Source organism: Carex rostrata, chromosome 9 (assembly GCF_964058835.1).
Source record: "Carex rostrata chromosome 9, lpCarRost1.2, whole genome shotgun sequence".
In the NCBI taxonomy this organism is placed as follows: Eukaryota; Viridiplantae; Streptophyta; class Magnoliopsida; order Poales; family Cyperaceae; genus Carex; species Carex rostrata.
In genome coordinates, this window is record NC_135926.1 from 5399377 (window position 1) to 5471465 (window position 72089).

Here is a 72089-nt window from a genome sequence, read left to right on the forward strand (position 1 = left end):
AATTATCCGATTAGGTAACAGGTACGGAATAGGCTTTACTCATACCCTTACCCGTTTAGATAGCAGAAAACAATATTTATCCGTACCCATACCTGATAAGTTTATGAAAAATAAAATCTTATTCATACCCGTCTTATTGAATACGGTACGAGTCGGATAAACAGATAAAAGAGTGCCATTGACACTCCTACATCTACATACAATTTTTTACAATTTTTTACTGATGTAATTTCTTAGTAGCCACTACCAAGTTTAAAAAAAAATAATTAAATAATTGTTTACAGGATTCGTTCATTTTGTATCACTTGATGTATTATGAAACAAACTCGAAAGTTTCCAAAAATTACATGGATTCGACATTTGTATTTCAAATTAATTATGAAACATAATAACTGCAAACTGAGGCAGTGACATTTTGTAGTAGAAAAAAAACTTCTGGTATTGAAAACCTTTTCTCAGCAAATTATAATTGCTAAACCAAATTATTGTCAGTAATACCTACCTCTCATCTCATTTATTTAATATATTTCAATAAAAATTAAATTTCTGACTAAATTATTGGACATTACTTTCTTTTTCCTACAAATATTGAAGAATCCAATCCTGTGAAATCATATCAACATATAATACAACTCTTGCTTATACGCATAACGCATATATGAAGAGATATCCTCATATCCACTGGAAGCGTATCTTCTGCGGAGTTTTTCTGTGAGGAGCTTTTAATCTGATTCGTTCGTTTCGGATCGGACGGACCAAATTAGATCTTGACCGAATTGAAAAAATAATCAAAATTTGCGGAACTTTTAATCGGGTCCGTTCGATTCGAAACGAACAGATCATACTAAAAACTCGAGGATACGCTTCCCATATCCACCTGCAGATTTAGTAAAATCATGCAAGTAGCTATTTTTACTAGCACCAAATTGATTAGTTATATTATATATAGGCGATAAATTACAATGACATCATCATATGAAAATACATTCCCCTACCCGTTTTCCAATATCCCTAATGAAGCAAATTCCTAGATTAATTAACATCCTGCTACAGACAAAAGGCAATTAAGTTTATTTAATTTATTGAGCTATTAAACAAACACTGCGGGTCCCATTCCTCTCACTATCATTCGCTCTCTACACCTCCCTTTCTTACATTGTAGAGCGAGAGTAGCTTTCAAAGAGAAAGACCAACAACCAAGTGCATGCTCATCCAACTCTCAATCGACCCATTCGTCTGAACCGTACCAATGGGATGGATCTGATACAGGTTCATCAGAGAAGAACCCAGTTCCTGCGCCGAGTTCTTGTTCTTCACTAGGAATAGTAAATGTTTCTTCCAGAAAACCCTTACAGGAAAAGTTTGCAGTGTATGTGTCAATGAAGCACTGCTGATCTATGGATTCTTCGTTGAATACAACGCTTGAGTCGCTGTCGGATGCACCATCTCTGTAAAACATTGAAGTGCTCATCTCTAATTTCACAGCTCTTGCCTGAGATTTATCTAATTTGGATTGTAATTCCTTAATCTGAAACAAAGATCGATGATGCAAATTTTAGCTTTAGGAAGCTCAACTTTTTTGTCAAGAATTCAATCTGAGAATGACTGATACTTAAACTTTTCATTTTTTTTTTCTGAGTGGAATATGAATATGCTATTATAGAACCAGTTCACACCCGCTGTTATTAAAGGCAATGGCACTGAGTGTCATTAAATCACTGATAACAGGTTCCAAAACCTCCTAAAAAGTATATTTCATGGAACCCGCAAATCAGCAATAGCTGCCATTGTTCTATGGCAACGGATTGGGATCCCAAGTAAACCACATATTTGGACAACATATATTTAAGTGCACATTTGGCTGAACTCTATATTATAATTTGTGGAGTTGAATTATCTAGATTTAGTTTTATTCCATTTTATTTAATAAATACAAAAGAACCATATCTCATTTATATATAACCAATTGCGGTTAATAAAATAGGAACTTGGCTCCTATTTCTTACTCAAAAAACCATATTTCATTTATTTAATCTAAAATCCTATGATATTTGAAGGTATAATTTAGCTTCCAAATTTCACCTTTGTCAGGCTGTTCAAAAAGCAGTGTATACAAATCATCATAAGATTCTTGACAGGTAGATATTCAGTCCACAGAGATTTTTTTTATTGAATGATGGGGAGTGCTTTGCAAAATTTGATTCAAGGATATTGCAAAGACAAATACCTGAGCACTAAGAGCATCCCTGTCGCGACGAAGTGATTCACACTCGATCAAGATCTCGTCATGCCGGCTTTTCAACTCGTTAAAGTCTCTCTCAAGTTGCTTGGTCTTGGATCGGGCACGCCGGTTCTGGAACCATATGGCCACCTGGCGAGGCTGGAGTCCTAGCTCTTGGGCGAGCTTGGTCTTGCGGTCCGGGTCTAGTTTGTTCTCCACTTCAAAGTGCCTCTCCAGTGCCCGGACCTGGTCCAAACCCAGCCGCCGCTTCTTCTCTGCCGCTGTGAGTCCTATGGTCTCATTGATGCTCTGATCCTCATCTAATTCTGTTTGTAAGTCGCCGGTCAAGGCGAATCTGTCATCGCACTGTATTGAGGAGAGACCGATGTCTTCTGTTAACAAAATTATAACAATTGTGTGAGAAGAAACAGAGAAAATACAGAGAATAAGAAAACAAAAGTGATGAGTGAGGTGCTTGGTATGGACCTGGTATGGGTTTAGAGTTGCTGAGTGGTCTCTTCATTGAGAGAGGAGAAATTGAGTTTATTTTTCTTCTTGGTTTTGGGCGGGCTACTAACAATTCTGTCTCACAACAGAGAAGAGAAGACGATGAAGAAATAGAGAGCTTTGGTAGGATAGAATTGTTCCTGTCTGATCCTTGAATCTTTAATAAATCTACAAAGCTAGAAAGAGAGAGAGCAGGGACCGGTGGGAATCCAACAGTGCGCATATAAGACAAGGTTTTTTTTTGGGGAGGCCAAAGAGTCTGCTTGTGTCAAGTGGAGGCAAATTTTAAAGGTAATTCGGTTTTATGCGGCTAATTGGTACGTAGAGTCGAAAAATCGTGCCGGTCGTGACTTCGATCTTTTGTTGTATTGTATGAGTGAGTCTATGTTACTATGCATATTACGATTTGGTCTGTAATACGGTTTAATATTTAACTTTTTAAAATCTTAACGGTCGATCCGAACTGTTCATCTTATTCTCCATATTAATATGTGTTTGGAGATCAAATTTTACACTTTTTGAAATTTTTTTTACTATTATTTTAGATTGATTGAAAATCACTGTTTTTGGATGGTCCAGAATTTTTAGATCAAGTGATTTTCTAAATGTCTAAAAAAATAGTAAAAAAATTTCAAAAAATGTAAAATTTGGTCTCCAAACACATATTAACATGGAGAACAAGATGAACAGTTTGGATCGACCGTTAGAATTTTAAAAAGTCGAATATTGAGCCATATTACGGACTAACCCGTGATATGCATAGTACCATAGACTCACTCGCGGCCATTTTTATTAATATCCCTAAAAAAATTAGAAATTTTAAAAATAACCCTGTCCCTCATTTTTTTTTTTAAAATGCCCTGACCGCCTGGGCCCAGGGCGGCCCAAAATTCCCCATGGGGCGCCAGCCCCTGGGGCGGCCCATAGCACAAGTGAGGCGCCCGCTTCCAGGGCGCCTTATGTGTGTTTTTTTTTTTTTTTTTTTAGAGAAATCTTAGTATTTTGATTTGAATAATTTTGTGAAAAAAGTTTAGGGTTTATGTATATGTGTATGTGTATATCAAAAAATAAAATATTATGTGTATGGCTACCGGAAGCATTTCGGCCGAGGTGCTTATGGGGTTATATTTTAGTGTGTATCAAACAACAAATCTAAACCGTTAGATGTTCAATCTATTATAAAATATGCTTGGAGACCAAATTTTACATTTTTTGGAATTTTTTTACTATTTATTAAGATGGTTTGAAAATCGCTGTTTTTATTAAAATTCTGCACCATTAAAGCTTATATTCAACATAATGCGCGCCAATGTAATACAGCCAGACATGAAGCATGAAGCAATTATATCAGTAGCCTCCCCTCGTAACGGCCAGACATGAAGCATGCATCAATGCTGATAACGGCCAGACATAAAGCTTATATTCAACATAATGCGCGCCAACATAATGCGCGCCAATGTATATCAGTAGCCTCCCCTCGTAACGGCCAGACATGAAGCATGCATCAATGCTGATAACGGGTCTGATGTATGGCACAGCCTGGATGTAAGCACCGAAAGCCCATGCTATGCCCTTGAATTGTTGAGCTCCCTTTATTAGTACTCCGTCTTTATCAAAAAAGGGCCATGCCATCGCTCATATACAGTGCCGACATTTGTACTTGCCATGGCCTGGAGCAATGGTGCCAGATAGCCATACAAATCCTTCCAACTACCGAATATCCTGCATATAGCAAGTTCACGACCTCTCCACAGCCTGTTGTATTTTGGGATTACATATTTATATTTGTGTCTGACGGTCATTGCCACCGCCTTGATGCTCATCGATGGATCCAACTTAATGCCCTCCTCAATTGCATCGGCAATTAGTGATGTCGTCAGCTGCGCATGGTCTGTCCTTGTGGACGCAGACTTGCATGTATGGGGTGGTTCACACTTCTTAATCATCCATGCTTCCCCTGAACCCACATGGGTTGCAAAAAGGCGGAACTCGCAGCGCGGGTGAGTTTTACACAGCACAACTAACCTTGTTCGGTCCCTTTTGTGTATTATACATTCCCAGTTGCCGTGAACATGAGTCTCATTTATTTTCTTTACAAGTTCGTCTATGTTGGTATAAACTTGCCCTGCGGCAAGTTCTTTATTGTATTCAACACGAGGACCGAAGAAACTAATGTCTGCCTCTTCGAAAGCTGTGGTGTCGTTGAATGTGGCGACTGGATGCTTACTTCCCCGACCTGTAATCGGGAATTTTTCTGCCCTGGATAAACCTGGTACATTTGCATCACCATCTGATAAGTCATCAGCTTCCCAAACCCCTTGGTATTCGTCCCCCGTTTCCATTTCCCTTTCTGGTATGGCATCAATAGCATCAACATCAATATCAATATCATTTCGATTAACAGGTACCGGTCCTGACTCTGGCATAGTTGGAAATCTAGGGATTATGGGTGTCTGTCTGGGTGGTGGTGGCAACTCTTCAGTATTTTATGGGGAGTTGTGGTACCCCTGGTTGTCATAACCGGGGCTGTGGTACCTCTGGCTGTCATAAGGGGACTGCTGGTGATATCCCTGGTTGTCATAAGGGGATTGCTGGTGGTACTCCTGGTGGTCATAAGGGGATTGCTGGTGGTACCCTTGGTTGTCATAAGGGGAGTGCTGGTGGTACCCCTGGTTGTCATAACCCGAATTGTCATAACCTGAAGGTCCGGCCCTCGTTCGGGGAACCCTCTTCGAATATATGTCCATTACCGGGACCCCACAAGCTACAAATTGAGTATACACAACTCTCCACAAATTGGCATCTGTTATTGGAAACTTAACAAAGTAAGGTCTACCCCCCCCCCCCCCCCCGCGTGAGTTGTCTATCCGTGTAGCCAATTCTATTTCATACCTGTTGGGGTTTACAGATGTCTTTTCGTATATTAGCTGCTTCAGTTTCTCAAATGTGGTATTTTCATTAATCTCGAAGCCAAATGCGACTTCTTTCGTGTAATGCACGCCATCTTCATCCCTTTCTAGCTTGCCGCCGACATACAGTGCAACTAACATCTCTTCTTTAACAAACTACATTTTAAAAAAAAATTTACAAGTATTACATGACATAATAATGGGTACAGTAATAAATGACTAATTGAAAAATAATTAAAAAAAAAATTAAAAAAATTACAATTTTGCTACAGTACAATACAGTAATTACAACAGTCAGATACAATAAATGTACAGTGCGCTACAGTAAATGTACTGTGCGCTACAGTAAATGTACGGTACGCTACAGTAATGTACAGTACGCTACAGTAACTACAACAGTCAAAATTAACTACAGTAATGACTAATTATTATAATTAAAAACATACCTATTCACTCAGTTTCTCGCCTCGAGCGAAATTCTCAAATCGGGAAGTGACAGAGGCAGAAAACGAAGGGTTTAAATCAGATTAAATATGGGGCGCCCGGCTGTGTGGCGCCTCACTTGTGCTATGGGCCGCCCCATGGAGAATTTTGGGCCGCCCTGGGCCCAGGCGGTCAGGGCATTTTAAAAAAAAAATGAGGGACAGGGTTATTTTTAAAATTTCTATTTTTTTTAGGGATATTAATAAAAATGGCCGACTCACTCGTATTGTGTTGTAATTAAGTTAATTTTTTACATGTTTTATTGTACCATAACTAAAATATCAAAGGGTGATTAGGGTACATGAATAATTACACCATATGAGTTACATCATGTTTGATATGTTCACTAGTTTTGAGCCAAAAGAAAACTTGTTTATTGATTAATAATTGGGCGTGTATCTATTTTGAAAAAAAACAAAAACTTTAATTTATTTAATAATTGTTATTCAAAAATAATTCTCAAAATAGATACAACTTTTAATAAATTAAATGTACTAGAAAGATCATAATATTTTCTAGATTACCTAGAAGTGACTTTTGAACCGGGATCAATAACTCGGAATCTAAGCATTTTTATTTTTTTTCCAATAACACATAAAGAAATATATTAATTTTTCTTACAGTCGCGAAAAATCCGATCTGAAAAATATTGATCCGGGTTATTTGTTGCAGTCTTTCTAATAAATCAAATTATATTGTATTCCGTCTATTTTCAAAGAAATATATTCAACATTTCTAATATTTTAATACAAAAAAAAATTTGTTTTAAAAAAACAAAAAAAAACAAAACAAAACCGGTGCACCATTAACCGGACATATACCATACCAAACATTTTGCTCATTTCTGGTTAACCAATAACCGGACCCATTTCATATTTCCGATTATCCAATAACCGGACCCATTTCACTAATCCGGGAATTGGGTAACCGGAAAAAAAAAATTCGGTTACTGGGTAACCGGATTGGGTAGTTTTCAAAATTCAACGCCGAAGTGGTTATTTTTTGTAATTTAATTTATTTTTTGGATATAAATAAAAAAATCGGGGGATCTTATGTAGTAATAACAAAGAAAAATAATATTTTACACCAAGAATTATTCAATAGGGGGCAAGTTGTGAGAGTCAGCAGCCAAACTATTATGACCCAAGTAAAGACGTCATTTCGTAATTTTTCAATAATTTTTTTTAAGAAAAATAACAATAATGGAATATTATAGCTTTTTTTTAAGGAATGGGGATCTAAATTGTTGATAACTCAACAACTTGTTTATATATGTATATACAAATTAATCCTGCCAATTTTTTATGAATAATTTATATTTAACACTGACAACAACATAGTAAACTAGGAAGGTATATTTAAGGAGCTCACAATTAATCTGAAAATGATATTAAATTGACAATCGTTAGAAGGAAGAAGTTCGCTTAAGACAGAAAAAAAAAACTGGATAATTAAACAAAGTAAAAAATTATCCGGATTAATTTTATGGTAAAATAAAAAAAATTGCAGATCTAGCATGTATGATGATGGACTTCATCTTTCAATAAAGAAATGCACGTTCAATTTCTACTGGAGCATTTAAAAAAAAATTAAGAAGAAACTGATAACACGAAAGATATTTTAATATTTATGACGACAAGCTTCGATTTTAAAATTGAAAAAAAAATCCTTAATAAGTGTATTTAAGTTTCTCTGGCCACCAACAATAAAATAATAAGAGCTGATACGGAATCCTTCCAATTAAATATCATGCTAAGACACTATCAAAAAGGAAATTTTATTGTCATAGATTACATTTTTTTTTTTTTTTGCATTGCTATCCTGAAAAAAAAATAACGGATTTAAATTACTGATTTTCATATTTTTCACTAGTGGTTCTTTTTTTTTGGTAATAAAAATGAGGGTCAAGCCTCTAACTGTAAATATTCACAATTGAATTTCGAACATACAACATTTTAGTAATAGCAATGCCTTAGATTAGTTTAAAGGCTAATTTATTTTAAAGGATGCAACTTTGGGACTTCAAAACGTGTTGTATTCATTTTAATATCTCTATATATTTTTATATTCTTTTCATATCAAAATAATTAGAAGGCTGTATTGATAAACATATCCAATTAAGTTTTAATATGTTTATTTTTTTTCATACGTTAATTTTATACCAAAAACAAAATAAAATATTTTGCATGAACGTCGGGTATAGTAAAAAGAAGGTCAAAGATATGAAATTGTACGTTCTGTTCTGAATAATTTTTTTATTGCATGAAAGGATGCTTAATTTTTTAAAGCAGGGATGTAATGCAAGATTTATGTCATGTTCTGATTTATTCATGGCATGCAAGGGTTTGAAAGTTTTGTGAATATTTTGAAAATTTTTGTCGAATTTGCATTTACTATTAATAAAACAGAATAAAAAATCATATTAATTTATAAGAAAATAAGACCAATTTCATTGGATTCATTTCTTTATTTAAATAAACATTGGATTCATTTATTATTTTTATTTAGTATAACAGGGTATTTGTGGCCTTTTACAAAAACTTTGATAAAAGATTCAAATAGAACTCTAAATTAGAGATGATTTGCTGGTAACTAAAACCAGAGTAGAACTAGAATGTTCTTAGGTTCATCAAGTGAGTTGAACTCTAAATCTATTAAATTAGCGGATAAATGAAGAATTCAACTATTGAAATCAATCTAGTTTACGAGTGACAACACGAGCAAGAGATTTTTTAACACTCGTGATAATTTCTAATTACAAAGGTCATTAATTTAAAAAAATCTCTAATTACAGAGGTAATAATAATTTCCTCGAAAAATCTCTTGCTCGTGTAATTAGAAATTATCACGAGTGTTAAAAAAATCTCTAATTTAGACATAAAATTTAACACTCGTGATAATTTATAATTACAGAGGTCGTTAATTTAAAAAATCTCTAATTACAGAGGTCATGATAATTTCCTTGAAAAATCTCTTGCTCGTGTTATCATGTACATGTTCGACATGAAATTTAGAAACAGCTTTCTTTTCATTTCTTTTCTTTTAAGTCATGTGCTAAAGTATCCGAGAAAGACGCGCAAGGCCGCAGTTATATGACTAGTGACACTATTGTCTATTGACAATATTCTTGTAAGCTTTTTTGGGACCAAAACCGGTCTACTGTAACATAATTTTGACAATTTTATCTTGACACATAAAAAATGTTTCAGCTAGTTTCTTATTTATTTTTTAAATAAAAATGAAGGTTGATTTTTTTAAAAAAAGTCTTCAATTCAATTTGAACATGCTGCTTTTTTTTTTTCCGAAGATGTTAATCTTTTCTCCTTTCTTCAAAACAAAAATGCCTTCAATTTTTTCAAAGTTTAATTTTTATTATGAAGTGAATAGTTGGCGCTAGATTTGTAAAATATTTTACAGTGTAGATGAGGTTTATGCTCTTACCTAAAATTAACTGCTAAAATTAATTTTAGAGAAAAGGTCTTTGTCCACTGACCTTTGTCCACCATCTGTCCACAGTCCTTATCCACTTCCGTTTAACTGATTTTCACAGATTCAGTCCCCACATTCCAACGAAAATTCAAAACCTTATCAGATTGCACGTATTTAAATCTTCATTCCCGATCATCTCTTTTCTTTTTAAATCTCATTTTCAAAAACTTCCTTCCCGATCAGATTATCTTCCTGCGGAGGCGATTTCCTTCCTCTTTTAAATCTTCCTTCCATTTAATTGATTTTCACAGATTCGGTCCCCACAATTTTACAGGATATAGTTTACAGTTTTACATCATATGCAAAGTGTTTTATAAGATATAGTTCACAGTTTTATAACCTTATTTATTTATTTTTATTTTTTTGCAGGATGGTATTTCGAAGAACGGTAGTTTTTTTTTATGATATTCTGGATGTTGAATGATATAATTAGGTTTGCTATTTTATGGTGAATATTATGGTTTGTATTGAACAGATATTGTGTGTGGTGAATATTGTTGTTTTGTTAAACAAATGATGTATGTATGTTTAGATTCAGAAATTTTACAATATACATGGAATTGATTTATAGTTTAGATTTAGAAATTTTACAGTATTGATTGTTTGTAAGTTGTATATTTTATGTTTGTAGTTTAAGTTGAAATTTTGTATTTTTTTACAGTTTATTTTATCCTTTTCATATGCTTATTTTAAATTATTGAAATTTTATAGTTTTTACGTTTTATTTTCACAATTTGATAGTATTGAAAATTTATGTTTTTTAATTTGTAGTTTAATCGTTTTCATCAGCTAATTTTACATTATTTTAAATTTATAGTTTTTATTTTTTATTTTCACAGTTTAAGTTTACAATTTTACAGTATTGCAAATTGATATTTTTTAAATTTTATTTAATCTGCTAATTTTACAATTTTGTAATTTTATAGTTTTTACCTTTTCATTTCACAGTTTAACTTGAGATTTTTATAGTATTGAAAATTGATATTTTTCAACATTTTACTTTATCGTTTTCATCTGTGAATTTTGCATGTCTATAATTTTATAGTTTGTACATATTATTTTTATAGTTAAAGTGGTCAATTTTATAGTATTCATTATTTTGATGATTTATTTGTGTGAATTCAAGAAAAAAAATCGGAAAATTTAATTTTGTCTTTTTATCATGTTTTTTGTCAAAATAATTGTTCATAACTAACACTAACTGCCAATAATATTCTATAACTGTAATTTTTGAAATTACAGTTTGAAATTACAAATTTTTTTGTCCTATTGTGCAAGTTGCAATGTGTTTATAACTATCATGGGACCACTTCAAATAGTTGCTGGATGTTTTGTTTTTAACTGATACATTTTATGTGATATATTGTATAATTATAAAGCATATAAATGTAATTTTACAGTATTCGCGCAAGTTAAAGCTGTGGACAAAAGTCTGTGGACAATTAGACGCTTCCTTAATTTTAAATTAAGCGGAGTTCAAAGTTTTAATTCGTTATTGGTTATGATTGATCCAAGACGTGTGAAAAGTAAAAACCATGTTGAAAGCATGATGTAGTTGTGCCATGAAAAGATGGAGAATTTTCGCATCTCTTTAGCCCCTAGGCTTATGCTTAACTAGACAGTCTATTTCAAATAAACTTTTTGACACTTGTGACTTGTTTCAAAAAATAATAAAGTGAGCTAGCTGACAATTTTGCGTTCATAAGGCCCTGGCTTTTGATAGGAGGCGGAGATAAGTGAATCCGTATCAACCCAGATACCTCAGGAGGTGAAAGTGTTAGATCCGGACTGTTCTTTTATAGTTTGGCACAAATCTCAAAGCACTTCCCTAAGGTTACAATTAGTGTATTAATCTTGCCCGAGAAGGGCAGCCCGTGCCCGCTGCCCGGGGGTACTCGTGCCCTAGCTCGGGTATAGGCGGGTAAATGGGTATGGCGGGTACGGATATAGGACGGGCAGGGCACGGCTTTTTGGGAAAAAACTCGACCATACCCGGCCCGAGATACCCGTCTACCTGTGCCCTTAGTGCCCGTGCGCATGATACCCTTTTTTTTGTTTTCTTAAAAAAAAAATTCAAAATTTAAACCAAATTTCCCTCCAATTCTCCATATATAATTTTTTTTTAATAAATATGTTCAATATGTAAACAAATAAACATATATTATATGTATATGTATATGTTTGTGCATGTATATGTATATGTTTGTACATATATTATACATATACAATATCAAATGCGGCATTTAAAGAAAAACATATAAAAATATTTTAAGAAGGTTAAATATTATGTATATATAATATATGTATAATATATGTATGTATATATAATATATGTATATGTATATCAAATGCGGCACATGCGGTTTAGATCATATCTAACAGTTCAGATCAATTTTTTGAATTTTGAAAACGAAAAAAATGACTTATAAGCATATACCCTCATATACTTATGTAAGCAGAGTAGCCAACCTCATATACATATACATATACGGTTCAAATCGACTTTTAAATTAATTGATTTAAGCAACATTGTTTTAAAATAATTAGTAATTTTTATTTATAAAATATATTATCAATTTAAAATGAACGTTTAGAAAATATATTATCAATTTAAAATGTAAATTAAAAATTTCGAGATATAAATAAATTATGAAACTATATAATTAAAATGAGAATTTGAAAATAAAATAAAATGACTAATGTAAAGAAATAAATAAATACATTTGTACTTAGCCGAATAAACATACAAATTTTCACAAGAATAATTTTTATATATAAGTTACAAATTTTATTTATTTAGGAATTATAAAGATGTGACTTGATAATTTTATGTGGATTTTTTTTTAAATAGAATTCGTATCAAATAATTAAACAGAACCAGCCCAATGACAGCAAATTTTCGTAAAATAGCCTCCACCGATCCCTAGGATCGGTGTAGCCAAAAATTTCCATCCCACACCGGTCCTAGGGACCGGTGGAGCATTTTGTAACCCTGTTTTGCACCCGTAAACACCCGGTAGAGTTAACGCCACAGAAGATCCAAAATTAGGCTGCACGGATCCTGGGGACCGGTGGAGACTTTTTCTGCTAATTTCGACCCGACGCAGCCCTTCTTCCTTCCTCTTCTTCCTTCCAGCAACCATTAGAACTCTTTTTTTTTTTTTTTTTTTTTTTTTATCCTCTCAATATATTCCACTATTTCTCAATCCAATTGTTTCAAAATTTTGAAATTGTTTAAGAGATTGGGAAACTCTTCAGATCTACAATTTTGATAAGGTAAATATTCCTCTTTTTTAATTTTTTATTTTAGCCGAATTTAAATAAATAACTAAATTAATTTAGTTTGTTTATTATATTTAGATTGTTCTTGTGAAATGTCGTGTTAAATTGTAGTGTTTAGTATATTTAGACTTATTTTAGCCAAATTTAATGAATAACTAATTGAATTTAATTAAGTTTCTCTTTTGTGAAATGTAGTATATTTGATGTAATTTAGTGTTGATTTGGAGTATATTTAGTAATTTGTTGGTAATGTAGAGTTAATTTAGAGTTGATTTGTTGATAATTTAGTGTAATGCAGTGTTAATTTAGAGTTTATTTGATGTTAATTTAGTGTAATTTAGTGTATGTATTATAAATTTGTGTAATTAAGTGTTCATGTAGTATAATGTAACTTTTTAGTAACATGTATTATAATTTGTGTAAAATTAGATAAATGTGTGAGTCATCATGAAGTTTAAAATTAGATAAAATTATAAATGTTTAAAATTAGTAATATTCATGAAGTTTATTATTAAAATCAAAATTAGATGATACGTTGTTTACATAAATTTTGATTATTGTAGGCATATGTTTATATAATTATGTGTGATAACTCTCATCAGATGCAAAAATATTTGTTTATCAAATTTTCTAACAGAGTCAATGGATAATGTGAATTATCCGGAGCTGTTGAAATTAGCACCGCAGAACCACAAAGCATGGAAAGTTCGTGAGATGGTAATTTTGATTATATCTATTAATTATTTGTTGCAAATAAATATTATATGAAGTATTTGAAGGGTTTATAATGTTTTATTTCTTTTTGGCAGCCTTCCTTTTCATTGAACCAGATAAATTCACATCAGACTAGTGTTCCTTACAATAGTCGGATGGATGATGCTCTGAAGAGATTAGGGTTGTATCAAATTGCTCGCCTTAATGATTGCAAGATTGATCCGCATTTGATTAGTGCCCTGGTTGAGAGGTGGAGGCCGGAGACCAATCGCGTGTGCGCCAACGAAGGCAGCCTACTCACCCGTACACTCCCGGGATCCACCTGTTGGAGACCGTACAAGGCAGCCTACTCACCCGTACAATCCCGGGACTGGTGCCCTTGGACCACCGCGTGTGCGCCGACGAAGGAATTAACATGTTTCGACTGAGTAAGTGTCTCTATTAAACATGATACATTTTAATTTTTTGATTGGATCCATCATTTATTGCATAATGCATGATACATTTTAAATTTTTTTTGTAGAGGTACAAGAAGAGTAATTAGATTGGATCCATTCATGTAAGGTTAATGTTAGATTGGCTTTAAATTTATGTTTAATGGACTATTGTAACTTTAATTAGACTAACTTTAATTATCCTTTAAATTATGCTTATTTGAATGTTTGTAGCATGACTAAATGTGTTGTTTAAATTATGCTTATTTGAATTCTCCTGTACAAAAACACATATTTCACATAGCTCTGGACCGAGTTTTACAAAACTGTTTTACATTCATATAGATCATGACTTAAGAGAAATTTTCATATAAAGAACACAAAATTTGGTGTAGCCAATTGGCGGGAATTAATCTTTAAAGTTCAGGTGTGCAGAAAAATGCTGCTATCTCAATACCAGCAGATTCTCCTGTACAAAAACACATATTTCACATACCTCTCCACAACTTGTTATACGAGGGCACTACTGTCCCAAATTTAACTTTAACCAGATGCTTGACCATTTTAATGCTTAACTCCAGATCATCTTTCAAAGCCGGTTTAATAATATCAGCAATTACTCTGGCAGTCATTTGATGACTATCCAACCTTTCAGCACTTCCAAAACATGTGTGAATAAACGGGTTGGTGGAAATTGTCCATGCACCTGTTGGTACTACAATTGCATACAATTTCCATTGGCATTTTGAAGATTTACATTTAACTCTATACTTAGTTTTGCTGCTGTTTAGCACGGCTAACTCTGTGTTTTTGGTTAGGTGAAATTTAGCAAGTTCTGATTTTAGTTTGGCTTTGGATTAAAACATTTGACCTTCAGCAAATTTTTCATCTAACCTGGGGGGGTTTGCAAAAAATGCACGATCCTTGTATGGCATTGGCAATTCATCGTGGAATGATGAACATGGATGTCTATCTCCTCGATTGAGGAATGGGATCGACTTGTGCCAATCCTTCAATATTTCTCGGTCGTTCATTTCAGCCTCATATTCATCCATATCTGCATCCCATGCTTCAGCCGAATCGTCATCATCAAAAGAACTTGTATCAGATTCTGTGTCCTGATCTGATTGCTCACAAGGGTCATCACCGGCCCGATCCGGAGGTGTGTAGGTGGGTACAGGTACACTGCGCAAGTCAGGATGAAAGCCGGTCTGAACCGACGGTGTGTTACTACCTCTAGGCAAACTATCTGGACACAGATCATAACTGGTTTGGTTTCTAGCCTGGTGCGCCTCAGCTACCAATTCTATAACCTTGAATCCAGCCACTTGAGCTGCAGTTTGTTTAATGACATCCCAAGTTTCCTCATTTTCTATCAAAAATAGTGAGAAATGGTACGATCCGGGTTGTGCTGTGTTCATACGTACCCTGATTGTCAATTTGACTTGACTCAGAAGCAATTCAAGCCCAACGTATATTTGCCGTCTTATAATAGCAAAACTAGTAGAATCAGATACGGTAAAGGTAAATGCAGCTCCTATGTCATAACCAACACCTGTTGAAGTGCTTTGGAGGTTACCGCCATAATATACATTGATCAATAGCAGTGACATTTTGCTGAACAAAAATCAAACACTAAATTAACTCCAAATATTTTTTAATTTTACAACACCAAATATAAACATATGAGTAAAAAAAAACTCACAATAATAATCAGGAGACAATGCTGAATACAATGGTGGTGGCGATCTATTCATATGGCAACTCCTCTATTCTATTGAAAAAAACGAAATAATGAAAAAAAAATGAAAGAAGAATGGCGGCAGAGAAGTGAAGAAGAGAGAAGAGGGAAGAAGAAAGGTGCGGGACGCACCTGAAATACCTACATTCTCCACCGATCCACAGGATCGGTGCAGAGATGGTTTTGAGACTCCACCGGTCCTAGGGACCGGTACTAGGACCGGTGTAGGGTTAATTTTGTAGCTTTTCGTGCAACCGTGTGTGGCAGGGTCAAATGGGTCTCCACCGGTCCCTCGGACCGGTGTAGGTTTTATTTTTTCTTCTCCACCGATCCCTAGGACCGATGGAGGCTATTTTCCGAAAAAACAAAACTGCAGGGCTGGTTCTGTTAAATCATTTTACAGTAATTCTAAATAAAAAAAAAATCTTTTATGTGTGTATGTATGTATATATATATATATATATATTATTTGATATTGAACTATTAAGATTTTAAAAGTCGAATTATAAACACGTAGTAATATTTATACAACAATGTTAAAAAAAACAGAAAAAAAAAAAAAAAAAAACGGACCGCCCTGCCCCTCAAGGGTACAACGGGCACGGGTATAGGACGGGTAGGGCACGGTTTTTGAAAAAAATACCCAGGATGCCCGGCCCGAGATACCCGTCTACCCGTGATATCCGTGCCCGACCTCTACCCATGCCCGTACCCGGATATTCCTGGCCCGCCCTGCCCTTGCTCGAGATTAATACACTAGTTACAATTGGCACTGAATTGAGTTTGACTCAGTTAGAATTAATCTAGACCGTCCGTTATTAGAAATAATAATGCGTCTGTATCAGAGATGGAGGTAAGTATAAGCAATAGAGTCAATTGAGAGAATTTTTTGTCTATTAAAAGTGTTAAAAAATGAAGAAAGAAAAAATAGAAAAAGTATCAACATATTTTTATGAGTAGAAGAATTGTTAGGATTTTACCAATTTATAGTTTGGATCGGTAAATGTTCTTTTAAAAAAAAATCTATTAAAATATAAAATGTTTTAGGAAAATAGATGGACTCCTTCTAGTACATTTAAATTCTAAGATACCCCACAATTTTTTTCTAACTGTTTATATTTTAATTGAGAAAAAAGAGCTGGTTTGAATAGGTAAAATTCCTACCGATTTCTGTACCAATGAAAATTTATTAGTACTCCTATTTTTCTATCTTCTTTTTTTAATATTTTCTATAGACTAAAAATTATCATCAATTGATCTCCATTTTTTTTTCTATAAAGTTATGTATACATATATAATTTTCTATATAATTCAGAAAAAAAATGTTATGGTATAGTGAAACTAACTTCTATTTTTCATAGAAACTTTTTATATAATTAACTCTCATAATTCTAAAATATGATTCCGCCATGCTTTGAATGAGATAAGGTTTTATTTATGAACATTAAAATTTAGAAGACTATATTTGAATGTTTAATTTTAAAACAATTATACATATTTTACCAGTGTTCTAAATAGCTAGCTACAGTGGCGCTATAGCTTTTTCAAATTATAAACGCTAAGTTATGAGATAAAAGTGCGCTAACTCAGCTACGGCCGCTATAGCTGTAATAGCTGACTGCTATGTGTGACATGTTATTGCTACCTCTATTCTACATGTTTTTTTTTGTGTTTTTTTTTGTTTTTTTTTTTGCAATTTATATGGGCTTATGTACTTCCATTCTTATTTCTAATGCTACATGGTCTTCTATGATAAGTATGATAAATCAAACTATGTGCTTATGTTTTTATTTATGATTTATTCTCTTATTCTATATCGATAAATATTCAAATATTAATTCTTCCTTTTGATTGTTCTTTATATAGTATTCATTTGTAAAATTATTATTGTTCGTTTCAATTGAAAGTTAATTTTTATTATTATTATAATATATAAGATGTTTAAATATATATACTGACTTCATTTATCTTATAAAATTAATTGTACTTCTTCTATTATAATATATAATATTATGAAGTATGAACTATTAAATAATGTTACTTTTTAGATTTTTTTTCCTTCTTATTTGCATAATTGATAAAAAGTATAGACTTAGATTAGTTGTTATTTAATTGTTACCTCAATTCTCCAATATTGATTATATTGATAATTAGTAAAAATATAGAATATAAAATTTGAAGAGGAAAAAAAACGCCATGTATGATAGCTTCTGCTATAGCTACGCTATTTGCAATAGTTTTTTTTTTCTCCCCGCTTTACCGTTATAATCGCTATTTAATTAGAACCTTGTATTTTACTCTCAAATATCGGGCACATAAAGAAAACAAGGAAAGGGGAAAATAAATCTGTCACCGAAATTCTGCGTAGAGGTGCTATCGGGTCGGATCGGGTCTGGATACTATTATATTTGGACCCATACCCTAAAAGTGTTCGGGTCCAAATTTCGATCCATACACTTATCTGTTTCAATTCGGGTCGGGTCCGGATCCGGGTACCTATCTATCCGTAGATATTTCGGGTCCAGTCTTTCGGTTCCAGGTAGATATATACCCATAACTTGTTTGTAGATTATCGGGTCCGATTCAGATATGGGGTGGTTCCGGATCCGGAGTGGGTATATGTCACAAAAAAAATCAAAAGGATGGAGAGAAAATAACTTTTGAAAAAAAAATATTGAAGAAGAAATATAATTTTTAAAAAGTAAAATATTAGAGATAACGATTTCATTTTCTATAGTTCAAAAAATCTATGAATGAAATACTAATAATTTGTAGAAATGACATATCAATGAGAGCAATAAATTTTCATTATTATGCAGAGGATATCAAGGCAAATATTGAAGGATGTATCCATTATTTGGCATCCATCTATGTGTATAAACATAACGAATATGTCACTGCATTCTATTTTTTCATATTTAAAAAAGTACTGGGCTCACCACGGCTTATGCAAAAATTAATATCTAAAGTTGCATTTTTACATATTAATAGTTATTAATATATGTTTTATCGGGTATTTATACGGGTATCGGGTCGGGTTCGGTTATGGATCGGATAATTAAATGAAACCCATATCCCACCCATTATAGTATCGGTTCCGATTCGGATCCGGGTCGGATATTAAATTATTAATTTTGTAACCATGACCATAATTTAACCGGTTATATTTTTTAAACCATACCTTATTCAAATTAATCGGATCCGGGTCGGTTCCGGATCGGATCCGGGTAATCGGATAAAAGTAGCACTTCTAATTCTGCGTTCTGTTGACGTATTCAAACAAAGACAGGTAAAACAAAAATGGAAATCTCATAAAAAAATAAAATAAAGTAAAATTGAATAGCATCCCTATTTGGAACTTTGTGCTATTCGACCAAACCACGGAGACTAGCTTATCCTTCACTGGGGCCTATGAAGTGACGCCGGTTTACTTTTTCTTTTTTCATGAAAGGGCCTAGCTATGAATGAGAGTGATGTATGACATTAAATTTCTTTCACCACTTGTGCATAATTTTAAATGAGTTCATTAGTTGTCAATGCGACCCAAATATTTAAATGAAATTTGGTAGTATATCCTTTGTTTTAAAATAATAAATGTCAAATATTAAGCACAATCACTGTGATGAGTGAACAACAATCTTCATAAAATTAATTTTAAAATGAGACCACAAAAACAAAATATGCGGCTGCATATTTTTCAGCAGCGCACGAAACCACTTGCATATGAACATGTAACGAATATTCAATGTAAATTACATAATACTAATATATTATTGTTTTTTCTCATTTTAAGAAATTATGTTACTGTATTTGTCTGAAGAACTTTACTAGTTAGTATTTTTTTTTACAAAATACAAGTTCGCATAGACTATTCGCATATCCCACTGCATATGTAGTTGCATATCAGATTAATATAATGATCCAGATTTACTTGTTGCACTTCAGGTACTGGAGTTTGGAGGGGATACAAATGAGTCCGGTTAATATGACATTAGTGTCATATGATACTAATTTTAAAATTGATTGAATAGACTTCAAACGATTAATCCAAACCGATTAAACCAATTAACTTTATGAGTGATGCGTTTACATGTAGATTTTTTATGATTTCAAGTTATTTTAGTATCAAATCAAGCGGTAAAAATCTTGAAAAATAAATGTATTAAAATTAACTTAATAACTCACTCATTTGACCGCTTGACTTCATACTAAATAAATTCAAAAATGTATAATTTTGCATGTAAACACACAACTAATAAAGTAGATTAGTTTGAATGTATGAATTCACCATTTGAAGTCGATTCGATATATTTTAGAGTTGGTGTTATATAGACTTAAATGACACCGGTGTTTTATTAGCCATACTCGATACAAATTCATAAAAATTAGGGTTTAGTGCCAGCGATGCCAATCCACAATTACAACATTCGTGCTAATTTATAATGAACATATCAGATTCGAACTCAAACAATGAGCTAATTATTTTTATTTTTAAGAGAAAGGTCAAAATCTACCATTTTAAATTTAAATGTTCACAAAGAACTTTCTATCCTGATTTTTAATTCACAATCTTTCACACAAACAGTGTCGTCTTTTATCACTAGTAAGTCCAAAAGATGATTCTCCCTGCTACACGTTATTATTGAGAACCACAAATGAAAACATCGACACAATCTGATTATTTAGGTGCCGAGAAGATGCGCGCTGTTTTATTAGGGACAACTATAGCTGATTTAAAAGTTCATGAAGAAAAAGACAAATGCAATAAAAAATATATATTAAAAATAGTAAAAAAGGACAAAGGAGCGGGGAAAAAAACAAGAACTGCACTATGGATCAATAGCAGGTCTAGCCTGGTCCAAAATTTGGTTCTGACTAAAATTTAAATCCCACAATCATTACTTCTGCATAATTAGGCCTAGATGTGGCCCGATTTCAGTATAAAATCAATACTTTCAGGCCCTTCCCATTTATTTTATCTGGGACATTTAACGGATCTGATTGTAAAAGGAGGTACCTCCTGGTTTTATATGGTACTCTATAATGTGCAGAAACAGGAAAATGAACAATGGCCAAGTCAGATTTTATATACCTATTATTCTGCTGTTAAGCGTCTAGCGTGTCAAAGTAAACGGAATTTAACACATTACACACTACACATTATAGTGACAAGATTAGCGTATTATACCCGAATAATTCATTTTTTTGGTGATGCCGATCCAAACGCCGAATTATTCGGTTGACCAAATTAAACCCGAATAATTCGCAAATTTTACGATTTTTTTCCATAATATATATATATATATATATATATATATATATATATATATTGCTCTCTTGCAGGACTGAGATTTCTGATCCGGATAATTCCGAATCATTCCCGAATCATATCCGAATTATAGCCGAATCACGAATTTTTCACCTCGCCGAACCGAACCCGAATAATTCATTTGTCACTATGCTACATAGCAATCATAAGGCCGCACAATTTGTTGCATTAGGATCGATGACGAAAATCCAAAAATATTGTAGCCACAGATTGCAATTTGCAAGGTTCAGAGATGTTCATATTGTGATTTGTGAACCTTTTGTAAACAGTTTCAAAGATAGACTAAATAATCTTTTGATTTAATTAGCCATTCTTCGTACGAGACATTCTCAGTTTAAAATTCGATTAGAAGAAATTTGACGGCTTATTTTTATTTTAATGAAAAAACTAAAAATATCGTTTATCCCAAAATTAAGAGGTTTGATCACATTTTTATTAAGAAAAAAAATAGAACGAAGTAACGAACTTCAGGACATTAGTATGGTATATTTAATTGCACCGTGCACATGGAATTTTTTTCATAAACCATAATTAATAAAATAAATCTTACGGAACCAATATGATTATATATTTTTTTTCAAAAACCATAAGGACCGGACCGTTCCCACGGTCTCTAAATTTTTTTTTCCATACCGTGGAAACTACACGGTCTTGCAAAAAAAATTTATATTATTTTTCCACTTTTTCACGAAAATTGCCACAGAAGATCCGCAAATTTTATACAGACCGTGGGAACCACGCAGTCTACCCAAATTGAAATCAAGACCGTGAGAACGGTCCGGTCTTGATGAATATATCTCAAGACCGTGGGAACCCCACGGTCCGGTCCCTATTTGTTTTTTTCAATCATACCGTGACTCCTGCTTCTTCCTCACCGAGTCAATGCATCTCTTCCCCATTTTTTTCATCTTCTCTCTTCTTTCTTTCTTCCTTCCTTCATCTAAATTTTTTTTTGTACTCTCATAATTAGTGTGTTTATTTTTTTTAATTACATAAGTTTGTATATTTTTGAAAGAGGAACAAAAAGAGCTTCAGATCTACAAATTTCGTTAGGTATGCATTTGATTCTTTTATTTTTGATAAATAATATGCAATTATGAATAAATGAGTAGAATAGATTGTTTATGTAGTATAAATGGTTTATGTAATAATTGTAGTATAAATAAATGGTTTATGTATAATTTTTCCTTTTTGTACTATAAATAGTTTATGTGTATTGGTAGTTTTCATCTAAAGATTGTAGTAAGTTTATTTTTTCAATAACGATCATATTTTAGGTTGTAAAATTGAAAATGATATCGAGTATTAATTGTGAATTTTTTTTGTTCAGATAATGTCTCAAGTGATAATAAATGTTTATTTTGTACGTGAAATTTCAGACGCACCGACCTGCACATTTCCTGTTACTAATTCAACGAGTCTTGATGAGCTAAGAAAACATATATATGTTAGCATTCATTTGCTCCATAGTCAGTTCGATCTGACAATCAAGGCTCGTTTGAACACGGCACCACCTGGCTCAGCAGAAAAATACCAGTTATTTAGTGTAGACAAGGAAACGATATGGCACATGATGCTTGAATATGCCACTCCGGTATTGAATTTTAAACTTCTTGATTTAGTGGTTGAGTCAGTACTAGTTGTTAGTCATACCAATTATGACCCATATCCGGGTAGTGTACCTGGAAGTAGTAGAGATACAACGGTGTCTGATTCACCCATATATTGTGATGACCCACCCGAAATACCGATAGTGGATGATTTGGTAACTCGTTTTAACGAGATGAATAATAATACTACCTCAGACACAAACTCTGACCTTGGTGGCTCAGCTGTCGAGGAAGATGATATGGCTGAAATGGAGGATCAAATTAGAATGCAAGATGTAATGAAGGAGTGGGTAAATTCTATTCCCTTTATTAATCGAGGATTGCAGCATCCTTTTCCGGCATTTAATGACAATGTGCCGATGACGTACAAGGATGAAACATTTTTTTGTTATCCACCTAGAATTGACGGTCAATTTTCAGTGGGAGAGATGTTTGAATCCAAAGCCGATCTTAAATCCCAATTGGGTGCATTTGCCCAAGATCGGATAGGACATCGCGACAATTTTCAAGCATTATAAGTCCAAAGGCCTTCTACACAGGCATCTTTACCATGCTAATTCCTTTTGCGGTCTGTTTCAAATGGCGGAACCTCTACAAGAAAATGAAATATTTAAAAGATAATTTGTGTGATACAATAAAATAAATTTAGCTATTAAAAAAATCCATGTACTTACCAAACGAGCTTGAATCATGGCATCTGGGACATACCCAATATCTGCTACGTCTCCTTCCTGTTCGGGTAGTGCCTGGCTCAGAATTTCTTCATTGTCTTGCTTTGCATACACACTTAACATGCCATGATGGAATAACCATTTCATATACTCGCGATACCTTGGATAAAAATAAAAATTAATAAATATTTTCTAGCATTGTCAAATGTAAATATTTCATTTTATAAGGGTAGGATTTAACCGTACCTATCTGGAAGATAAGGATAAACTTGTCCATGTTCAGAACGCTGTGTAAAATTTTGGGGAGGATCCACGATAAATTGGTGAAAATGTTCGCTCCAGTCCACAGAGGATCCGTCTTCAAACAACCCTCGTCCTCGTGTCCATTTGCGGATATCCTCAAGATAGCTGAAGGCTGGCGGAGCCGGCGGAGGAATTGCCTGAAATAATCCGAACTGTCGAAAAATCCTCTCGGGAAGGTGATACTCTACCTCCTAGAAATGGATGCATCACATGCGACATGGAAAGAACGCCTGGTCTCTTATCCAGTGCCAGTGCATTATGTTTTCGTAACCTTTGTACGGCATCCAATTGACAACATTGGACTTCAAACGCTCAAACTGACCCCGATAATGCGATGTGCCTAAGTTGTAAACACATGACAATTATAAGTGTACATTCAACACAAACTTATATGGAAAAACATAATATTTATTATTCAAATGTACCTTTCCTAGGGTTACTCTTCCATCGATGCGGAATAGTCCATTTTGCTCCATAAGCTCGTCTCTCATCCACTGGTTCGTTGTTAGATGGTAAATCATGTGGTCTGGGCCGGCCTATAGGAAACCGGGTCCAAGACCACATCTGCAACAGTAGTAATGGACCATTAATTGAACTTGCTTTATATCTGCATGCCCATGACAACTCCCGATATAGGCATGCTAGTACAACACCTCCCTAGTTATAATAATTATCACCTCGAGGTCCTAAATCCTCCAGGAATTGTAAATACATTAATCGAACGGAGCTTGAATTCGAATCGAGAAACATTATAGTCCCGAACAACTCCATTGCATATGCTCGTGTGTGCCGATTGATAACATCCTGGTCCTCCTCTCCATCCAAATCTGTATTTGCAAAATTTATTCTCAACCATGCAAGACGCACATAGTTTTGTAAGATTGATATTTTCTCATTGGGTTGACCCAAATTCTCCACCTTTTTATGATAAAAATCATTCTCATCCCATTCATAACCATCATACACTTCATGTCCTAGGCAATCTAGGATCAATTGTGACCAATTATCATCGGTACATCCAGAGATAGCCTTCCCTGTAAACATAGATGTTAAACAAAATTATACTAGTACAAAATTTCATTTAATAACAAAAGTTTAAATTAGCAGCAAAAAATATTTTACCGGTAACAGATAAGCCCCACAAACAGCTAACATCTTCCAATGTCACTGTGCACTCCCCTACCGGAAGATGAAAACTATTTGTCTTGGGCCTCCACCTCTCCACGAGAGCAGTGATCAACTCTTTATCAATCTGGCAGTGGTGGACTTTGACCATCTGATACAATCCTAAATTCTTCAAACCTTATTTCATAGTTTCATGGTAGTCAATGTGCATTTGCAAAGCTCCAGGACGCAGTGCATGATCAGGCTGGAACAATAATTGTCATGCAAAAAAAGTTTAACCAAAAATTAAATTTGAAATCAAGAATTTAATAAGTAAATTTAAATCCAAACCGATATTAAACAAACACCTTTACAGTTGCCGCATGTGATTGATGTTGTGCATGAGGCAACTGCAATAAAGATTTTTCACTTCTTTTCATTTTTCACTGAAATATAAATAAATACATAAAAAAAAAATTAACATTCAATATTGACAGGCATAACATGCAAATCCAATCAAATATTCACATTAATTCTATTACTTTACATTATTTATACTACATAAACTACTTATACTACTTAAAAAACAAAATAAACATAAACCATTTATTTATACTACATGCAAATAAATAAATCATTCAACACTTAGTACATGCATGCATACTAAAAAAAACTACATGCACATAAACCACGCATCTACATAACCGAAATTTTTAAATATACCATTTTAAGAAAATAAATAAACCAAAACACCATCGGTGGCTGGATTTAATAAAAATAGCATGGCCGCTTTGGCGCGAAGCGGGTAGGCTGAACGTGGCCGCTCTGGTGGGAATCGGGCACTATATTGGGCCGGCTTTAGGCCCAGCGGGCTGACCGCTTTGGGGGGTAGCGACCAGGGCCGTTTTCTGGGGTAGAGGGCACCCTGAAATAATATATATATATATATATATACAGAGTTGTATTATAGAGGAGAGAGATATTCATTTTATATAAGCAGATAGCAAAGAAGCAGAGAGAGATTCATTTGACGCACAAAGGTCATATGCCACTAGTGCCACTTCAGCTGTAAGTATTTTATTTTCTTTCTTTTTAAAAAAAAATTTAGTATTTATAATTAATTTAATTAATTTTTAATTTTAGATTTTCTTATAGTCATACCAAATGGCTGTTATGGTATTTATTTACACTGGTGGTGAGATTTTAACAGGCCCTAATGGGGTTTATTACAGTATCGGGCCTGTTTCTGTGATACCTGTAATCTCGGGTACTGATTTGTTGGTTCTGAAATCGATTATTTCTCAGAACCTCGGATTGAATCAGGATCGATATGACCTTGATATTCAGGCCAAAATTAGCATGCCCACTGGTTCAGGCCAAACTTGGTTCCAACTTTTTCCTGTTCAGAATGATGGAGTCTGGCAGGTACTGTACAACCAGACAATTAGTTTTTCTGGGGGTGGATACAAGATAATTGAACTCTTTGTGGAGATTAACCGAGTCCAGCGTCCTAACCCCCTTGCAAGGTTAATCCGGGGTGCTATTCGGGCTAATGCCTCAACCTTCTCATGTCCAGTGTCCCAACCCTCTTTCCAGATTGACATGCCTGAAAGTAGTAATGCCCCAGTTCAGGAGGGCCGACGGTCTACTAGTCGGCCCTCCCGTCGGTCCCGAATCCCTTTGCCGATTGACATGCCTGAGAGTAGTCAAGCCCCAGTTTAGAGGGACCGACCGTCTAATAGTCAGCACTCCCATCGATCCCGAGCCCAGCCTTGTGATCCGGAGGAAACTGAGGAGACGGTGGATCCGGAAATACAAGAGGCAGAGGAAAATTAGGGGGATGTTGATCCTGATTGCATGAGCGATCACAGTGACACAGCAGATACGAGGCCTGTGCTCGGGCAGACAAAAAAATTCAAGGTTGATAAAGGGTTTCAGATAATGGGTCGCGGGGTTGAGCACCCGATTGCAGCTTTCAATGACCTGTCAGGTTTTCAGGAAGCAAATGTAGGGTTATTTGGTAGACATGCAGAGTTTGAAAATGAATTGTCAGAGGGACAAACCTATGATTCAAAGGAGGAAATGAAAGCTGCAATTTACAAGTTTCACATTCTTTGTAATAAAGAGATTAAGAATACGCACAGTGACAAACAACGGATTAGGTTCAAGTGCAAGGACCCCAGATGTGGTTGGTACATTAATGCAAGGGTCACTGGTTTTGGTACACAATGGAAAGTATCCAAGTGCCCAACAAAACATGTTTGTCATGCGGATGCCACAAGAATAGATCATGCACAGTTGACCGTTGCTATGGTTGCCGATTGCATCTCGGCGCACATGAGAAATGACGTAGATTTAAGTATCACTTCTGTCAGAATAGCTTGTGCACAAATGTATAACGGTCAGGTACCAGCGTACAATAAATTGTGGCGTGGAAGGGAGTTGGCAATTGCCCGCCAATTTGGTAGTTGGGAGGGGTCATATGCGCTTATAGTCCTCTTATTGGAGGCAATTAAGCGAAAAAATCCAGGTACATTGTTTGATGTTACCTCATATCCAACTGATGAGCCTGGACCTTACAGGTACTTTAATAGGGCGGCTTGGGCATTTGGACCATGCATAGAGGCTTTCCAACACCTGAGACCTGTCATCACTGTTGATGTCTGTTTCTTAGTAGGCCGGTACAAAGGTAAAATGTTGATTGCAACCGGGTACGATGCAGAAAATCAGCTCCTCCCGTTGGCTTTTTCATTGGTAGATACAGAGAATTTTGAAGATTGTGCATGGTTCATGCAATGGTTGAGGCGCAATGTAATTCGCTCCAGGTTTGTGTGTGTCATCACTGATAGGGGTAAGGGCATAAAAAAGGTGTTTCGACAGGATGATCTGGGATGGAATGAGGAAGATGATGATGAGTGCGTTCACCGTCTTTGTGCTACTCACATAGTAGAAAATATGAAAAAGAATCATTGCAATGAAGAAGCAATCAAGTACTTCAGGATATGTGTGGCGAAGAGAAAGATGAGGAGATATGAGCAAGGAATGCAAGCAATGGGAGATGTATGTGATCGGGCTCTGAATTGGTTGGATGGTGTGGGTAAGTATCTAGATCAAGATGAGAACGAATGTCCTAAACCATGGAAGATATTCCAGGCGTTGGATGGGGGTTTCCGTTGGAGAATTATGACGACGAACGGGTCCGAGTCGCTCAATAATGTTTTTAGATCTTCTCGTAGGTTGCTGGTAGCAGCAATAATTGAGGACACGTTTTACAAATGTCAGCAATGGTTTGCTCAAAGGAGGGCAAAAGCGCAATTTGAAGCAAGCCAGGGTCAACAGTTCTCATGCCGTGTGCACGAGGTATGTTATTTTCATTAAATTATTTTATTTTTGTAATTTTTATTAATTTCAAGCAATGTATTTTTCGTAGTTGATTAACAAACGGTGCGGGAGGTCACAATCTATGACGACGCTCGGTGGATTTGGCAACTGGAACGAGTTTGAGATAACATCCACACAAGAGAAAGTTAATGCATACATGAAAGACGTTTCTGGCCGGTTTACCAAAGCGAATTATAAATACACGGTGGTATCCGGCAGCCTCCAAGATACGGTGCTCCGCATTCGGGTACCAGAGAAAGTCTGATACCCGATCAGTGCGGTGCCGGATACCGGGGACCACAGATGTCAATGCCGCATCGACATACTGTGACATCTCATATGGAGTGGGTACTGGTGCACCTCTACTAGAAGAAGGTACATCCCTACTAGAAGACGGTCCAGATCCCATAGATGCCATGCTGTATTTATTTTGGTCTTATTAGGATTTCAAATTAAATTTCAAAAAATAATTATAGTTTGGGTATTAATTATTTTGGTCAATAACTAATTTTCATAATTTTGGTACAATACGATAATTATTTTGGTCAAATAATCAATTTTGGTACAATGCGATAATTATTTTGGTCAAATAATCAATTTTGGTACAATTTTACAATTATTTTGATCAATAATGAATTTTCATACCATTTCATAATTATTTTGGTACAATTTCATAATTACCTGATCCTAAACCCTAAATATTTACCTTACTCCTACTCCTACTCCTACTTTAAACTAAAATTTAAATTTAGAAAGAAGAAGAAAATTACCTGATTTGAAGGGATGGAATGAGGAATGAGGATTGATATCAAAAAAACGTAACGCTGGGAATATATATGGTACCATGGCCGCTGCCCTGGGTTGAGGCGTGGCCGCTACGCCCCAAAGCGGCCAGCCCGCTGCCCTCCAATGCGGCCCGGCCCGCTGGGCTTTAATGCGGCCCAAAAATGTACCCGCTTCGCTCAGAAGCGGCCCAGCTCCAGGTGCCCGCTTCCCTCAGAAGCGACCATGCGAAATTTAAAATATCCAGCCGAAAATGGTATTTTAGTTTAATAATTATTGGAAAATGGTATTTTTAAAAATTTCGGTCTACATAAACAATGCAATTAAATAAATCATTCAATAATTAGTACATGCATGTACACTAAAAAAATCTACATGCACATAAACCATACATCTACATAAATCATAAATAAATAATCCAAAAATTACTACATTCATCTACACTAAAAAAAACTACATGCATCTACACTAAAAAAAACTACATGCACATAAACCATGCATCTACATAAAACATGCAAATAAATAAATCATCCAACAATTACTTCATGCATACTAAAAAACCAACATGCAAATAAATTACTACATAAACTATTTTTTTATGCTTCAATCACAACATAAACCATTTATACTAATAAAAAAATACATATAAACTATTTATACTACAAAAAGAAAAAAATTATACATAAACCATTTATTTATACTACAATTACTACATAAACCATAAATAAATAATCTAAAAATTACTACATTCATCTACACTAAAAAAAACTACATGCATCTACACTAAAAAAAACTACATGCACATAAACCATGCATCTACATAAAACATGCAAATAAATAAATCATCCAACAATTACTACATGCATACTAAAAAACCTACATGCAAATAAATTACTACATAAACTATTTTTTTATACTACAATTACAACATAAACCATTTATACTAATAAAAAAAATACACATAAACTATTTATACTACAAAAAGAAAAAATTACACATAAACCATTTATTTATACTACAATTACTACATAAACCATTTATAATACATAAACAATATATTCTACTCATTTATTCATAATTGCGGATGATTTATCAAAAATAAAAGAATCAAATACATACCTAACAAAATTTGTAGATCTGAAGCTCTTTTTGTTCCTCTTTCAAAAATATACAAACTTATGTAATTAAAATAAAAATCACTCTAATTATGAGAGTACAAAAAAAAAATTTAGATGATGGAAGGAAGAAAGAAGAGGGAAGGAAAAAATGGGGAAGAGACGCAGTGAGGATGAAGGCTCTCACGGTCTCAGGCAGGAAAAAACAAAAATGAAGACTGGACCGTGGGGTTCCCACGGTCTTGCAAATTTTTTCCAGATCTTCTGTGGCAATTTTCGTGAAAGTGTGGAAAAATAAAAAATAAAAAAAATTTGCAAGACCGTGTGGTTCTCACGGTCTGGAAAAAAAAATTTAGAGACCGTGGGAACCCCATGGTCCTTATGCTTTTTGAAAAAAAAAAGTAATCGTATTGGTTCCGTAACATTAATTTTTTTAATTATGGTTTATGAAAAAAATTCGTGCACATGGTCTACGCGTGTCAGCAATTTTGGTGGCCTTAAAATGTTAGAATAATTTTATAGTTTGATGGAATTGTTCATTACAATACTAAGAATAAGGTTGGCGTGTTACCTGTAGCATAGTAACATGCCGTGCTATTTTGTTAAAAATTTATTGAATATTTTTTTAAAAGTGAATCCAAACTGTTATACTAAATAAATGCAAAAATTTATAAATTTTATATGTAAATACATCACTCGTGATGTGAATCGGTTTCAACGGTTTGTATTCATCGTTTGAAATCTATTCAATAGATTTATAAAGAGATAGAATGATATGTTACTATGCTATACGTGACACATCAGCCTTTCCATTTTAAATAGCGCTTTCAGACCATATGTTACTATGTGTATATGTTACTATGCTATAACGTTTTCAAACTATAAAACTTATGACACTAACGTTTTCAAACTATAAAACTTATGACACTATCGGTGCTATAAAGCGTTATTCAGCTGTATATGGACATAGCGCTGTTTTTTTTAACCATTCCGCTACGATGCGATAAACGCTTTTTAGAACTCTGATCTTTTCCTAAATTATAATAGTTATGTCAGATAAATTTGTAAATATTTAAGGTTATAAAAATTTAGATAAGTTCTCATTTCTCCAAACCTTTTCTCCTTTGCCCTACTCCCGTAGAAGTCTTGATCAATTTTGACCGGTTCTCAACTAGTTTGGACTTCCAAATTGTGGTCATAGATCATAGATGGACCGACCCGTATCCATAAATGTATGTCATTGTAACAGAAATACCGAGTTCAAATATTCAATCCAGACTTAAGAGATACTGCATCTGCAACCAAGCATAGAAAATCTCAGCAGGCTTTCAGGCCATGGGTATTCTTTTTACGGGAAACAAATTTGTTGTTATTCAAAAGGAATAACAAAACCTTTTATTCCGATCCTACCCATTCAAAAAATTTCCTGCGTGAATCTCAAGAAACAATGTTTTTCAAGCACACATCTTAAAGAAATTAAACGGTTGGGATCGGAATGACAGCAGATTTATTTCTCTTTTTGCAACTGAACTTTCGTTTAGTTCAAGACTTCAAGCTAGAGGCCATCCTTACTGTTACAGGCTTACTTACCCGCTGGCACATAACAATTCTATGGGCACTCTGTTCAAACCTTCTTGTTGATTAAATTACGAATTTGCAATGATGGTAACACAAATTCATGCTAAACTCATAATTTAAGCCCTTTGCAAAGATCCAGCCCAACCTAAGAACAGGGAAGAAATATAGAAACCCAGAATTATCTAACGCATACAAAATGGGTTTTCTATCCAGATTCTGTTGGACTGTTGTGCTAAACAGTTTGCATACAGGTCTGTTCTACTAAAAAAAATATATATATTTCATACAGGCAGGATCTCTCGTATAACCGGAACAGAATTTTAAAAGGATAAACACAAAATTTATTAGATTTCTATAATGAAATATATTATTCTAGGCTAAAAAATAATTCATAAAAAAAATAACGTACTGAATAGTTTTTGAAATAAGTTAGTCTATATTCATGTCATATTAGATTCAATATTCTTATCTGTATTCATGCAGTATAATTTGTTGCTATCGTCCAAACAACAAATATATATAGAAGAATGGTTTTGCTCGCTCGGATTAATTTTGTCCGAACTCTTCCATCATCTTTGCATCATATGAGCACAATTTAAATCATATATAATTCAGACAAATATAAATCCTAAATAATTTAAAATTTGAACACGATTCATACTTATATGAAAGGAACAAAAGAAATGGTGTCTAAGTTTGAATCAAAATCATGTATTTTTTTTTAATATTAATATAAGTGCTCCTGTTAATCGCAACAGGTATTGATTTTTAAATGTCAATAACGAAAATTGAACAGTCGTCTTTCTATAATTAAAAAGACAAAAATCTAACACCATTGTGATTGGACTAGTTCAAAAGTTATGCTAATATGTAATAACAAATCATACTTTAGAACATATATTTGAGTAGAACTAGGGTGTTTCAAAGTTCACTAAGTCTCTTTGTGAACTCAATTTTAAAACTTATCGGATTGATTTCAAATGATAAATTAAAATTTTTAAAATCTTTCTACTTTACGAATAATGCATCTACATGTGAAAATTTTAAAGTTTCAAATTAATTTATTATAAAGTCAAGTTGTCAAAGGCATCCAAAAAATACATGCATTAAAAGTAATTTATAAACCTTCTAATTTTGACAACTTATTTTATACTAAATTAATTTAAAACTTTTAATTTTTTTATGAAACTAGAATCTCACAATTGCTTAGCGACAAGATTTCTTAATGAGAAAGAAGAGGTAATTCAGTTAGCTAGAAAAAGTCTTAAAACTGTTGATTATTTAAAAGTTGAGACTTCGATTTTTGCTCACGACTCGCAGCTTCTACGAATGTCTTAAAAAAAAGCACAAGATTTCTTAGTGTAGCTATGTGCCTTTGTGGCTTTGTTGGACACGTATAATTGCCAGATATTAAAAATCTAATTCAGCAGTTCGTAGCAACTAGTTTTTATAAATTCTTGTATGTCTTTTAGACGAGTAGAACTAGGGTGTTCTTAAGCTCACCAAAGTTTTTGATGAGCTTGACTCCAAAATCCGTCAAATCGGTTTCAAATGACGAATCCGAACCGTTGGAATCCGTCGATTTTACGTGTGATGCGTCTACATGTGAAATTTTTAAACTTTCAAATTAGTTTAGTATAAAGTCAAGCGGTCAAAACATGTTAAAAAAATGAATGCACTAAAATTAATTTATTAACCTTCTAATTTTGACCAATTTACTTTATACTAAACTAATTCGAAAGTTAAAAAATTTCACATGTAGACGCATCACACGTAAAATAGACGGGTTCCAACGGTTCGGATTCGTCATTTGAAACCGATTTGACGGATTTTGGAGTCAAGCTCACCAAACACTTTGGTGAGCTTAAGAACACCCTAGTTCTACTCCTTTTAGACTGCTTTTCATGATATATATTAACAAAAATTATAACACAATTAACAAAAATAAAATTTGAATCCCTTAAATCATTTTTCTTAGTTTAATTAATTCTATCATATTTTTTTTAAAAGCATAAATTTCTCTATTACTATGAAAGAGATTTACTTGGTCTCACATACTACCGAATATTTTATTATTAAATTAAGTAAAGATCAGCCGTCCGATCAAGATCAATGCATGAGAAAATGACTATTTCAATGGTAAAACGTCAGTAAACTAATCCCTAAACCCTAAATTAAACTAACATTTTTATTTTTTTGAGAAATTTGGCAGTGACTTAAATTAACATATATATTGCTCCAAAATTTCCCTCTAGTAAAAAGTTAGTAACCGGTTACACAATTAATATGCCACAAAATGCCACAATAGAACCGAGCAGTTAGGCACAGTTGTCTGTTTTCTCAGTACAGTGGTAACATGGCCTCCAATCCAGGACCTACATTTATAGATATAATATTAAATATCAGCCACCTGTCAGGTTAGCTGTGACCATTCAGCGTGGGCCTAAAATCACGTTAAAAAAATGAAAAAGGACACCCAACGGCTAGCTGGACTGTTTCTCCTCTCCTTTTTTTCTAATTCTTTATTCCGCGTTCAGACAAAGCACGCCGAATACCCCCAACGATCATTTCTGGGGACTACGTTGGCCGTTCATCTTTAATCCAACGGTAGTTTCACGGCTAAGTAAGTCAATAGAGACGTTGGAGTGTAGAATGCGGCCCCTTCTAAATGGGGGAACGCGTGCAGATCTCACGGAGAAATGGAAAGCGTGTGATTTGAACCTTCTTAGCCTACCACATTACGACGCGTGAAGGTATTCTCGGAACAGTTCTCGCTTGACTCACCGGCCAATTGCTGCTAAGTCTAGAAAAAAATTGAACTGTTCTAGAACATTTGATCAATCTTTGGATATTTTTGACTTCAAAATAGGAAATAATTTCGGGTCAGGTATATTGATAGGAAATTTTATTTCTTGACACTTTATTTTTAGACTTTTTACAATTTATATCGAAATAATATTTCATTTTAATGCAATTACAATAAAGATAATATTTCATTCTATTCCAATTGCTCTTAATTTGAAACTTTAGCTCCCAAAATAGTTCCATCGTATTTATTTAGCGATTAACATAACTTCTAAATTAAGAGAAGTCTAAATTTTACTTCCAAAAAAAGAGAACTCGAACAATGCGCTGACAAAAATAAATAAAAATCTCTATGCAATTCTTATTTACAGCACATAACCAAAATACAAAACACATCGGCAAAAGCCTATCTTTATAACGGCTAATTATGTCTATTATTATACTATTCATATTTATATAAAATAAATCATTCTTTTCTTTTTCCAATCATACCCCTTGCCCCACCACCGCCTTTACTTAACCTATATATACACCTACCATAGTACTCTCTCCTCCATCTCAAACCAAAACACTCCAACAGAAATCAGCCCATCTTTAATTCTTCTTAACCTCTAAATCTCTTTGACCTCTCAAAACAAGCTCAGAAATGGCGATCTCTTCTCTTCACCTCCCGATCTTGGCTCTCTTCATCGCATCTCTTACTCTCATCTCCGCCCAAGCCCCTGGCGCAGCCCCAATTCCCGCTCCCGGAGCTGCCCCTGTACCATCACCATCTCGCAAATTGGCACCTGAACCAGCACCTGCATTCGCCCCGACAATTTCATCTCCACCATCGCCGCCGGTCGCCGCCACCCCGTCAGATGCACCTGCCACCAGCCCCACCGCAGACACCTTAGCTCCTACCATCTCTAGGCCCCCTGCTGTGGCGCCAGCATCTAGTGCATCTACCTCAGTTGTGAGCTTGATTGGACTGACTGGCGCTCTTTTGGTGGCAGTTTCTTTCTAGAGAAATCAGAGGTCTTATGGAAATTCGTTTATTATTTTTTAAAATTTCGAAATAGGTTTTTTGGTCCTTTTGAGTATGTTAGGAGTCGTTTTTCATAGTTGACAGCGCTATTCTTTTATAGCTGCAGTATTATGAGATGTCATAGCTTATTACTTTGAGATGTTATAATAGATATATGTTCTTTTATTAAATTCTTTCATCACAGCTGGTTTTTTTTATAATTTATCTTTAGCTATTTTGTTGGTGTTGCTTGATTCACTGTCACTGATCGCAGTAATAAATCACATAAAATTTAAATATCTTCAACTTTGATTAGCTAAAACAAAAATAAATCACATAAATACGAAACATCTTCGATTTTCGGTTGATAAATCTTAATTCAGCAAACTTTCATCAATGTGGAGTTACTAAATACATTAAAATGCAGTCTCCATAAATAAAACTTGGTAAATTGTTAAACAGAATTATCTTCACCTTTCAAAAAAATTAGTATATTGTAAAAAAGATCTCTAAAAATGGGTCCTCAAAGTTGTTAATGAAAAGGTAGATATTTGAATTGAAAAAATACATATGCTAGGAAAAAATGATTTCAATTGAAAATCTTCGAAAGAGAATTTAAAAAATCACAAAAAATTTGTGGAAGAACATGAAATTGTGGAACAAAAAATTGTTTTTGCTATTCGAATGCCCAGTCATATGATCATCCTTTTCATTATAAATTCAAGTCTCATCAAATCAGCTTCAAATGACAAACCTGAATCGTTAAAATCCGCCCACCTTACGAGTGATGCATCTACATGTAAAAATTTTAAATATTCGAATTAATTTAGTATAAAGTCAATCAGTCAAAATTAGAAGGTTAATAAATTAATTTTAATGCATTCATTTTTTGAATATTTTTTGACCGCTTGACTTTATACTAAATTGATTCGAATGTTTAAAATTTTCACATGTAAACACATCACTCATAAGGTAGACGGATTTGAACGGTTCAGATTCATCATTTAAAATCGATTTGACGGATTTTAGACTTGAGTTCACCAATAGACTTGGCGAACTGAAGAACACCCGAGTTCTACTCTAAATTTTTTGCGTACTCTGAATTTCTTTTAACTACTTATAATATATAAGAGCTTCGTACTATATATACTGCTTTAACATTAATCATGAAACATCTATCTAAAATAGCAGACACGGATAAGATATTAAGTAGTAATTATCCGTATACTATTTATCATGAAATTTTTATCTTATTTAGTATTATAATTAGATAATATTGTGAAATTTAGTATTTTTTAATAATATTTATATGTTTTTTTAATAAATATCTATTTTGATCCGTATAAACTTCAAATATAATATATTTTTTAATAATATTTGTATCTGTCTAATATCTAATCTGTTTTCATATCTGAAAATAAAAATGAATACATATATAATTTTACCACTATTTTCTCCGTATCCGATCCTTTTTCACCCCTACTTCAAATATATATTATTTTTGTCAATATTTCTAAAATTATATTCTAATTTAAAATAGATATATTCCATCGCTCCATTTGATAGATGAGTATAAATGATTCTTCTTTTTCTCAATATTTATAAAATTATATTATGATTTAAAATAGATACATTCATTCCATCGCTCCGTATTTTTTGAAATCATGAGTTGGGGGTCAAGCCACTCAACACACTTTCAAACTCCTATGTACGTATATTATATAATTTTTTTTTCCACTTTGTGAGTTTCGAACTCATGACATTTCATCTTTGCCACTAAACCAAATGCAAGTTCTTATTCCATCGCTCCGTTTGATAGATAAGGATAAATGATTCTTCTTTTTCATTTTTCTCAATTTTCTTGACGACATAAAATAATTCTTGCCTGTCCCTCTGTCTTGAAGATACAGCTAGTTAAATTAAATACGTTTTACAACTCACTCTATCACCCTCGATCTGTAAAGTATGAATTATAGGAAACGGCTAATCAATAGTTGGCAATAATCATGCCGACAGTACTTAATACAAATAATTGTATTTTAATCGCCTCTTGTCCATGAACTATCCCCAAAACCAGAAGTTCCTTGCCTCCTCATCCCTATATATACATACAGCCTCTCACATTGCCCCATCAACTCATCAACTCAGCAATCACACAAACTCGATCTTAGCATACTCTTCATTTCATCTATAAAGAAAAAGAAAGAAAATGGCAATCACTTCTTTGCAATTCTCAGTCTTTACTCTTTTCATTTCATCACTCTTTCTAAGCTCTTTCGCTCAAGCGCCTGGTGCTGCGCCTATACCGGCTCCCAAACCATCCCCAGTCCCATTCCCTTCTCCTAAAAATGCGCCTGTACCAGCACCTATACCAGCATCTGTACCAGTATCATCCCCTCCATTTGCTGCATCTCCAGCTCCAGTACCAGCAAGTTCATCACCTCTCAGCTCACCTCCAGCTCCACCAACCGGTACACCTTCAGAAGCACCAGCAGCAATTGCTCCTTCAGCTATCTCTTTCCCTCCTGCCGAACCACCTACCTTGTCGGGTGCCGCGGTTACCATGCCAATTGCTAGCTTGATTGGTGTCGCTAGTGCTCTTCTTGTCCTTTTTTAATAGAGATATCACTATTAGGAAATGATAGATGTGCAATATTGTTGCTCTCAGTTATTTTTTATGGGGTTTTGTAATTGTGGTCACAACTTGTCATGATTCTTTCTTGTTAATAAAACATAATCCATTATTTCTTTGCTTATATTATTTAAAACTGACATGAATTACAGTATGTGACATGAATTTTATTAGTTCAATGCCGTCTTTAATGACTTACGAATAAAGAAATTGGTATCCAAAGACCACAAATTACAGTATATGACATGAATTTTAAGTGTTTCGGGATTAAGTTTTAAACAAAAAAAATTTAGGGGAAATAATGCGAAAACACACCTAAATTGTAAATTGCATTCAAAAGTTCTAACATATTCAGATTAGCATTAAATATTAATTTACCCATACTCTATCTGTCTTATCGAATGTAGTACAGTGATAGATACCAATCAATTGGCCTGTCTAAACGATTTTTTTTTTTGTCGGTTAATTAGTGATGCTGATGCATGCTATATATATATCATGCTTGTCAATTCAAAATGAAATATAAAATTATTGTCTAGTTTGTACATCTAAGAATGAGTCAGAATATATTTAAGAAAATTAATGCGGAATATTCATGAGCAAATCTTGATAAATAATTCAAATGTAGACCAATTAAGGCTTGCTTAATTTAATAGACTGGAGGTGTCAAACCTTAAACATTCGAGGAACAAAATTAATTAATATTATTTCAGCATGCCTTAAAATTGTCAATATTATTATTATTAGTTGGGCTATGGTGCTTCACCAAGTAAAGCAGTTGTTTTACTTCACACTCATATTTTGTGATTTTAAAGTTCAAAATGTTGATCGGAACCGTTCAAATTGATCTCCATATTAAATTGTGTTTGGAGACCAAATTTTACATTTTTTTGAATTTTTTTACGATTTCTTTATAATTTTTGAAAATCGTTGTTTTTGATGGTCCAGAATTTTCTGAAAACCAACGATTTTAAAAAATTCTAAAGAAATAGTAAAGAATTTTCAAAAAATGTAAAATTTTGTATCCAAGCACAATTTAATATAGAGATCAACTTGAACGATTCCGATTGACATTTTGAACTTTAAAATCGCAAAATATGAGTGTAAAGTAAAACAACTGCTTTACTTTGCGAAGCACCGTAGCCCAACTCTATTATTATTATTATTATTATTATTATTATTATTATTATTATTATTATTATTATTATTATTGTTTGAATTTGAATTTTGAATTCTTAGTTATAAGTGAGTTTCCAGTACTATAATAATCTATCGTACTGAAAAATCCTCCTTATGAACTAATCTAGTTCTTGCAATTTTTTTTCAATAAATTTTTTATCTTTCATCCTACAATTTCAGTTTTATTTTGTAATTTTGTAATTTCAAATTTTACAGCCATACAATTGTTTATTGCAAATTGATGTGATATTAGTCGACGACAATCCAGGAATCCGTATCTCAGGTACTAACTCAAGCAAATTACAAATAGACGGTCTAGATTAATCTCAGTTGAGTCAAAGTCAGAAACGTAGGTGCGTTTGGATGAATTAAGGTATAGCTCGGAATAGCAGTTATTCCTGGGTTCAAAATAGCAGCTAACCCAACATTTCATAGGAATAGCAGAATAGCAGCTAACACAAGCTATTCCTTTGTTAAGAATAGTGTTTTTTTTCATCAAAACGTGTTGTGTTGAGAATAGCTCGTCAGGAATAGCAGCTATTCCTGTGCCATCCAAACGTAGAGTGTTTGTTTTAAGATTTGTGCCAAGTTAAAAGGACGGTCCTGGGCCTCCGTTTGTAATTTGCTTGAGTTAGGGTGATCATCCGAATTAACAATCCACCGCGTCTCTTTAATTAAAATTATAATTATCATATCAGCATTTATGATTGTTTTGTATTTGAGATTAAATTTATCAAATATCAAACTTTCATGTTACTAAAAAAAGTAAAATAATTGATATATATCTTGATTATAGCAGTACATGAAGCTTATTTAATAAACAAAAAAAAAAAAAACATGATTCAACAAAATACAACAATTTGGGATTTTTATCAAGTTCCAAAAAATACGCGGTGAGTTGAGTTCCGAGTCAACTAGCTGGCAATAGGTTCTTAATATATTAATAGAAATTATACGATTGAACTGGCAAGGTCGGTTTGACAACCTGAAAACGAGTAGCAGGTTACCGAACCAACAATCAACTAAAATTCATCATTCATTTTGTGACCCGGCTGACCAAAACAAGGCTGCCCGGTTTGTCACCTTTCCAACACTGCACGAATTTTCTTACCTGTACAAATTCTTTGTAATTAAAATTGTAATGAAATCAAAGACAATAATTAATACCCGTTCATATTTGGCTGTAATGTTCTTGCTAAGAAAAAAAAATGCAGGTTCAATTATTGTAATCTGATTTCGGATCTAAAATAAATGATCAATATTAGGGGCCGTTTAATTAACTTACGTGTGTTAATTTGATATGATTATTATATATTGACCACGGAATTTGTTTGAAACGACAGTAACAATAGATTTTTTTTTTTATGTAAATTGTTATTTTCTTTTTTCCCCTCAGATATCTCAAAATGAGTAGAACTAGGGTGTTTTTAAGTTCACCAAATTTCTTGGTGAACTTAAGTCTAAAACTCATCGAATTGGTATCAAATGATGAATCCGAACAGTTGAAACCTGCATACCTTATGAGTGATGTGTTTACATGTGAAAATTTTAAACATTTGAATTAATTTAGTATAAAGTCAAGGGGTCAAAATTAGAAAGTTAATAAATTAATTTTAATCCATTTATTTTTTTTGACCAATTCTATGCAAAATTAATTTCAAAATTAAAATTGTTTACATGTAGATGCATCACTCGTAAAGTAAGCATGTTTCAACAGTTCAGATTCATCATTTGAAGCTGAATCGATGAGTTTTAGACTTGAGTTCATTAAGAACACCCTAGTTCTACTCATCTCAAGATATCTCTAAGGTACAATAGAAAAAGAACGGTTAAAATTTAATTTCAGACGAGTCAAAAAAATTCGGTGTCTATTATTATATTATAGTATAAAAAATTTGTTTTAAATTTCATACGAGATGGTACGAAACTTGTCTAAACAAAACGTAATATCCATTATCTGTAAAATTATGAGATTTTTATTGTTCTAGTTGTAAACTAAATTCAACATACAACATATTATCTCAAATTTCCATTATGTTAAAATAGAGGCTATTTTTTAGTAAATGTAAATCAAGCCACTCAATTATGTAATATTCATTAGTAAATTCTCCATCTTGATTTTAAACTTGCAATCTCCTTTGTAAAAAGCATTGTTTTTGAAAATAAAGATTTTCATTGTTCTATGTTTAATATACTATAATTTTAATGGAACTAATTATTTTCGTCAAAAATTCAAAATAGAAAATAACATAAATTAATATTAAGTAAATAAAAGTTTAGTTTCGTGAATTAATAAATTTGCTATATAAGAAAGATTTTCCAATTTAGGTTAAGGTACGACACGGATTGCCACCGCCTTTACAAACTTATATATACACCTAGCATTGTACTGGCTCCTTCAATCCTTCAACTCGAACAGAAACACACTAGTTATCAACCCAGATCATCTTAATCTCTTAAATTTCTTCAACCTCTCAAGCAGATAAGCAAGCTCAGAAATGGCGATCTCTTCTCTTCACCTCCCGTTCTTCGTTCTCCTCGTCGCATCTCTCACTCTCATTTCCGCACAAGCCCCTGGCGCTGCCCCAATTCCTGCTCCCGGCGCGGCCCCTGTACCATCACCATCTCGCAAATTGGCACCTGAACCAACACCTGCTGGATTCGCTCCGATTTCATCTCCACCATCGCCGCCGGTCGCCGCCACCCCGTCAGAAGCACCTGCCACCAGCCCCTCCACCTCAGCCGCCTCTGCTCCTACAATCTCTAGCCCCCCTGCTGAGGCGCCGGCATCTGGTGCATCTACCTCAGTTGTGAGCTTGATTGGACTGACTGGCGCTCTTTTGGTGGCTGTTTCTTTCTAGAGAAATCAGAGGTCTTAATGGAAATTCGTTTATTATTTTTTTAAATTTCGGAATAGTTTTTTTGTTCCTTTTGAGGATGTTAGGATTTGTTTTAAATAGTTGAATTCTTTTATAGCTACACTGTTAGAGATATCACAGCTTATAATATTTTATGTTATAATATAGAAATGTTCTTTTATCACAGTTGGTTTTTTCTTCTTTTATTTTGTTGGTGTTGCTTTATTTGTTGTCACTTGTCACTGATTGCAGTAATCACATAATTGATAATACTGAAATTTCTTCAACTTTGATTCGCTATGCTTTAAACAACAAAAAATCACTTACATACGAAATATCTTCAATATTCGGTTGACCAGCGTTCTTAATTCAGCAAACTTATTCACTTTGGAGTTATCAAATAAATTGCAATTCCAAATCCATTAATAAGATGCAGTAACCGTTAAAAAGAAAACAGATATCTTCAATTTTAAAAAAGAAATAGAAGGGGCATATATAGTATATTGCAAAAAGATGCTCTAAAATGGGTTCTCAAATGTTACTATTGAAGTCAACATAAATTAATGACATAATTTGTTTAAACCTTAAGAACTTGATGTTTATTCTGGAGTCTGGTATTCCTATGGTCAATAAAGTTGAACGATTACAGAGCTACAGATTTGCTAGGAAAATTGTTTTGATTTGAAAGTCTTCAAAAGAATGAAATTTGAAAAATCAAAAGTAAATTGTGAATACAATTTTTGTAACAATTATGATATAATACAAGAATATGTGAGTATCGGTGAGAGTGAAAGTGTTTAATAGAGTTGGTATTTTCGTGGATACTTCCGTCGATATAATACCAGAATATGTAAGTATCATTGAGGGTAATAGTGCTTAATAGAGTTGGTATATACGTGGATACTTCCGTCGATATTCTTCGAAATAACAATTTGTGTTGGCTTATTCTCAACACTGGTTAATTTTTACTCTCCTCAATAGTCAATTCTTACTCTCACGAATACTCGGTGATTCTAGTATGAATTGTTGTAAAATTATTTTTGCTTTTTGAATGGCCGGTCTTTTATTATTATCATTGTTTCATTTTTTTTGAAGCAAATTTTGCGAGATCATATGGATTTATTAGTTGAAAGTTGAAACGACTAGCATCGCATAAAGGACCAGAATCGCCTTAAACGGCGATATATACTCAATATTTTTTAGTATAATATTTTCAGGAGTCGGCTAATTACTCTTGTACCAATCTGTTTACGTAGTAGTGCTGTGTGTTGAGATAAATATATTGCTTGTGATGGTTTTACACTTCTACATTGCAGGATTAGGGATAAAGATTGTCTATCTTTAATCAGACACTACAATTTAATTACACGTACAGTACTTATATTGTAACACAAATGGCCTGATAATTATTTTTTAAAAGAAATGCAAAGCTAAGTTAAAAAAGTAGAGTTTCTAACTATCCTGTAAGAAATATCGTTCATGTAGAGGGTTGACCAAATTTTTATAGCTTCAAAATTCGTGCCTGTTTCATCCGAGATGCACTGAGCGAGACGTGAACGATTTGCCTACTTAAAACGAGTGAAATCATTATAAAAAAGAAGAAGTAAAAACTCAGAACATGATCCTCTGTTCTGGAGAACTTAATTTCAACCCGCTTTAATTTACACTAGACGCGCTTGTAGCCGTTTTTTTCCCAGTCGATTTATTTGACGACAGGAATGAGGAGGGTCACTTGATCCGTTTGCGGTTCGCGGTTCGCTGTTCGCTTTTTTTTTTTTTTTTTTTTCGGCCCAAAGAAATCGCCAACTATTTTGCTTCGTGGCCACTGGACCAAGTCACAGGTGTAAAATCAGATCCAACTGGAAGGATCCGGATCAATTTTTTTTTGGGGAAATCAAACGGATTCGAATTCAATTCGATTCAATATTTTTTTTTAAAAGTCAATTGGATCAAAGCTAGAAGATTCGAAATTCGACTTTGACTTGATATTTTTGTAAAATGAAAAGGAACCGTCTGATCCGAAGTAATTTAAGTTGTTTTGTAAAAGTCGAACTGATCTAACTATCTGAAACCCTAATATGTTCTAAAAGTAGATGATCCGAAATCTAATCCGATCCTAAATGACTCAATCAGACTCGTAATCAGACAATTTTGAAAGCCTAACTAACTTGATATGACCTATACAAACCCAACCCGATTTGACCTGCTGGTGCAGCGATTGTCAATCTGTTATACCCTACAGGTTTTTAAATTAGCGATTTTATCGACTTATTTCAATAATAATTGACAGAAGGTCATAAAAGTGTAAGAGTTTCTACATCAGTAAAATTAAGAATACATTTAAAAAAAAATACATGTCAAGTACTACATAGAAATTAAATTAACTTTAATTTCTAAACTTTTACACTCATACAATTAACTTAATTTCTTTTAGTAGCCATATCACCAATTACTATTATAGAAGAGAAAACAAGAGCCGATAGAAACCATTAGAAAGTGATTTCTTTACAAGTTGTCATTAAATTTAAATAATTTAGATATTGTCATTAAATTTAATTACGTATGAATTCAATAATTATTTAGAGTCATTGAAGCATATAAGTTGGATATGATAAACAAATGATTCCACGAATAATTATTTTTATGAAATTTGAGAGTACTCAAATTTCTAAATTGATCTTCAATGTACCTTGTTTTTTATCAGATATAATTCACACAATAAAAAAAATTCAGAAATAAATATTTCAGAATGTAAAATGTGATGTTCCTTCCGAACTTTTATAGTAAGGATGGTAACTGTTTATAATAAAACTTTCAGATGTATAAACTTTCTGAATAGTCCGAAAAATCTCAACAATTTATAATAAAAGCTTCGCATGTGTATATATCTCAATTTATGGCAAATCCAAGAAGATCTAATATTCCAAATTTCCTTATTTTATAATGACGTTAGTTACTCTTTTTTTAGATCCAAATAACCCATAGGTGACAAAACAAAACTTTCAAGCTAGGGAAATTAAATGTAAATATAAGTCAGTTATATAAAATTTTCATACTGCAAATTAGAATTAATTTTACATTACCATAGCATTTTACTCTAAATTATATAAAAAATAAGATACAGTGATAATTTTTCAAAATAAATAGAGGTTAATTGATCTTTTTTTCTTATATATGACTCCACTATTGTCCTTATGAGATGGGCTATGGTGCATTGCAATGCATAGGCACCCTTGTGCATTGGATCAAAAATCATCGATTCAAAGTTGAAATGACCGATCCAAATCGTTCATTTCGTTCTCCATATTAATATGTGCTTGGAGACCAATTTTTACATTTTTTGGAATTTTTTTACTATTTTTTTAGATTTATTGAAAATCTGCAAATCTGGGTGAACAGTAAAAAACAATAAAAATTTCTGGATCACTGGATCGGCAATTTTCAAAGTGACTTAATAAATAGTAAAAAAATTTCAAAAAATGTAAAATTTGGTCTCCAAGTACATATTAATATGGAGAACAAGATGAACAGTTTTGATCGATCATTTAGATTTTGAATTGGTGATTTATGATCCAATGCACAAGAGTGCCTATGCATTGCAATGCACCATAGCCCATCTCTTGTCCTTATATATATATATATATATATATATATATAGAGAGAGAGAGAGAGAGAGAGAGAGGTTGGTTAAGCTCAAAATGTTTGTTCCTAGCTTTCGGAACAAACGATTCGGTTTTCCAATTTTTAAAGTTCAAACAGTCGATCCAAACTGTTAGATGTTCAATTTATATTAAAATGTGCTTGGAGACCAAATTTTATATTTTTTGAAATTTTTTACTATTTATTAAGATGATTTGAAAACCGTTGTTTTTCAATGGTGTAAAATTTTAATGAAAGCAACGATTGTCAAACAATCTTAATAAATAGTAAAAAAGATTCAAAAAATATAAACATCTAAGCACATTTTAAAAAATAGTAAAATTTGATCTCCAAGCACATTTAAAATAGATTAAAGATCTAACGGTTTGGATCTACAATTTGAACTTTGAAAATTAAAAGATCGAGTCGTTTGTTTAGAAAAAAAACGTTTTGAACTTAGCCAATTCCTCTTGTTTTTTTTAAATGACTTAGTAAAGACTATCAAGCTAAACTGTATTAATAAAATTCAGTACAATAATTACCACTGCTACCTCTCGAGTCTCGATACTACTACTCGTCACGACATACTGTACATCGAAACATACTGCACATCACACCCTCTACAGCAACTATTACATCCATTAGAAAAAACAGAAAAATATAAAATATAAATATAAATCAACAACTAGCATCATCCAATTACAGAGGCTGGCATCCTCCATAATTCATAGTTCTCGAAATTGATCAGCCATATTTTAACCACAGACACTTTTGGTGCGCTCTATTGGCCAAAATTCTTGGATCTAAACGCGCTCCTCCAAACACCTCTCTCTCTCTCTCCCTATATATATATATATATTATATACAGAGATAGGAGTTGGCTAATATCAAATCGATTGTTTCTGAGATCATGTGCAACTAAGTCGTTTTTAATTTTCAAAGTCCAAAAACTTGATCCAATCCGTTAAATGTGATCGTTATATTAAAATATGTTTGGAAACCAAATTTTACATTTTTCTGAATTTTTTTACTATTTATTAAGTCACTTTGAAAATTGCCGATCAAACGGTAGCTTAATAAAACAGAAAAATTAGAAGCCACCGTTAGATTAGTGATTTTCAAAGTGGCTTAATAAATATTAAAAAAATTCAAAAAATATGTAAAATTTGGTCTTCAAGCACATTTTAATATAGAGATCGCATCTAATGATTTGAATCGACTTTTTGGACTTTCAAAATTAAAAAATGACTTAGTCACACGAAATCTCAGAAACAATCGATCTGATATTAGCCAACCCCTCTCTCTATCTATCTATATATATATATATATATATATATATATAAGAACACGTACATTTTTAAGTTTCTATTATTATCATTTAACATTTTTTGCTTATTAAGTGGGTGTCTGTAGCCTCCTCCGTACCGCATTGTATTACACAAACATAGTATGATCCCGCCCGAGCGGTTGAAATTCGGTATCTATAATTTATAGATACAAGGAGTGTATTTAAAATTTTGTTCCATGTTAATAAAGAACATTATGGATTTAAAATTTCTACCGTCTGGTACCGCGAATTAACAAAAATAATTTCAACAGCAGGACGTAGGAATTAATTACCATATGTATGCTAAAAAATATTTGGGTTACAGAACTTATACTCAAACCTCAAATTATATATGTTAATTCCGGATATTTGTCAAGAGCGCTGATCTTCTCTTCTCAGAACTCCGATAAAGAATGGACTCCATAATACATCAATACTACTTTGGTTAGTTCATGGCAAAGTCCGACTTTCAAAATATGAAGGTCAAATTTGAATAAGAATCAGTTATATAAAAATTTTGTACTAGAAATAAAGGTTAATTTTATAGTAACCGTAGCATTTTATTGTAAAATATGTATAATCACAAAACATTTGAAAATTAGATGGGTCAATTGATCCCATAAGTTCTTAGTGTATTTGCCTCTGTTTTCGTTGTATCTTTGTAAGGGTGAAAATAGATGGGATATTATTTTGTCGTATTCAAGTTTATATTCAAAATTTTGTGAATTTAAATATTTAGATACATGTAAAGATACATATAATGTTTTGATTTCAGAAAGCGGATATATATACGAATATTGTTACAATCTGAAATATTAAAAACATGATTAAATTTCTAAATCGAATATTTGGCTTAAAAAAAAAAAAAGTTTAAATAACTTAACGATCGTTCAGAAATTTTCTGACTGACTAAAACGAAACTAAAAAAAAATTTCGTAATATAAATAATGTATGAAATTATGTATAATAAAATTTAGAGATTTAGAAATCAACTAAAATATAGCTCTAGGAATAAAATTATAATTATTCGGTAAATTAGAAACTTAGAAAATCCGTTAAAAATTCCTTTTAATTGTTAGGAAAGAAGAAATTAATTTAATTAGATTCGTGTGAATAAATAGATAATTGAATTCTGAATAAGTGTATAATTATACGAAATTATTCGTACAAATAAATTATAGAAATTATAAAACTCGTTCATTCAGGATGTTTAGAGATTTAATCGAATATATATAATTATATAAAAAGGAGATCAAATTATTCGAATATGGAATTTAGAATTTAACATCTGAAATATTATGAACCTTCGATTCGAATTTATAAAAGAAACGTAATTCTTAGATAAAACGCTCAAGTCATATAACTTCTGAAATTTATAACCCTTTGATCTAATCTTGCACGAATCCTGAAATTTATTCATTCCTTTGATTTTTGAATATAATTGAAAATGATGACTTAATCACATTTAATTAAATTTTCGGGTCCATGGAATTCACACCATCTGACTTATCTCATATTTGCGTGACTTTTTGGAAAATCTCAAACCGTTTAGATATGTTCAGCACGAATCTTAAAGCAGTACAAATAATAAAACCCTTCTCTCTTTCACTTCTCTCCCTCCCTGTCTGTGCGTGAAACCCACGCCAAGCCCCAGCGCCCCCCCCTCTGTTAGGCCAAGCCCCAAACCCCAGCGGCTCCGCCCCCTCCCGTCGCCGGCGAACCCCACCGGACCCGCCTCTGATCTCTCCTCTCTTCCTCTCTGCTCGTGAGAGCCACAGCCGCCCCCTCTCTCTCTCGGTTTCTGCCCCCCCTCCCCTCCCATGAAACCCTAGTTTCTAGGGTTGAGGATGTGTGCTACCTCGGTGTTGGCTTGGTGCTGCCTTGGGGTGCTATGGTGATTTCTAGTGCTCGAGTGAGCTGGCCGCAAGGCGAGGCGAAACTCTCGGAACCGATCACTTTCGTTCGACATTTTCTCTTTCGGTTAATTTCTAAAATTCGTGATTTGTGTGTCTTGATGAATCGATTAATGTCATAGAACTTGAATTGGCTAATTATCGAGTTTGGTTGTTGATTTTCCCGACTCGATCGAATTGCTTGAATTATTTTCTTTGAGACCCCTCTGTCGTAGGTTGTGTAATGCTATGTTGACTTGTAATGCTTTAGTACTACTCTGTTTTGATACTGGTAAATGCAAAATTTAAGATAGAGGGGTTGTGGCAAATTTTAATAATATTGAGAGGGTATTGATTAAAGTAAGTAAATGTGACTAGGATCGAATTGCAAATGTTTAAAGAAAAATGATATAATTGCAAAAGTAAGAAATTGTTAAGGTATGGAATTAGGCCTAACTCAATGAATCCGAATAGGTGGATTATTATTATTGAGCCCTTTGTGTTGGGCTCGGCTGTGAATTTGAATAAATGGATATGGGACTTGGGTCAAATGAAATTATAATTAGAACATGCCAAAACTCTTGACTATAGAAACGAGATATAATAATTTATTTAAAGTGAATATTAACCTTTTATTTCTGAGCCGATAATTTGTAAAAATAGAGATTTAGTTTAAAAATCTGATTTGAGTTTTAGTTGTAATACTAATTTTAATTAAACGAAGGTTGTAAATAAAAGGTGCCCGTTCTGATCTGACCTGGTGCTGATTTTGTGTGTGTACCAGCCCTTGACTTGACAGGGACCAAAAAAATGTAAATAAATTAAATTGAGAGTTGTTTTGTGCAAAATACAAGCCTTGGGAATTTTTATAAAAAAATAAGGGGTATGAATTATAAAATATAAGGCCTATGCATTAGAAATGTTATAAATGGACTTGGAATAAATTGTGAATTGTTAATTAGAGGCGTAAACCTTTGCTAAATTATGGGCCTTTAATTAAATTGAATTAGAATAAAATAATTGATACGTAAATGGGCCAAAGTGAAATAATTGAGTAAATTGGGCCTTTGAATATTTAATTGGATAAATAAGGTGAATTGGACTTGTAATTTCATAAGCCTTGTAATATTGAAATGAATATGACATGATGTGTATATGTAAATTTGGAATTGGACTTGAATTAAATGATTATAAATGAGCCGAAAGGTATAAAAGAATTGACGAATTAAAAGACGGCTTTTGGAATTTAAGTTTTGATAATGTAACTGAACTAAACTAAGTAAATGTATAATATAGGTGTAGGCTCAGTCGAGCAAGATTCCGCGAGGCAATTCGAGACGCCTGATCTTTAAATTAAGCGGTACGCTCGTCAATCAGGTGCGAGATTCTTGGACTTGTTTGATACTTTATTTTCAGGAATTAAACTGTGTTTTCGTTTGTCATGTTGAATATCATTGATTGCATCATTGAATTGTGTATAGCATTTGCATAGCCCAATCAAATTAAACTCGAATTGATGTGACTTGAGTGATTTGCATGCTGGTATGGTTGTAGGTTGTGTCGATCTATTATGATCTGATTTGATTGAAAGTCACCACGATTTGATTTGATATGTATGTGAATGGATTTACGAAGTTAAGCACTTGGATCCAATGAATTTGCCAAGTCGGGCTGTGTGCTGACTTGGATTCCCAGGATCCTAATGGCCTTAGGTGAACGGCCCTCGATGTTCCCAGTACCGGTTGGGACGAGGGAGGGTGATGATGTTATGAGATGTGATTGGAAATCGTGGGTGACATGTGTAACGTCTATGGCTCTGTGGCATTCTCCTACGTGTTAATGCATTTGAAAGGTCAATTGAATATTACGACTATTGGAATGATTCCAGAGAGGATTTTCTTTATATGATTCAAACCAGACTTTAATAAACAGTTAAGCCAAGCGATTGCAGATGGGTGTCAGATAAAGGGTCCAGCGGTTGGCCATCTGTAGGTGTCAGTAACCCTACAGATGTGGGTTTGATAATGGTTCAGCTCGAAAGAACATCTGTAATTGCTACAAGCCCTAATGAGTTGAGTTAAGCCAAAATATGTGTTGTGTTTGAAATTCATCTTGGAAATTACGTGAACTGTGTTTCAGGTTGATAAATTGTTGTCGAGTAGTGGCATTCTGTTATTTATGATTACTTATATATCTGTTTGCATTGTTGTTGTTTGAGTTTCATTTTTGAATATAGAGTTTGATTGCAAGTCCAATAGTCTAAACTGTGGCAAATTTCGCACTGAGAATTTATTCTCACCCCCTCTCCCGATTATTTTCAGGTTCATTACACGGACGCAGCAAGTGAGGATATTGGTAATGCATATAAAAAGATCCACTGCCTTGCGTGTATATGTGACACTAGATAAATACACGCGGCAGGCTGTCAGACCCGGTGGATTTGGGGTGTGACAAATATAGATAAATATATGTAAATATATATTATTTTAATTTTTCAGATATATGTATATGCGCATATGAAATAAAATGTGGCCGCATATGCGTATGTGGTTCTGAACCGCATAGAAAATTAATATGCAGTCTAATATACGGTTCCGCATATGAACCGCATATGATCCACATATGAACCGCATATGAACCGTATATGATCTTGCTGTTGTGTATTCTTATATATGTATGTTGCTTTTATATTAGAGAATAATAGATATAAAATAGTTCTACAAACATGTGTATTCTTATTCCTGTTGTGAGATTATGCTTTCAAATATATATGAATTCTTATTTTAAAATCCGCATATATAAATTCACATAAAAATTCGCATATGCGGCCGTATACTGTATATGCGGTATGCGGTGGCCCTGCGCATACCGCATAGAAACCACATTTTATAACACTGGCACATATAGATATGGATATAAATAATTATGCGTATATGTATTTTAAATTTTTGGAGTATTTGTTTGTGCTGATGTAGATACTAGTATGAATAATTTTTTTTTTTTTGAAAACATGAGTTGGAGGTCAAGTCATACAACACATTAAAAACTCCTATGTATTAATATAGAAAATTTCTCTTTTTGTGAGTTTCGAACTCATGACCTCTCACATAGGAACCATGTAAGATATGAATATAAACCGATTTACTTTATGTGTGAATATACACCGATTATAAATTATACAATTTTGTGAATTTTGTAACGTAGGAACCATGGTTTCTATGCGTGAATACGTTCAAACATGAATTTTATTACAGGTTTATATACAATTTTAATGCGTTCAAACCGATTTATTTTATGAGTGATGTATTTAGATACATTATTTTTTATATATATTTTAGAGTTATTTTAGTATCAAATCAAACGGTAAAATATGTTGAAAAATGAATGTATATTAACTTAAAAACTCATACATTTGACCGCTTGACTTGATACTAAATAAATTCAAAAAATTATAAATTTTGATGTAAACACACAACTAATGAAGTATATCAGTTTGAACGGGTTGGATTTACCGTTTGAAGTCGATTCGAGAGGTTTTGGAGTTGGTGTTATATAGGTTGAAATGACACTGATGTTATACTAGCCGGACTAATTAACTAGTATAACATCGATGTCATATGACAATAACTTCAAAATCAATTGAATAGACTTCAAACGACTAATCCAAACCGTTCAAACCGATTTACTTTATGAGTGAAGCGTTTAGATACAATTTTTTTTATATTTTTGAGTTATTTTAGTATCAAATCAAGCGGTAAAATATGTTGAAAAATGAACGTATTAAAATTAACCTAAAAACTCATATATTTGACCGCTTGACTTGAGGGTAAGGCTAAGGTGTTATGGGTTGCATAGAGGGCTACGGTGCTACGGCTCAATATTCAAGTTTTCAAAATCCAAACGATCGATCCGAACAGTTCATCTTGTTCTCCATATTAATATGTGTTTGGAAACCAAATTTTACATTTTTTGGAAATTTTTTACTATTTTTTTAGATAGATAGAAAATTAGTTGATCTAAAAAATTCTACACCATTCAGATATTTGATTTTCTACCTATCTAAAAAAATAGTAAAAAATTTCCAAAAAATGTAAAATTTGGTCTCCAAACACATATTAATATGGAGAACAAGATGAACAGTTCGGATCGACCGTTTGGATTTTGAAAACTCGAATATTGAGCCGTAGCACCGTAGCCCTCTATGCAACCCATAGCACCTTAGCCTTACCCTTGACTTGATACTAAATAAATTGGAAAAATTATAAATTTTGATGTAAACATACAACTAATGAAGTAGATCGGTTTGAACGGTTTGAATTTGCTGTTTGAAGTCGATTCAATAGGTTTTGGAGTTGGTGTTATATAGGCTGAAATGACACTGATGTTATACTAACCAGACTCATGAATAATTATTAGTATACGTATTTTTGTATCTTCTTTTTTTAGAGCCAAATCTAGATGCCTGAAGTAAATTAAACTTTAAGTTTGAATTCGAATCGTCCGATCTGAATTTGAACTAATTTTCCTGAAAATAAAATGCACTGTGCCAAATAAATAGGAATATCTAATTTCAAACTCAAATTTTGAGGTAACTATGGTAATGTGAATGCAAAATATACGCGGTGAGTTGAGTTTCGGAGTCAACTAGCTGGCGATAGCCGATAGGTTCTTAAAATATAAACGGACTTTATGCAGTTGAACTGGAAAGGTCGGTTATGACAACCTGAAAACGAGTAGCAGGTTACCGCACCAGCATTTAGCAATCAATTATAATTCATCATTGATTTTGTGACCCGGCTGACCAAATCAAGGCTGCCTGGTTTGCGACCTTTCCACCGCTGCACCAATCTTCTTACCTGTTCAAATTCTTTGCAATTAAAAATCATAATGAAGGCGCAGATAATAATTAAGGCCCGTAACCCATCCACATTTTGCTGTAATGTTCTATTTAAAAATAAAAACGCAGGTTAATTTTTTTGTAATCTGAATTCGGATCTAAAAGAAGCGGTCAATATTGTGGTCTGCTTAATTTAACTTGCGTGTATTTGATAATCCCCGCCACCGCCTTTACAAACTTATATATACACCTACGTACCATTCTACTCTCCATCTCGAACAGAAACAGTATTCTTACAGAGAAATCAACCCAGTTTATCTTAATTTCTAAATCTCTTCGACCTCTTAAGCAGCTTAGAAATGGCGATCTCTTCTCTCCACCTCCCAATCTTCGTTCTCCTCATCGCATCTCTCACTCTCATCTCCGCCCAAGCCCCCGGCGCTGCCCCTGTACCATCACCATCTCGCAAATTGGCACCTGAACCAGCACCTGCCGGTTTTGCCCCACTTTCATCTCCACCATCGCCGGCGGTCGCCGCCACTCCGTCGGAGGCACCTGCCACCAGCCCCTCCACCTCAGCCGCCTTTGCTCCTACCATCTCTGGCCCCCCTGCTGAGGCACCGGCATCTGGTGCATCTACCTCAGTTGTGAGCTTGATTGGACTGACTGGCGCTCTTTTGGTGGCAGTTCTTTTCTAGAGAAATCAGAGATCTAATGGAAATTCGTTTATTATTTTATAAATATCGGAATAGGCTTTTTGATTCTTTTGAACATGTTATGAGTCGTTTTACATAGTTGACAGCGCTATATATTCTTTTATAGATGCAGTATTTTGAGATGTCATAGCTTATTACGATGTTATAGTATAAATATGTTCTTTTATTGAATTCTTTCATCAAAGTTGTTCTTCTTTTTTTTTCAGAAATTTAAAATGCTTATTTGCTGTATAATTAGGCACACATCTCGTGGGAAAAAGTTCTGGTACAAAGAAAGATTTGAGTAAATTGAATTGTATTGCTTATTGCTTTCTTACACAGATTGTTTGCATCTATATTTATAAGCTGTACTCAATACTAGCGCTTATTGCTGCATAATTAGTTTTCTTTGTCTAATTGAGCTATCCTAGGCATATAAATATATGAGGAGGATTCAAATGCCTCCATGTTTTTGTGCCTCCATCATGCCTCCATCTCTCTCCATCATTTTCAAAGTTCAAACAGTCGATCCGAACCGCTCAACCTAACCTCCATACTAAAATATGTTTGGAGACCAAATTTTATATTTTTAGGAAATTTTTTACTATTTTTTTAGATAGGTACAAAATCAGTGAATCTGAACCATCTAAAAACAGTATTTTTGTAACTATCTAAAAAAATAGTAAAAAAATTCCTAAAAATATAAAATTTGGTCTCCAAACATATTTTAGTATGGAGGTTAGGTTGAGCGGTTCGGATCGACTGTTTGAACTTTGAAAATGATGGAGACAGATGGAGGCATGATGGAGGCACAAAAACATGGAGGCATTTGAACCCTCCTCTAAATATATAATCCTAAATCAGGTACAATCACTCAAAATCTCGGCATTTATGATTGTTTTGAGAGAATTGATCCAATATGAGGCACACATTATAAATCCAACATTATCGTCATCTCGGCATTTATGATTGTTTTAATTAACGTGGCCTCATCAAATTTTCCAATTGTTACATATGATGGTATCTGGTTTCAGGTTTGTAGCTGCAATTACAGAGATTAATTCAACCAATCCTTTGGCTTCCCATGGATAGATTTAAACATTGCATGAATATTATATACCTGGATCATGTACAAAACACCACAAACATGATCACCTATAATGCTTCCTTAATTGGCTCCTCGTTATACAAATGAATGAGTTCATCATTTCAGGCGCTTCCGCAACAAATGCAGAGACTTGATGAGGATGTCATACATGACGTGGTTATGTGGCGATAGATTTGGAGGTGCGGAAAGAAGTGAAAAGGGTTGGGAAAAGGGGAAAGGAAATGATCTTAATCACTGAAGACCAATGGTAGAAACGAGGGGGGGTGAGGAGAAGCCATCCAGCAATTAATCTCTATTGAACAACACACTAGAGGTCATAGTGACTTGTCTGAGGAATAGAGGTGGAAGATAACTAACGTCGAAGGGGATTTGAATAAGGGCAAATTGTCAATATTAATGTTTACTATTATTAAATTACATTTTTTAGTTATTATGGAATGGGTATATTAATAAATTGATTTAATTTAAATGGGAAAATAACTAAATTTTGTTGAGTAGGGATAAAATGTTTCATTATTTTCGTATTCAAATTATGTTTCATATCCTTATTTCTATTTTTAAAATCCAATCAGTCGATTCAGATAAAATCAACATGACCTCGATATAAAAATGTACTAGGAGATTGAAACCTATAATTTTTTGATGCTTTTAATATTTATATATAGGTAAAAAATTACTGTTCTTTAGAAGATTTTGGACCATCTAACAACGATGATTTTGTACTATTTTTAAATGAGCTCATTCCTTTTCCAAAGAATAAAGGAAAATGATAACTCCACGTAACTTTAAAATAGCAGCAAAACAAATAGGGTGATCAGTTGCTTCTTATATAAAGAAAAAACAATAATATGTATCAATTCTAAAATAATATAAGCAAAGAATTAAGTTTTATTAACAAGAAAGAATCATGACAAGCTGTGACGACAATTACAAAACCCCATAAAAAAATAACCGAGCAACAATATTGCACATCTATCATTTCCTAATCTTGATATCTCTATAAAACAAAGACAAGAATAGCACTGGCGACACCAATCAAGCTAACAATTGGTACGGTAACCGAGGCACCTGACAAGGTAGGTGGCTCGGCAGAAGGGAAGGAGATAGCAGAAGGAGCCATGGCTGCCGGTGCTTCCGAAGGTGTGCCAGTTGGTGGGGCCGGAGGTGAGCTGAGAGGCGATGAACTCACTGGTACCGGAGCTGGAGATGTAGCAAGTGGAGGGGATGATACTGGTACAGAAGCTGGTATAGGTGCTGGTACAGGTGCATTTTTAGGAGAAGGGAATGGGACTGGGGATGGTATGGGAGCCGGTATAGGAGCAGCACCAGGGGCTTGAGCAAAAGTGGTTAGAAAGATTGAGAAAATGAAAAGAGTAAAGACTGAGAATTGCAAAGAAGTGATTGCCATTTTTTTTTCTTTATAGATGAAATGAAGAGTATATAGTAAGATTGAGGCTAAGAGTTTGTGTGATTGCTGAGGTGATGAGGCAGTGTGAGAACTGTATATATAGGAATGGGGAAGCAAAGAAAAACTCGTTTGGGATGGTTCATAGAAAAGAGGCAATTAAAACTCGAAGGGTACAGATTGATTAGTTCAATGCCGACTTTAATGTCCGGTTTGGTAGGAGCAATTAATTGATCTCTCTCTAAACGAATTTTCTTCCTTGGTTTATCAGTGATGCTTGCTGTATTGTCAATTGAAATAAAATACAAAATTAATAGTCTAATTTGGTTCTTGGTAGGTCAAATCACCTACCAATATAATTTGGACATCTAAAAGTGTGTCAGAAAAAAATAAAACAAATTACTGCAGAATTTTTATGACACAAATTTAGATAAAATAATTCAAATTAAATGCTGACAAAGGCTTTCTGTAATTTTATAGAGTGGAGGTGTCAAAATTAACATTTGAGGTAACAGAAGAATATTATTTCACCATGTCATAAAATTATCAATATATCATTAAGAGATCTTCCTAAATTAACCAAGCACCAATGCAATGATATAAATGATGACATTTTTCGCCACATTAGTAGTTATATACCTAGCAATTTGGTTTGAATAAATTTTATTTCTGCTCTGACAGCATCTGTCAGATTTCTCAAAAAAAAAAGAGAATAAATTTTATATCATCTTTATCCTACAATTTGAATTTTATTTTAAAATTTTGTAATTTCAAATTTGACAGTCTTATAATATATTAATTACAAACTAAATGTGATGCAACCATTTAGAATTTTTATCAAGAACGCGTTGAGTTTCCGAGTCAAATAGATGGCTATAGGTTCTTATTTCTTAAAATATGAACGGAACTGAACTGGAAAGGTCAGTTGTGACAACCTATAAACGAGTAGCAGGTTACCGCACCAGCAAATCAGCAATCAATTCAAATTCATCATTCATTTATGACCCGGCTGACCAAATCAAGGCTGCCCGGTTTGGCATTTTCCATCGTTGCACCAATCTTCTTACCTGTTCAAATTCTTTGCAATTAAAAATTGTAATGAAAGCTCAGATAATAATTATTACCCGTCCACATTTTGCTGTAATGTTCTATTTAAGAATGAAAAATGCAGGTTCATTATCCTAATCGGACTTCGGATATTAAAGAAATGGTCTATATTGCGGGCTGCTTAACTAACCGTATATCTGTGATTACTGTTTTCAATCAAAAAAATTGATTATTATATTGACCACAAAATTTATTTGAAACAACAGTAACATGCAACTGCTTATAAAATATTTTGAAAATGAAAATTGTAATTACAGGTGTGTTTCTAATATTTTCTGAAAATTAGAATAGTATTTTACTTTATTTCTGTAGAAATTTGCACCAGTTCAAGACCAAATTGATAAGTACCGGATGAAAATTGTTTATTGGGGTCAATTCTAATTAAACAACTTGAAAAGGGTATTTGATTGTTACTGAGTATTAAAAAAAAGGATCATTTGGTTCAGAAAAATAAATATACAATAATTTAGATTCTTCGTTCTTGGAAAAATTATAAAATGCACAATATTTATTCCTATAAATGCATGGATAACTCAAAATGAGTAAATAGAAAAACTGAAAAACACAAAAACTAATAAAAAAACTTTTAGCAAAATGTGTGCGCGTTTTTGTTGGAAAAAGTTAAAAGTGTCATAACAAAATACATAAATTTATGGAATCGTATCATCTATCTTTTTTTGTTGAATTGGACCATAATTTTACTTATCTGTTTGACTAGATTTACAAAATATGTATTAATTAAATTTTACAGTTTTTTTTGTCTTGAGATATTGTACATGTTCATGACTATAAAGAATATGATACATGCATCAATGATAAATGAACAACTTCAATACTTATTAAGAATGTAGTCATGAAGCATTGGACATTAGAAAACAGATGCATCACCTCAAGATTAGGAATAAATATCTGTAAAATTGGTAAAATAAGTTTGAGATTGACCTAAGTAAGGTAGATCGCGGTTGGCACCCCCAAAATTTCAGAGCTCGACCGTGATGGGACCGTTGCACCGGTCAATAGACCGGTAGGGTTAATGTCATCCAAACCCGTCATAAGTTGGCTAACCATTATAATGGTCCATAAACCGTTATAACGATCGAGGCCAAATTACTTCATTATGATCAGCTCTCTATAAATAGAAACAATTTAGGGGTTTGGATTATCACTCTAGCCTCCATTAACTTCAATATACAAATTTCTCAGATCTAGAAAAAGCCGTTGTAGCTTGTGCAATTGAACTTCAATATTCTATTCCATCTCAAGCTTATTCAACCGATACACCAACTCTTAGAGTGATAATGCGGGATCAATCCTTTACACTTATTCCTTGAGCCTTTGTTGCTTACCCTTAGAACCTTCATTGCTCGCTTTGTTATCTTGAGCCTTTAGTCATCCTTGAGTCATTTGCGTGCTCGGGCCATGTGAGTTCCCAGAAGAATGTAAGGGCTCACCAGTTCCATCTTATGCTCCTTTCTCATTGGGTAAAGAAAGGGTGCCATCTCGAAGGTCGCGGGCCCCGGAGACGTAGGCGTTAGTGCCGAACTCCGTAAATAACTCTCGTGTCAAGTGTCTCTAAACTCTAAACTCTACTCTTTACTTTATCATTTAATTAGTTTAGATACAAGTTATTCTAGTTTCCGTCAAGATTAACTCATAGACACGCTAAATAATTTAACTTAAAAATAAAAATTATAAAAAAGCCTTATTCACCCCCCTCTAAGTCCTTTGGGACCAACATTTCTAAGGGCAGAAAAATCCTGCCCATCAAGTATAAGATGAAATCTAAGCTGTTAGATTTTTTGTCAAAATTCGTGTTAAAAGATGTGCTGGATCAAACATTAGACATTAAGTGCTAGCTGTCACATTAAACGGTCAAATTAGGCAGTATTTTTATGCCTTAAGAGTGAAGAATTAAAGCATACGAAACGTTAAGGAACTGATGTTCGATTGTCTTAATCTGTGAATAAAAGCTAAGGAAGCTAACGGAAAGTGTAGAGGTACAGGGGCGGACTCACCTTGAGCCAGAGGGGAGCAACCGCCCTCCTCTGGATTTTGAAATTTAGTGGAAAAATACGGGTTTAATACCACTTTGTCTTTCCCTGAAATTGTTTTGCCCCTTCGTAGAACTAAAAATCTCACCAGACCAGTTCAAAATCATTGTTAATGAAAAATTGTATTGTTTTTATATAAATTTTATTTCGTTGTTTTCGTTATGTAAAAGTATGTTATTTTTATTGTTTTTTGATTGGGTTTTTTTTTAATCTAGAATCTGATTAGTTAATAGGTTTGAATCTGATTTCTGTCTCTTTTTGATAGAAATCCCGCATCCATCCTGGTAGAAGTGACTTAAAATCTGAACAGAAGATTAAGATCCAGACAAAAAATAAAAAATAAAAAATATTAATCTTAGTCCACAATAAAGAATCAATATTCGGCAGACTTAAGCGAAGAAGCAGACCAAGTCTCAGTCCCATGTTGCCGAGCGGCTCTACAGGGACAGAGCATTCCGTTCCTAAATTTATGAAAAAAGAATGTCCAACGGCTAATAGCTGTCACATCTGCAAGCTGTCGATTCTTAATAATATTATTATTATTTGTTATAATTATTCGCCTCCATCATGATTCATGAAATATTGACCTGTTCCATGATCCATCCTTTCTTTTCCCTTGCCTATATAAACTCCATGATCCCTCACTCCCTCTCACATCTCATCTCCAGCTCTCAAAGCAAATCTTTCTCTCTACACATAAATCCAACACATACGAACCCCCCTCATTTCTCTAATTTAACAAAAATGGCGAGCTCATCTCTCCACTTCACAATCCTCGCTCTCTTCCTCGCCTCACTCTCTCTAATCTCTGCACAGGCCCCTGGTGCCGCACCCATCCCAGCCCCCAAATCAGCTCCAGTACCTTCCCCAGTTCCCAAAGCGGCACCAGTGCCAGCACCAGTACCAGTCGCTTCACCTCCAGTTCTGACTCCCGCACCAGTACCAAGTGCTTCACCTCTTGCCTCACCGCCAGCACCTCCGACCGCCACCCCAACTGAATCACCCACCTCCGCCGCCACCCCTCCCGCTTCTGTCATCTCCACTCCACCAGCTAAGGCACCAACTGATCAATCCAGCAGTGGTGTTGCCCCTGTTGCTAGCTTGATCGGTGTGGCTGGAGCAATTTTGGTGGCCATGGCTTTCTAGAGAGGGATCTGTTCATTCCTTTGATTTGGAGGAACTTATTCTTTATATTCGTTCTATGTTGATAATTTTATCATTTTTCTGTTTAAAACTGTGCTGATCGATGTTACCATTCTATTCAGATAATTAAATTATTTTTTTCTCTTATTTATCTTTTCGTTTCGGTTAAGTTTATTTATTTGCGCTTGATGCATGGATCTGTGTTTATCATTCTCTAATTTATTTGGTAAAGATTAAAAAAGAATTAACGCACACTTCTTCTTTTCTGACGAAAAGCCCTTATTAGGCACTGAGTATCCCATCACATGGAGATGGAGTCTTACTTTGTTAAGAGACTTTTAAGTTGTCTACGAGACTACGACTGAGTATCCCATCACATGGAGCCCTTATTAGGCGCTGCGGCATGAGTGGACTTGTCCTGATATTATTTGGAGCCGTTTGATCACAATCCAAGGACAGAGAGAAACATTACAGCAGTAGATTAGTCATGTTTTGACTGGGCAGCGTGGAAGACTGGAAGTCATGCTTTCGATTTGATTTCAATTTTGAGTCCGACTTCCCTTGATAATTTTTTTGACTAGTTCGAACTCGAATTGGCTAGAATTTGAGTAAATTTGTTTGAGCTTACTTAGACGTAATTTGATTAACATATGATATCTTACCATTAAATAATATAAAACTCGAATACAATTTAATAGATAATTCGATATATAATATAAGACTTATCAAATATAATTCTATATATTTTTCAGTTAAATATATCTTGCCAATAATATTTTATTGTAAGAAAAAACAAAGTTGTCAATTGAAAAGTTTCACCTAAAAATATCTTTCTTATTGAATTGAAGTTATCATGGAAAAAATATAGGTCCATGAAAGTAACTATTTCCTTTCCATTTTTCCTTTATTAAAAAAAAAGTCCTTTGGTTATTTTGGGACATGCATTTGGTTTAATTAATTCCTATATTTCATTTTCTTTGCAAGAGAATAGTGATGTTGGAAATGACCTTTTTGCCTATGGCAATTGGCATCTAGTAGAAGCAATATTAGGATATAATCAGTTTGCCATGCAATCATTTGAGGTTCTTGTTCTGAAATCTTAATTTGTTCTCAGGTACAATACCAGTTTATGCCAGTAGGTACTATGCTGTTCGACTCTCAATATTTCAGTTTTCTTTAGTTCTTTCCTAATTATTTAGTGCCTAGCTAATAGGCATTAGTAATAAGTTTCAATCTCCTAGGACAAGGATTGTTAATGCATGTGAGAGAACGTGCTACAAGTGCAATAATCATCAGTGCCACTAGCTAATGTCACATGTTGTATAAGCCATAAGGTATTGTATGATTTACATTAGTTATTATCTAGGTGTATAAAAATGAGATGATTTTGGGATGCAATTCATGAGTTTTATATTTCTGGAACTTTTTGTGATTGTTCAGAAATTGACAGTGTGGTTGGTAAAGAACGATGGTTTTAGTGATTCCATTTGCCGGGAAATGTCTAATAAAAAAAAAATTATGTTAAATAATAACAATTGTTCAGATATATTTCTAATAGAACAAGAAACACTTTCTCAAAAATTGCCATGCCCACGTTTTCCTAATTTCATTTCAAATAAAAAAGCCCAATATAGGCCCAATCAATTTAACTTGACCGCAGGTTGCGGCCCAAAACAAATCCAGCTCCTACAAAACCCAACAAAACTAAACCCAATTCCCATGACAACATCGCCATTTCATCTCTCTTTTCATTTCTCGACCTTCCCTTCAATCTTCTCTTGAGTAGTGTAGAATCCATCTCAATTAGCCTTTCCCAATTTTTATATGCACATAACCTTGCTGATACCTCAATTATCAGCTTTGCCACTTTCTGTTTCTCTTCGTCTGCGACAAGTAATTTCCTCTCTGCTTCCTCTGCTCTCTTCTGTGAGAGATAAAGAGCTCGCAGTACTATTAATTCATCAGAGCTCTCGTTCCTGCATCAAACATTAAAGATAAAAGTAATTCTAAACTACAGAATGAAATTAACTCTGTTAATTTGATTGCTTTCTACCTGTTGGAGCAACATCTCTGGTTGTATTGATGAAAACGACGACCCTTTTCTGTAACAATTAGTGTTCGAGGTGGTAGCGATTCAGGCTCCATCTAATTAAGAGGATAATCGTAAAGAATGGTGGATGTCAATTAAATAAGTTGGATAATTAAAAAGTCTAGTTATTGCCTAGAATTAAAGTGTAATCTCTTTTATTCTCTATCTTCCCTATTAAAGAAACATAATTTTGAACTTTTCATTAACTTCTGGCCCACAGGATGACTCGAGTCAAACGGTTTTGGGAGCAGGGCTCGTGGTTATACAAACAATCCATAGAAATGCACCACCTAATTTAGGATCACTTCATGTTAAATCATATGAAAACTTTTACGGTATTTGTTTGTTGTAGGTTTGATTAGGTGAACCAATCATTATATATTTCGTCACTTCTGGCGAATTTAAATAAATTAAGGTGACATTACAAAATCTGACTTCTTGCGAGTTTTAAGAAAACGGTCACAGATGCATCAAAAAATAAATTAAAGAATACTCTTTCATTTAATATGTTTTGCGCTTGATTGAAATAAACAAGAAAATCTCAAATTTATTTATTAGTTCCAAACTTTCTCCGTTGCTTCGGCCAATTTAATTTGTCGTTTCATGACTATAATTTTATTGTCAGAAGACAAAACATAATCGATTGAACACTTTACTGAAGAAAACAAAAATAATGGATTAATATTTCCACAAATATTATTAAATTGTTATGTAACAGGACAACCAAACGTTAACAAAATCTAGTTGAACAATATTATTAAATTTCTTAGAGGGTCCAATGTTTCGTAGATGATGGGATCATATCAAAGAAGAACTACTATAAATTATATTATTCCCTGACATGAGTATTGGAATATTAGAATGAAAAATCAAACAACATTTTCTTTTTCAATTGCAGTATTCTAGTAAACACTTATGTACATTGTTTTCTATGTATATTTGATCAAACTGTAAAAAATAACTTGATAAGTACATTTGTCAAAGGATTATACTAAAAGAATTGTGTATACATCATCTTTTTTTTTTTTTTGTGAAATTTTGAAATTTTTTATATATTACTGATATGGCCTAAGTCCTGACTAGACTCGAAGTCCGTAAGCGGTTTTATGAGTGGATGTGTACGTGCGTGTATGGCGTCCCGTCTCGGGAAGACGGTCCGAGAAGGAAACTCGGGATTAGTAACCCGAGGGAAATTGTGAGACACTATTACTCTACCCTATGTCGTGTCTTTTGGTAAAAGTGCTAGCCCTTGTTCCATGGAGCTGTTTACCTTAAATAGTCTTCTCCAGTTCTGACATTCTGCGTTGTCAGGGCTGTCAGAGGGGATCGCACCAAAGTGATCAGGCTTACGTGTAATGCGGCAACATCCGCATATACATAATGCGGGAGTCGCATAATGGGCGGTATTGTCCGCATAATGGGCGGTGACTAAATCGCACCCGACTTGTATGGAAGATCGCTGGAGGTGATCTTAAGCCTATTTCGGACTAGGCTTTACACCAATATGTTTCTGCCTCGGGTCGGGTCATGGGACACTTATATTATTTCATCTGGGGCTCTTTTTATTTGTCCTTGGGCTGATTTCATCAAAACAGTTGTCAGCCCAAATCATTTTGAGGCCCACTATTGTCTTTATAAGGACCTTGGGCACATGACCCTATCAATTACAATTTGCAATTTTGAAATTTTTTATTCCACAATTAAATAAAATTTTCCATTCTACAATTTGCAATTTTGAAAAAAATATACACACATAATTTTACATCAATATTTATCTATGGATTAATAATTCGTATAGAATATATAACATCACAAATAAAATAATATTTGACATAAATCATTATTTTTAGCATTTAAATTTTCATCGAATAACTGATTTCTTTTGGTTGATAACATTTTTTTTTAAGTGCAGAATCTGAATTAAGTGCAGCTTCGGGCCCAAAATAAAGAACATAGAAGAACCCGAATCTGAATTAACTGCAGCCTTAGCCGACACTAAGGGCCTGTTCGGATGTAATTCCGAAAATACTGTTCGCGTGGGAAAAAAAAAAATTCACTCAGACTGAAATTTTTTTTTCCCACGTGAACAGTAAATTTTAGTTCAAACTTTTTCTATTCCCGTTCCTATTCCCATTCCCACTGTGCAGCCGGGCCTAAAAGAAAAGAGAAGAACCAGAATATGAGTTAAGTGTAGCCTCAGCCCAAAATTAAGCCTCCTAGGAAACCCACAAAGAAGTCCATCCATATCTCTACAATATATCCATTTTGCTTTGTGAGGTGAAAATGGTGGTGGAATTCTAGTAAATATTTTCTTCCCAAGTTTTTTTGTGCTGTTCCACTGATAGAGATATATATTAGATTGAATATATTAATGGTAATGTATATTGTAAGAGTTAACTAGAATTATATGGAACCTATTTATAGGCTTGATTGTCATATTAGTATATATATTTATTACTGAAATATATTTGTCTTAGTATAAATTTTCACTTCCTGCAGCAAATACCTCACACTTACATTCCACTTGCCAGTAAAGAAAACTGCATTGTGGCGTTGCGTACCGGTCCCGTTATTGTTTTATTTTGTTATTTTTATTTGTCCTTCAAAGCCCGTAGGCCGTAATAATGGTGTCGGATCAGATTCATGTCAAGACATTATTGGGAATTAAAGAACATGAAGTAAACGGGCCGTCATTTTTTTTTTTTTTTATATATATATATAGCTGTATATAATAATAGTTGATTGATTAACCTGGACTTTTTTTTTTGTTTAGTGAGAAACGCTAGAATCCTGATGAAACCCTGGGAAAACCGAGATTTTTTTTTCTCCTATGACAAATAAATATGCTGTTATTCCTTGACAGGAACCTGTTATTTCCGAATTTCCGATCTCAACCTGTTATTCTCCTACGATAATAGTGCCATAGAAGAAGCACTACAAAAAAATGCATGCATGATGCATGTTACATACAATTAAAGCGGCATGTGCCTTTCTTCAAATCAAACCTTAAACAAGCATGCACCACAGATTGACGGAACGACAAGGAGTTTTGAAAATTGTTTCACTTGTCCTCTCAAAGAAAAAGAATACCTACATTACAAGCTTCTAACATTTTGCACTATATATATGAATTACACCCTTAAACCTTAATTAAATTAATTAATTTCTATGAAATCTACATTACATTACTGCTATGGATTCTCTGAAGCACACCATCAACCGCGACATCAAAAGCATCACGGATGTCGTCAGATTTGTTCCTAGGATCTTTGTACACAAGTGTCGGTATCATTGCGAGGATATTTTCCCGCATCTCATGTATCTGCTCATTGCTGTACCCAAGTAGCACATCCTCTATCCTCACCGTGCCTTCTAGAATGGCCTTCTCTGGTATGTACACCGAGTACTTGTTAAAGTTACTCGGCAAGTACCAATAGTACTGTTTATAAGCTGATCCAGGATGGAAGAATACTGGTATGCAGCCTGCCACCATCGAGTCGAATGTCGACTTCCTTGTGGGACTGTCACCAGGAGGCTGCAGACAAAAGATGGAACTCTTGAACAGTCCCAATATGTTGCTTGGCGAATGGCAGTCTCTGGCCCCAGTGCCGCACTCCTGGAGGTTGCACCGTGTTGCATTTGCACACTGATCCATTATCAAATCTCGCATGGTGGCAATTCCATTGGGATGCCTCTTTCCGGCAAATGAGAAGAGCCACGGTCTCTTTGTTGACCTGAGCTGCTCTTGCCATGCGACTACTTGACTCTTTTCCGAAGGGTGGAAGTAGGTCGGGTAGGGGACTCCAAATTCATTTTCATGCATATTACTGGTCTCGATAAAAAGCAGTGTCATGTTTTTTGCCTCGGGTAGAGTCAAGAATTTGCCACCCCATTTTTTGCTTTCGTTGGTGGTGCGAAAGAAATCCCATGCTACTCGGCCGATGACCATAAAGTGGTCCCTGCCACCCCTGGCCTCCCACTCAGGCCGAGCCCTCAGCCAGTGCAGAAAATCATTTATCAGAGCGTCACGTTGTGATGCACTGTACCCAAATATGTACTGCATTATGCCAAGTCCAATGTAATACGGAATGTAGACTGCTGTTGATTTGGAGTAGTCGGTGGTGAGGCATTTGTACTGCTTCATGCTGTTATGGAAAATAATTTCGAGCATAAACTGGTCGGTGACATACCAGCCTGTTTCAGGAAGTGTGGAGCTCGTGTCGACGAGTTTAGGACCCAGACCGGAATTGGTGACATGTTTACACACGTCAGATGTGCGGGAGAGGTTTTGGCAACATTGTATAATTCGAGAGTTGAAGCGGTCAGGTAGGTCGTAGACATAGATGTAGCGGCCAGTGCAGGGGTCAAAGACAGATGCCTGCGCAGCTGGTACTTGTTCTTCTTGGTATTGGTGTTGTTTCAGAGTAGTGTTGTAGAAGTTAATGGTGAAGTATTTGTGAACAAAGAATTGGTGAGAGAATTGATATGCGAAGAGAAGGAAGAAACAGAAGGCAACAAGGAGAAATAGCGAAGAAAAGGGAGAACTTTTAGCATACTTCTTGGAATTAGAGTAGTTCACCATTGTTTGCTCAAAGAACCAATAGTTTCTTAGGTTTGCTTTGCGATTAGCTCAATCAATCTCTCTCTCTTTATTTATAGTGGAAGGAAATCCATACGATTACTTGACCCTTGCTTGCATTGACTCTAAATGAATGGACTTGTCCATTTTATTTTTTCATCTCAAGTAAATTTATATCAACATGTCATATATATCAACTTAATTACAACCTATATATATTAATTGTGTTAATTAAATGGAGAGATTAATTAAGAATCATTGATTTCTATGATGAATTACACACAAAACTGTATATTGGCTTATTTGCCCTTACTTTTTCCTACTCATTGATTCGAGAGCTGTTAATTGTAATGCAATCTTAAAGGGTTCAAACGGTATATTTGCTTTTCTGCGCTGCAAAGTATCTCTTAAAAAATGCTTTGTAGGTAGTGGTTGATGAGAAAATTAGTGAAAATCTGATTATCTGAACAACATTGTAAATACTAAATAGGAACGCGATAACACTTTCTCAATATATCAAGGAATCAACTCTGCCGCTTTTTCGAATCTAACCGTTCAAATTTGTTGAGATTTGTGCATAAAAAAGTTTCTTTATAGAGATACGTGAATATAAAATTTTGAACGATTAGATTCGGAAAAGCAGCAGATTCATATCCATATATCAATATCCCGTCAAATTAATTTCTCAACTGTCTTTGATTGAGACCACTTTTTAAAATGTGCATCGTTATTGCGGCTTCTAAAATCGTTATAGTCTATAATTTTTTTTTGATTGGCGAAAAAGCCAACAAATATATTAATAAAATAATATTTACACAAGTTCCTAAATCTAGCCCTAATTACAAGGTCATACTAAATTTACTACATAAGTCTACTCAATTTACACTAACAAATATTTTTAGTCTATATACTTAAAATATTTCTTGTAGTCTTGATCCTATAACTATAAGAATAGGACACTACCTGTGAGAGTAAAAAGTGACTATATGTGAAGGTATACCGATAAAAAGATATTTTTCCTGAATTTCATAATTTGACTTGTTCTAGTTGGTTATTTCTTTGGCACCACTTGATTGCCCTTGGACCTTCATTTTAGACTTCCATGATCTTATCTTCTTCTTCCTATATTTTTAATACATCCAAAATGAATTTGATACATAACAAGTATATAGTCATACTTATTAAGTTACTATACTTCTAATTAATTTGGCTGAGGTGAACAATTTCTTCAGCAAATACATAAATTAACGCGCCCGGCATGTGCATGTATTTATTTCACATTGTAGTTTTGACCCGGCGATTGTGGATCTCATCTAAATATAGTGAACCAAAGTAAACATCCTGCATGACACACCATACTTGATTAAAAAAAATATATATATATATATATATGTATTGATTAATCGTTTAACCGATCGAGACCCAATACGACTCTCGATCCTCCCGTCGAATTACTTATTCACCCAGTTTGATGCAATAAAAATTCCACGTGAACTGTGTATATAGCAACAATCAATAAATATAATCACTGTTATAATCAACGAATTGACGGAAACGTTAATTAAAACCTTAACTGAAGTGAGTAGAGTTGATATACGAAAATTGAGAGCGGAGCTTGGAAAGGTAAAATCAGATCTAGGATTTCGAGAGAAAACCCAATCTAGGATTTGGAGCGGAGCTTGGGAAGAAATCCGCATTTGAATGCATTTGGAAATAGAGAAAATAGAAGAAATAAATGCTGCCTTCCAAGAATGAGGAGTGAGTCAGTGATAACAGTGAGTTAATTTTAAATTAAAAATAGTAACTAATTTAATATTTTAGTGAACTAACTAAAAAAAGACAAATAAAGAATAATTTATAGTTCTTGATCCAAATGTGGGTTAGCTAAAAAAAAATAGTATTATTTATGGGTTAGCTTTATTTTTATTTTTTGAAAATTTTTGTAGTGGTGGTTAGCTTTATTTTTGCTTCAACCAAATGCACTAAAAGGAAATAACTTTGTAGGAATAGAAAAATATAATGATTTTATTTAGGAATAGAGAATAGAGTGATTTATTTTAAATTTTAAGAGGAATTGTTGAAAATACGAATATAGATTTTAAAATAAAGAGAATCAGTTAACATGTTGTAAATATTTTAAAAATAAAATCATTAATTGGCGTCAAGCTACTAACTTTAAACATAAATCAACGAATTGACGCGACAATTAATATGTTTAATTTTATGGCACTTGATCGATCAACTAGTCTAAGATGCAAACAATACAATATTACGTCACTTCGCTAAAATAATAACTCGGTCACTTTCATTTATTAACACCATGAAAACTGTAAACAATAAAAAAAAAAACAAATAATAAAGGCCATGCATCGATATTAAAATTTGAAGTTGATCACACTTAGACTTAATTTTGGTGTCGGTGGCAATAAAATAGCACATATAGCCATTCACATTTTGGTGTCGGTGGCAATAAAACAAAGCTTTGACCTGCCAATATTTTAAATTTCTCGCGCCAATGTCAATATGTTTTTGTTGGGATGAGAGGTAAAATAATAAGGTTGTATCACACAAATGCTTATAAGAGTAATTTTTTCAAATATTTTGTGTGCATGTATCAGTACTCAAATAAATGGATAAATAGAGAGTCACACAAGAAACTATGACAACATACAAGCAAGCACAAAAAAATAAGATAAGACAAAAGATTTTATGTGAAAACCCTTCCGGCAAAGAAACCACGGTAGCACATAATACAAATTTACTAAATCAAAAAAGTCTTATAAGTATAAGAGATTAGAACTTACAATAGTACTCTCTCACACACTCTCTTACAACTTTCAAAAAGAAGAGAACAAAATTCTAAAAAAGACAACAAAGAGAGCATGAGCTAGTGTTATAAAATGCAGTTTATGCAGATTTATATATACGGATTTTTTCATTAAAAATTAAAAATTTAAATCATCTATATCAAATATATCAAATATATTAGAAGCTTTATAACAAATAAGTGAAATTTCTCACATATTAAAATTATATTAGATTATCGGTTGCACGTAATATACTGGAGCCAATAGCCCGTAAATTTGCCTTTTATTCTTTTGGACCAATAATTCGTAAATGGGCTACACGTGTAATATATTGGAGCTGCACATGTAAATGGGCTGCACGTGAATTCTTTTGGGCTGCACGTGAATTCCCTATGCCATTTCCTCTGCTCTCGTGAAAACCCTTCCGGAAAAAAAACCACGGTAGCACACAATACAAATTCACTAGATCAAAAAAGTCTTATAAGTATAAGAGATTAGAACTTACAATAGCATTCTCTCACGCATTCTCTTATAACTTTCAAAAAGAAGAGAACAAAATTCTAAAAAAGACAACAAAGAGAGCATGAGCTAGTGTTATAAAATGCGATTTATGCGGATTTATATATATAGATTTTTTCATTAAAAATTAAAAATTTAAATCATCTATATCAAATATATTAAATATTTGAGTCATCTATATCAAATATATCAAATATACTAGAAGCTTTATAACAAATAAGTGTAATTTCTCACCTATTAAAATTATATTAGATTATCAGTTGCGCGTAATATATGGAGCCAATAGCCCATAAATTTGCCTTTTATTCTTTTGGACCAATAATCCGTAAATGGGCTACACATGTAATATATTGGAGCTGCACATGTAAATGGGGTGCACGTGAATCCCCTATGCCATTTCCTCTGCTCTCGTTGCCTTCGGAACCGGTATATAATATACTGCAACGGAGTATAAGGCCCACAATCATCAAACAAATAATTTCAAGCACTCAAACTCCTATAAAAGAAGAGGAGGGGACACTATATTACTTACCTGCGCGCATATTCGGACTCAAATAATGGGTCAAGAGGTTATTTCAAGGTAACCTAAATAATAGGTTAGAAAAAATTTCGGATTTGAACTCAGATAATGGGTTTGAATTAGTGGAACCGCATAATGAGTTTTTATGCAGAATTCAACTGTAGATGTATATGCGGCCGCATATGTGCTGCATAGAAACACATTTTACTATTTTACTATGTAATCAAAAGAGTAACT

At 33.7% G+C, this 72089-nt stretch overlaps 9 protein-coding genes and 1 long non-coding RNA gene across 10 annotated transcripts; 5 read left to right on the forward strand and 5 right to left on the reverse strand.

Moving 5' to 3' along the window:
* Positions 1-909: 909 nt before the first annotated feature.
* Positions 910-2992, reverse strand: LOC144559499 (homeobox-leucine zipper protein HOX13-like). Its single transcript, XM_078308528.1, has 3 exons — positions 2708-2992; positions 2228-2613; positions 910-1528 (listed from the first exon to the last, which is right to left on the reverse strand). The coding sequence occupies exons 1-3, from the start codon at positions 2949-2951 to the stop codon at positions 1220-1222; spliced, it is 939 nt and encodes a 312-aa protein (XP_078164654.1). The 5' UTR covers positions 2952-2992; the 3' UTR covers positions 910-1219.
* Positions 2993-24533: 21541 nt separating this feature from the next.
* LOC144559066 (uncharacterized) lies at positions 24534-25202 on the reverse strand. Its single transcript, XR_013513083.1, has 3 exons — positions 25166-25202; positions 24816-25062; positions 24534-24727 (listed from the first exon to the last, which is right to left on the reverse strand). It is a non-coding gene; the product is annotated as an uncharacterized LOC144559066 (long non-coding RNA).
* Positions 25203-27107: 1905 nt separating this feature from the next.
* On the forward strand, positions 27108-28443 carry LOC144559421 (uncharacterized). Its single transcript, XM_078308440.1, has 2 exons — positions 27108-28157; positions 28228-28443. Exons 1-2 carry the CDS (start codon positions 27108-27110, stop codon positions 28441-28443), a joined length of 1266 nt encoding a protein of 421 aa, XP_078164566.1.
* Positions 28444-35018: 6575 nt separating this feature from the next.
* On the forward strand, positions 35019-35683 carry LOC144559150 (uncharacterized). The gene has a single exon (XM_078308129.1). It carries the CDS (start codon positions 35106-35108, stop codon positions 35463-35465), a length of 360 nt encoding a protein of 119 aa, XP_078164255.1. The 5' UTR covers positions 35019-35105; the 3' UTR covers positions 35466-35683.
* A 6051-nt stretch (positions 35684-41734) lies between these two features.
* Positions 41735-54674, forward strand: LOC144559151 (uncharacterized). The gene is made up of 2 exons (XM_078308130.1): positions 41735-42192; positions 54582-54674. The coding sequence occupies exon 1, from the start codon at positions 41775-41777 to the stop codon at positions 42135-42137; it is 363 nt and encodes a 120-aa protein (XP_078164256.1). The 5' UTR covers positions 41735-41774; the 3' UTR covers positions 42138-42192; positions 54582-54674.
* Positions 54103-54674, forward strand: LOC144559152 (uncharacterized). The gene has a single exon (XM_078308131.1). The coding sequence runs from the start codon at positions 54189-54191 to the stop codon at positions 54525-54527; it is 339 nt and encodes a 112-aa protein (XP_078164257.1). The 5' UTR covers positions 54103-54188; the 3' UTR covers positions 54528-54674.
* A 1828-nt stretch (positions 54675-56502) lies between these two features.
* Positions 56503-57092, reverse strand: LOC144559431 (uncharacterized). Its single transcript, XM_078308455.1, has one exon. It carries the CDS (start codon positions 57038-57040, stop codon positions 56630-56632), a length of 411 nt encoding a protein of 136 aa, XP_078164581.1. The 5' UTR covers positions 57041-57092; the 3' UTR covers positions 56503-56629.
* A 3744-nt stretch (positions 57093-60836) lies between these two features.
* Positions 60837-61485, forward strand: LOC144559755 (uncharacterized). Its single transcript, XM_078308866.1, has one exon. It carries the CDS (start codon positions 60940-60942, stop codon positions 61339-61341), a length of 402 nt encoding a protein of 133 aa, XP_078164992.1. The 5' UTR covers positions 60837-60939; the 3' UTR covers positions 61342-61485.
* A 1373-nt stretch (positions 61486-62858) lies between these two features.
* Positions 62859-63553, reverse strand: LOC144560005 (uncharacterized). Its single transcript, XM_078309167.1, has 2 exons — positions 63392-63553; positions 62859-63314 (listed from the first exon to the last, which is right to left on the reverse strand). Exons 1-2 carry the CDS (start codon positions 63481-63483, stop codon positions 62984-62986), a joined length of 423 nt encoding a protein of 140 aa, XP_078165293.1. The 5' UTR covers positions 63484-63553; the 3' UTR covers positions 62859-62983.
* Positions 63554-66468: 2915 nt separating this feature from the next.
* On the reverse strand, positions 66469-68060 carry LOC144559681 (xyloglucan galactosyltransferase KATAMARI1 homolog). The gene has a single exon (XM_078308784.1). It carries the CDS (start codon positions 68007-68009, stop codon positions 66603-66605), a length of 1407 nt encoding a protein of 468 aa, XP_078164910.1. The 5' UTR covers positions 68010-68060; the 3' UTR covers positions 66469-66602.
* Positions 68061-72089: the final 4029 nt, after the last annotated feature.

Bases quoted from the DNA above. Each gene is read 5' to 3' on its own strand.
- LOC144559499 (XM_078308528.1), bottom strand. From the start codon at position 2,951: ATGCGCACTGTTGGATTCCCACCGGTCCCTGCTCTCTCTCTTTCTAGC. The intron at 2,614-2,707 runs GTCCATACCAAG...TTTTGTTAACAG, and splicing joins CAACTCTAAACCCATACCAG to AAGACATCGGTCTCTCCTCA. The intron at 1,529-2,227 runs GTATTTGTCTTT...TCTTTGTTTCAG, and splicing joins GGGATGCTCTTAGTGCTCAG to ATTAAGGAATTACAATCCAA.
- LOC144559421 (XM_078308440.1), top strand. From the start codon at position 27,108: ATGGTTGCCGATTGCATCTCGGCGCACATGAGAAATGACGTAGATTTA. The intron at 28,158-28,227 runs GTATGTTATTTT...TATTTTTCGTAG, and splicing joins TCTCATGCCGTGTGCACGAG to TTGATTAACAAACGGTGCGG.
- LOC144559150 (XM_078308129.1), top strand. From the start codon at position 35,106: ATGGCGATCTCTTCTCTTCACCTCCCGATCTTGGCTCTCTTCATCGCA.
- LOC144559151 (XM_078308130.1), top strand. From the start codon at position 41,775: ATGGCGATCTCTTCTCTTCACCTCCCGTTCTTCGTTCTCCTCGTCGCA.
- LOC144559152 (XM_078308131.1), top strand. From the start codon at position 54,189: ATGGCGATCTCTTCTCTCCACCTCCCAATCTTCGTTCTCCTCATCGCA.
- LOC144559431 (XM_078308455.1), bottom strand. From the start codon at position 57,040: ATGGCAATCACTTCTTTGCAATTCTCAGTCTTTACTCTTTTCATTTTC.
- LOC144559755 (XM_078308866.1), top strand. From the start codon at position 60,940: ATGGCGAGCTCATCTCTCCACTTCACAATCCTCGCTCTCTTCCTCGCC.
- LOC144560005 (XM_078309167.1), bottom strand. From the start codon at position 63,483: ATGGAGCCTGAATCGCTACCACCTCGAACACTAATTGTTACAGAAAAG. The intron at 63,315-63,391 runs GTAGAAAGCAAT...TGTTTGATGCAG, and splicing joins CAGAGATGTTGCTCCAACAG to GAACGAGAGCTCTGATGAAT.
- LOC144559681 (XM_078308784.1), bottom strand. From the start codon at position 68,009: ATGGTGAACTACTCTAATTCCAAGAAGTATGCTAAAAGTTCTCCCTTT.